This window comes from Nuphar pumila, chromosome 11 (genome assembly GCF_984573655.1).
Source record: "Nuphar pumila chromosome 11, dmNupPumi1.hap1.1, whole genome shotgun sequence".
Classification (NCBI taxonomy): domain Eukaryota; kingdom Viridiplantae; phylum Streptophyta; class Magnoliopsida; order Nymphaeales; family Nymphaeaceae; genus Nuphar; species Nuphar pumila.
The window spans coordinates 101410614-101482702 of NC_143259.1; the positions used below are offsets into that span (position 1 = coordinate 101410614).

The following is a 72089-nucleotide window of genomic DNA, read 5'->3' on the forward strand; positions in this document are numbered from 1 at the left end:
GAGCTAAGGAGGGGATAAACTGTATGGTCTTTTGGGTTTCTAGGATGAGGTATGATTTCAATGGACCTAAATCTCGAGCTTCAAGGATAGGGATAAGAAACTTTTGGAGGCTTATCTTTATTTTATGCATGAACTTGGACCAAATGGACCAACTAACAACACATTATGGTAATGACATATTGTGCTAATGACATATGGTGCTAACGACACATGTAGAAGTGTTAACAACAATCAAAATTCTAGAACATTACTAACAACACTTCAAGCTTACTAATAATGACACTTTTGATGTATTATTAGCAACTAAGCTAAGACAAGTTTGACAGGTTGACTTGTTTTGACCATAGCTTCCTATCCAGATGTTCGATTAAGATGATTTTTGAAGTGCTTAAAAGCTAACATAGATACTCTAATTCAAATCATTTTTTAAGTAAAACGACAAATTTGACAGTTCTGGGTCAAAATGCAAAAAAAGTGGGTTCCACCTTTAACATATTTTTTCTAAACAAGTCACTTTATTTTAGTCATAGTTTTGGATTAAAATATTAGATTAACCTGATTGTTGTTTGTTTGAATGCTAAGATCCTTTAGTTTAATTAATCATTTGAGGAAAAAATCTTGACGATGTCATTTTGAAAGGCAAACATTAGATTACATTTAGAATAACTCTAAAATTGGCTAAAGATATTGGATTTTGACATGTGACTCTGACACGAAGTGATCTAGTCAAAAATGGCATATTTGCACTAGCCGTTAGAAATTTATTCCTAGACGTTGGGCTTGGGCCTATATAAAGTTATAAACTCATGCCATCTTCCATTCTCATCATCATCACCTTGAAATCTCTCCTCTCCTCCCCTCTCTTCCTCCCTAGCTCCCTCAAGCTCCTTAGTTCTTTGAGTTGTCTGGCTCCCTTGAGTTTTCTAGCTCACACACTCTTGTCATTTTTAAATATGAACTTAGACTTAGCCATAGTGCTTCCTAGTTTGATGTAATGACCCCAACTAACCCTAAAAAAATAGTGGATTTTTTTTAACATTTGTGAAAAAACTTTCAAGGACCTGGGGTACATCACAAATTTAATATAACCAACCACAAATCATTCCATGCATTGAATCACTTAAAAATAATAAATCAAACTTCATTAATTAAATTAATAAGTTGAATGTCAATATATGAAAATCGGCTCTCTCAAAATCCTATGCTTTAGTCAGAACCCAAACACCTAGTCACAAGTCTCGCATCTTCTAGCTAGCCAGTCCTAGACATTATTGAGCATCTATGCCTATAAAATAGTTTTTTAAAAATGAGTAAGAGTCGAAGTCCTTATATGAATTACTTTAAAATTCTAATAGTAAAGGAAATAACATAAATTAATTCATGTATAAATTTTAGAGAAAATTACAAGCAATAACTTAGCATAATTATCTTACCATTCAAGCATTCAATCAAATATCATGTAAAATCAATTATGTAGAGATGCATGAACTAATGTTGAATAGTAAAATATGCATGATTCAATACACATGCAAGAATAACTTATTAAGAAATTTATTAGAGTTGCTTTTGCATGCATATCCCTATTAAAAATATACATTTTTATTTTATTTTTCTTAAACCCGTAGATACTCAAAATGAGCACAATTTTCAATGTTCAAGTTAGGTTCCTAGTCATAGCTCAACACATAATTTGTATTTTAATTATTGGGTTCTACATTTGTTCCTCAATTGATATTAGAAATCCTCACCTTTCATCGAAATATTAAGAATCCTCACCAAATATTGAGACATCAATAAAAATCCTCTACCATTGACACCACTTTCTTGCTACCAATAACTACACTTGAGTTAACAACACTACCTCGAGGCAAAGTGGCTGAAAGCTCTCTAAAATAGAGGATGAAAAGTGAACCACACATCGGGTTTTGGGGATACAATTGCACACAGAGTTTTAGTATCCTTATGATGCCCCATGACCGACATCCAAGATTCCTACATTGTGGAAGAGACATCTAAGAATAATATAATTAATTGTTTTAGTCTCTTTTAACATTTCAAATCAATTTCAAGTTCTTTATACAAGAGTCATTTTGTAAATCCACATGCAATAACAATTTCGGGCCATGACCCTTACAATTTAACAGTGTAATTAATTTTGAAAAACAAAAAAAAATCATAATTCATTTTCAATGCTCTTGGCCTACATAGGTCCACAGTGGTTCTGACATAACCACTAACATATCTCAAAAAATGATTTATGATAGTTGCAATCTTTCAGTGAACATAAAACATACACAATTTCATAATTTTATGTTCACAATACATATTCAAAATACAAAAATAATGCACACTTAGCCAAGCATATACACATGCAAATAGAAAGTTTGCAGACCACAATATTCATGATCAAATTTATGCATACGATCAATTAAATACACATATTATCACGGACATGCAAACATCTAATTATATTCATATTTATACGTATAATATGCAAATTGCAAATTGATCAGTTTAGGATTTGATTTATGTACCAAGTAAAAAAATTATATTTTCTGATCAGATTCATGTACATGACCAATTGATTGCAAACATGCATACGATCAACTTCATGTATAATGAATCAGCTAAGCAGGAATAGGCACATACTTCCTGATCAGATTCAAGTATATGTGCTAACAGATTCATGTATATATTTAGCTTCATGTACATAAATCGGCTAAGTAGGAACATATAAGTATTGATTGGATTCATATACATGAAAATGCTATGCAGAATTTTACAAGTGTCAATTATATTCGTGTACATGATCAACTTCATATGCATGAATAGGCAGTTCAAAAAATATAAGTGGGTTGGTCAGATTCACGTACATGATTAAATTCATGTACATAGATCGACCAGTTAGGAAATAACCAACTGATGGTCAGATTCATGTACATGTAATGACTATTCAGAAAATATTAACTACTAGTCAGATTCATGTACATGTATCGACCAAACAGAAATTGGCCAGATTCATGTACATGGATCAACCAATCATGAAATATGCAACTACAGGTCAGATTCATGTACATGGATCGACCAAGTCGAGAAACATGATCATATAAGTGGGTTGGCCAGATTCATATACATGATCAAATTCATGTACATGGATCGACCAAGACCAACAAAATCAGTTACTAGTCAGATTCATGCATATGATCAAATTCACGTACATGGATCGACCAAAACCAACATAATCAGCTACTGAAAACAGCATGATCATGTAGTCGACAGAATTGAAATGCATATACATATGTTAGGAGCAATGAAAATTGATAAATCTGAAGTATATATATTCATATACATGAGTTAGGAAAATTGACAAATCTGAAGTATATATACATATATATTCAAATTCATGAGCAAACAATATCGACAAACCTGAAGTATATATACATTTATATATTCAGATACATGAACAAGAAAAATTGGCAAATCTAAAGTATATATATATTCAAATGCATGAGCAAGGAAAAATTGAGCAATAAAAAAAATATATATATATATACATATTCATGAAATTGCAAACCATAAAAAATATATGTATATGTATTTTTAATTGGATTCATGAAATAAAAAATCACAAAAATTAAATATAAATATATATATATATATATATAAATAATCGACAATATATATCCTTGAAATCAGGTTTCCTTTTTTTTCTCTAAACCCATGTTCGAATCAATTTATACTTATTCCTTTCCCGTGCAAATTAAGAGAAAAACTCGTTCCTTGATTCAAAATATGAAAAAAGACTAGAGAAAATAGTAGATGCTTGCTTTTTTATATTATCTTTTTTGTCTTTTTTCTCTCTCCCTAAACCTCATGATTTTCTCTCGCTATCTTTTTTTTTTAACTCTCTTTCTCTCTATCTCTAAAACATGAGTTTTAGAGGAAGAGAGGTTATATTTTCTTTTTATAATTTCTTAGAATCTCTAGAGGAGGGGTGACACCCCCTTCTAGACCATCTCTACAAGGGTGTAGTTCTACCAAGTATAGAACTTTACTTCCTTATCCCTCCTGGATATTTATTTTATATTTTATTATTTTTATTTATTTTGTATTTCCTTGGAACGCTGTCAAGTGTAGAACTCTACCTCATTCTTAGTTTATATTTAAAAGTAAGTTGTTTTTTAAACTTTAAATTCATGTTACTTTTTAAATTGTCATGATGGATTATGAATCCAAATTGGATCCATGATCCAAATTCATATCTAATCTAATTGGATCCCTACTTGGACCAGATTATAGTCAATATGGATCCTGAATTAGGTCCAGATCTATATTAACTTGGTTCTAATGGAACAAATCTAGTCTGATATGAACCAGAAAAAGCTAAAAAATAGTCGCCAGTTATTTTTTAAAAATGCATTTTTTTGGCCAATTGTAATTCGATTTAAAAAAAACAGATATCCTACGAGATCTATGTTGTGAGTAGGATCTATCAGTGGTCTTAGCTAAAATTTTCTTTCGAATTTTGCCTGAATTTAACCTAAATTTTGTTCAAATTTAAAGGTTAAAACCAATAAATTTCTCAAATTTTAATTAACACAACTAGATCTTGTTGATGGGCTCTAGACTAAGCCCAAACTCAGCTAACGTCACTTAATATCCAAATATTTCGTATAATTTTATAAATTAAATATAAATATATAATTTAAAAATTGTGTTTTTGGGCTAAAAAATCATAGAAATTTTATGAGATATTACATTTGTGCCAACATGAGATTAGACCTAATTATAGTGTTTCTCTGTTCAAGTCAATATGAGCACAGACCTAGCCATAGTGTTTCTTGGTTCGAGTCAAGAGGCTATTTAACGTGGTTCGTGTCAAGTTGTTCGGTCTCACCCAGTGCAAAGCCTGGCCTGACCTTTACGAGTATGCGATAGCTTGATTATATCCTAGGAGAGATGCATGAATTCATATTGTATCAAGGATTTAATCATAAGTGAAACAACTATCACTTTAAAGATAGCACATTTAACATGTGCCTTCAAGCGTACATGGTTCAAGCTCTCTTGCCATACCACTGAGTTATTTTTTTAGACATCGCATTTTCATGTATAATAGAATTTTTCTATTTTTAATATATATTTTCACATCCATAAGATGTTGCTAGTTTCTCTCTCTCTATATGTGTGTGTGTGTGTGTGGTAACTTAAAAAATTACATATAATCTAACTTTAGATAACTTTTAATATAATTCATAATTTTAACTTGTAACTTTGGTATGGTTAACAATTTAACTTTAATAACTTTGATAAGATTTTCCTAGTCTTTCTCTCTCCCTTTGGTGGGTAACTTAGACTCTATCTCTAACCTTCTTGTGTAAGTCTCTCTCTCTCCTAACATCCACCCCATAGGAGTTTCCTGGTCCTCTCTCTTGTGCGTAATAGGGCATCATGGCAAAGTATCTTGAAAAGTTTAAGTGACATTTGAACCCAATAAAACTTGTTTGTAATTTTTAAATGAAGACCCAAACCTAAACAAACCCGACCTGATTATGTACTTGGACCCAATTTGTTATCCATACTTTAAAAATGAACCAACCTGATTATATACCCAAACTGATTATACACCTGGACCCGAACCAACTTGTAAACTAACCTGACTACATGCCCGAACACAACCATACCCAAATCCTCTTCATGCCCGATCCAATTGAAAGTTTCTATTGACAAATATTATATATTCAATTAAACATTTAAAGATGTTGAAAACTTAGAATTAATATGCATTACATTTTATTAATCTAAAATTTAATTCATTTTTGCATATACTTCCTATTGCCCTTTTGTCATGAAAATCATCAGATTGAAGTAAATCCCAGAATAATACTCGAGAACGTATAGAGTTTGATACATTTTGAATATGAGATATCATTTTTTTGTTTCAATGGAAAATGCTTTGTTGGCATGGATATATTATTTTTATATTCAAAATTTGATATTATTTAGAAAATGAATATATTTTTTTTATATTCAAATTTTGATATTATTTAGAAAAGTTATTGAGTTTTTGTTTTGTTAGTATATAATTTTCTTAATAAACGATTGATTCCATTAATGTAGTTTTTTTATTGGCAGGTAATTAGGTCTAGAATACTATCATGATTATTGAACCCGAACTCATTAAGACCCAAACCGTTAATACCCAAACCTGTTAACCTATATAGGTCTACTTTATTCAGCCATACCTACGGTTGAACCTGACTCAAATCAAAAGGGTTCTGCCCCTAACCCAATGTATAACGAACCGATTAACCCATATGGGTCCATGGTTTCTAGCCGTACCTGAATCCGAACCCAAACTTGAATTAGATTGGGTCGGGTTTGGGTCTAACTTTTAGACTCAATTTAGTTTTGGGTGTGATAAGACCTGACTTAAACCCAACACAAACCCGACCCGGTTGCACCCTTGCTTAAGTCCATTTGCAGATAAAATCCAAAACTATTATTCTAAATAAGCTGCTTGGAATTGGGTAAGGCCACTAGTGCCATATTCGATTAGTAGAACTTAGTAAGTCTAACGTGCTCAACTCTGAGTTCCCAACGGTTTCACCTTTCTCAAGGCAATTCCACGATGCCTCTGACCTTCCCTTGTTGAGCTAACCTCTATAGCATACCTAACAAGTCAACCTAAGTCCAGTAAGTTGTGCAAACCCTTTCCTTAACCCAATTATTAGTTTAGAACCTACCCAACCAATTCAGCTTAAAACTGAACTATGGCGAACCTTGAAAAGTGTTAGACTTATAAAATTTGTCTAACTTAAGCTGTAAGGTGTTTGAGTCTAAATTTTAGATCTAGTACACTTTAGAGAGTCTATTGTATACTCTTTGAATTTCAAAATTTATTGAGTTCTTTGTAAAGAGAACTCAATTTTATAAATTTGTTTGTCCATCCCAAAACCCAGTTTGTCTCTATCTTGTCCAGTCCGGCCACTTCTAAAAATCACATCTTCCAATTCTCGCATTGCTTGTTCCTGAAAATTTAACCGAACCTAGTCTTAGGTATCCAAAATCATTCTTCTAAATTTGATATTTTTATTTAGTACCACTTGAGAATTAAATTTTTTTTACCCGAAGGCCTAATGATGCTCTAGTTAGAAGGATGGAGAAATGAGAAAATATATTAGTTAAAAGAGGTCGGGGTAGGCCTAGGAAGACTTGGATGGAGATGATAGGAAATGATATGAATGCTTTGAACCTCATCGAGGACATGGCTTTGGATAGAAATGATTGGAAAAGAAGGATTCTTGTGGAAGACCCAAAATGATTTTCATTTTTGGTTCATATCGCCGACCCCAATTGTTTTGGGATGAAGGCGTAGTAATTGTTGTTGTTGTTGAACTTATAAAAAACCCACACACTGTCTACCAGAGTTGACCTTTTAACATGTACCTTGACCTATGATCACCCTATCCTTACCCAAAACCTTGAACCTAGGCCTAGACACACGTCAGGGTCAGATCCAATAATGCCTAAATCCAAATCGAGTAATCTCCTGAAAAAAAAAATATGGGTAGTAGGGGTGGCAATCGGGTCGGGTCGGGTTGGCGGGTCAGCATACCTCAACATGAACCCGACCCATTTATTAAACGGGTAACCCGACATGACACGGTTAACCCATTTAATAAACGGGTCGGGTAAACGGGTTGGCGGGTTAGCAGGCGGGTTGGCGGGTGGGTCGGGTAAACGGGTTGGCGGGCAGGTCAGGTTCGGGTAAATGGGTTGACCCACCCACATAACCCGTTTATTAAACGGTCAGCCGGGTTGGCGGGTTGGCATACCCCTAACACGAACCCGACCCGTTTAATAAACGGGTTAGGCGGGTCGACCCGTTTACGACACGAACCCGTTTAAGCCAAACCCGAACCCGCCTAAGAAGCGGGTTGGCGGGTCGGGTCAGAAATTGCCACCATTGGGTACCGAGCTTTGTGGCATTACCAAAACTAACCCGGTTCAAGATTCAGACGGATCTAACCCTGTGATGTTAGCCCCCAAAAGTTACAACTGTGCCAGTGCGCCAGTCCTTTGTTGCCCGAGAGAGAGCCACTGCGCTACTCCTTTGTTGAGAGAGAGAGAGAGAGAGAGATGTCGTTCCTGTGGGAGAAGAGCCAGACGTGGCGTTGGCTCGTTCGCAGGACACGCGAGTCCAAGCCCTTCTTCATCGGCTTCGCGATGGCCTGCGGCGTCGTCCCCGCGGTCATCGGTTACGGTATCATGGGGCTCACCAACTCCCGGAACGACCAGTTGGAAGCCCAACTCAGGAAGAGCGCCAGACCCGAATCTCTTGTACTCCTCCCCCCTTTCCTTTCTCCCCACCTTCATTTTCCATGGATTTTACTATCATGGTTGTGATTATGACTATGTGGTTGGTCTTGGATTGGTGTTGTTCGCATTGCAGGGGTCCTTATTTTGCATCACGTGAGTCCCACTCTTGTGCTATTAGTGTTTTATTGGTGGTAGTTGCTTTCTTTGTGCTAAACTTGGTTATTATTGAATTGGGTTGATTAGTTTGTGATTTTGGGTTATGTTGGTCCATTGTTCTTTGTTATTGCGCTACAATCATGAAGAGAAGAAAAAAAAATGAGTTTTTTTTTTAAACCATATTGTCGTCTGAGTGTATGTCCGTTCAATATTGTTGTTTGAGGGATGTAAGACGGCTGTTTGGTGATCCTGAAATTTCTTGAGATGGGAGCCACTTGGGTTTTGCTGTGGAACTTCCTTATGGATGGAGAAAATTGGGGACTTGGTGCTTTTTTTTTTTTGAGGCAAATCTGTTGCTCATTGAACGATCTGTTCAGAATTGGGATGATTGTGAAATGTATAATGATTATGTAAGGAACAAGAATGACAATGATAGTTATAGCAGAATACCGTGATCAACTGTCAGTAGATTCAAGCCTACCTGCAAAAAAAGAAAAAAGAAAAAACAGGTCACCCGATTCTGGGAGTGATTTGTTATTAAGGCATGCATCAGGAAGGTTGATAGCTTCTGCAACTTTGCCAGAGCTAGAGCTTGATGGCACAAAGATGGTGTGTTGCAGCTTGGGAAGCCAAGCTGCATAGCCTTCAAAAGCCAGAGGGGAAGAATTTGAGATTTTAAGCATGGTGTATTTACATCAGAAACTATGAAAAATTCAAAACTATTTGGCATGTAAAGGAGGAAAGTACATGGCAGCAGCCTTCTAGGACCACATGGTGAAGGAGGGGGTAGATAACAAGAGATTCTTTCATAAAATTGAATACAAGATACAGGAAAAGTGTATGTATTAATTGCTATTTAAATGCCTGGGAAGATTCATCAAGGGTTTACACAATCTGTGAAATTGTAGCTTTTGCTTTGAAGGGCAATTTGTATATTTGGTTGTGTGAAAAAACCAGCACCAGAAATGCAGACCAGAGTAGGTGGAGTGAGAAGCAGTTGGTTCTTATTATAAAACAAGACACTGTGGGATAACGTTTTCCTGTTCTTTTTCATAATCAACTTTTTGGCACATGTAAAAGGATGTTGTTAGATAAAATGACGTTTAATACATTTGTTGATTTGATTGTTTTGGTGTTAGATTCTTTCACCCATAGCTTGAAAAGATGTTCTGTTCATTTCAAAAGTTCTTTTGTATTTACTTGTATATGTGTTCCTGGAAGCTATGAAGAGAGTCCAATAAGTGTGTGTTTAGATTTAGCAAACTTTTCCAGAAAGATGGGATAAGCTCAGACACTGCTTTTTGTTTCAGGATGGATTGTCTAGCTTAATGTTAGTTGGCCTTTGCACAGTCCATTACCACTTGATGTGGCTGATATGCTTAGAGATTCCCATTTTTTGTAGGTATTTTCTTGTTTTCTAAATAAATCTTCCTTTTATGAGTCTCATTAAAGCAAAAAGATACATCCCACATTTTCCATTTATGTGGATGAGTAGGTGCATCCAAACACCCACTGTTCTGATGTGCTTATCTACCTCTATGGAAACTTAACTGTAGTATCCTATGTCGAGTCTTGCATGCTAGGTGTTTGATGCAGGTATGATGAGAGAGATGTGTGATCTATATGGTATAGCTGTTCATTGATGAAAAAAGGAAGGCGTCCTTCACTGAAATTCAAAAGTCCTTCAGTCTGTGGAAGTATGAAATCCTTACCAGTGGGAAATGCTTCGAGGGAAAACTGACCCTATATAGTTCCTTATTGGGTGCGTCTTGTAATTTAATGCAACTGTATTATATAATATGGAACTTGCTGAATATAATGTGTTTAGAAGTTTGATAATCTAGTACAAAAATTTCATGTCCGTAATCATTCTGTTGACTAAATAGATTATATTTCCCATTTAAAAAAAACAGATTGTTTCAGGAAATGTATATACTTGTTCTAAGGGTTCTTCTTAAACTTCAGCGAGGCACTTGGAAACCACTGAAATGTTCAAACTGCATATTCATTACTGCGAACAGTTTTTAACTTCATGATACTAATTTCTATTATTTAAGGAAGTGGGAGATTCATCACGCAAGTCAGGATATGATTAGGTGTGGAGGGCATAGTTTAGCAGTTGGTCCAAACTCAGGTTTTACCATTAGATTTTTCATGTTCAATCACATTTTTACCAGGGTTTGGGTCTTCAGTTTGGTTCCTGTGACTGGATATGATTTTCTTTTTTGGATCTTGGATTGCTTAAGGTCCAAGTTATCTTACTAATGGTTTAATTTAGTGTGTTGCTATTTCATAAAAACCAAGGTTTAGTTTTGGAGTTCCATTTATGAGATCCGATTTAGTAGGTTCATTACATTATCAACCAGGCTTCTCTAGCCACTACGGCTGACACTTCTTAGGACCTTCAGTGACCCTTTTGTAATGAAATACAAGTGCCAAAAAACAATGTCACAAAGTGACTAGAAGAAGGCACAACCATATAAACATAATGTCTTTAATGGACAAGATACACTATGCTGTAAAGGGCAAACATCAAACACACACAAAGGAGAAGAGAGAACTTAAAAATAACAATGAATCTATTAATAAAATGCTTGAAAAAGCATTGAGAAGAGAAGGGGATTTATACACCTCAAGAGGGCCAAGTTGGGAGCTCCCACCGTTGGGGGGAGACCCATCGACTCTTAAGGGAATCCCCTTTTTACCCCTTTAAACAATAACAAAGAAAATAATAAAACAAAATTATAAAAATACAAAAATGTCCCTAATGGTCATATCTATTTACAAATAAATAAAAAGACAAAATTGCCTCCAGTGGGCGTTACAAAATATATACATAAATAAATAAATAAATAAATAAATAATATATATATATATATATATATATATATATATATATATATATATATATATATAGTAATGTGTTCCTTAGGCCCCCTTTTTCGTTAGGCCCCTTCAAAAATTGTAGTTTTAAGTTTTTTTTTCTCACGTATGACACCGTAGATGTGATCTATAGGTTTTGTTTAGTGGGAACCGACTTTTGGATCACCGGAATCTGACTTGTATACAGGTTTTTATGTTGATCCAAAATCAATGGCTATGAAGGTACCATTTTTTTTGGCTCATAAAAATATGTTTTTTCATAAAAAAAACATGATCCAAGAGTCGATTCCCACTAAATCAAGCATGATAAACACATCTAACGATTAAGATCTATCATAAAACACTTTAAACCTATGGGGCAGAATGAGGCAAAACGAGAAATGGGCCTAATATGTTCAGTTCTCAATATATATGTATAGATTTTTTAACACCCTTCCACAAACTGATTGTGAGATCACTGAGAGTTTTTTTAGGAGAAAGTAGAAAAGGGGTGATAGCAAAGCTTTGGTAAAAAAATCTGCGAGCTGATACTCTAAAGTGACATATGGAAGTTGAATGGTGCCCCTTAAAAATTCATCTCAAACATTATGGCAGTCCATCTCGATGTATTTTATTCGTTCATGAAAGGTGTGATTGCTAGCAATGTAGATGACAATCTTATTGTTGCAACACAACTTCGAAGGAATAGAAATAATGACTCCCATATCTTTAAGCAGACTTCTTAACCAGACAAGTTCAATTGTAGTTGTGTCCATCACCTTATACTCAACTTTCGTGGAAGATAAAGGCATTTTTTGTTGTTTCTTACATCTCTAAGAGATTAATGATTCTCCAAGAAAAACATAATAACCTGTGGTAGAAATACGATCATTGGGGTTACCACTCCAATCAGAGTCAGTATGAGGAATTAAATTAGGATACAAAGAAGATGATAAGAATAGTCATTTTGTTATTGATTCCTTCAAATATTTGATAATTCACATGACAACAACCATGTGAATAGTAGTAGAGGCATTTTGGAATTTACTTGCACTATGAACGACATAAGCAATATCTGTCTTGATAATAGACAAATATGTTAGTGACCCAATTAGTTGACAATAAGGAAGATCTTCTAAAAGAGTTTTATCGTCGACTCTCATCTTAGCGTTGCTTTTAGAGTATTCACTTTTTTTTCATCAATTAAGCTAAACTTAACAATAATATCTGATGCAAACTTCATTTGAGACAAAACATATCCCCGAGGAGAATATGCAACTTCAATTCCTAAAAAATACCTTAGAAATTCAAGGTCAACTCAATGCCTTTTTTATCATTCGCAGTGATGATCATATTTAAGAATTTTTTCTTTCACAATCTTAAGACCTGATGGATGATCCATGTAGACTTCTTCACAAAGGTCCCTATTTAAAAAACATTTTTGACGTCTAATTGATAGATATGCCATTGTTTAATAGATGCTAAAACTATTAAAGTTCTTACACTAGTCATCCTAGCAACCAACACAAGGGTTTTCTCATAATCAATTCCATATTTTTGTTCATACCCTTTAGCAACTAACCTAGCTTTGTATCTTTTTAATGATCCATCACTCTTTGTTTTGACTTTAGAAACTCATCTATATCAAATAACCTTTTTTCCTAAAGGGAGATTTACAATTGTCCAAGTGTTAACTTTGTTGAGTGCTTCTAATTCAAGTTTTATAACATCAATCCAATATGGATGTTGCTTGACTTCTTTAAAGTTGGAAGGCTCATAATAGGAATGGTTCATCATTAAAGAAGTTCTTTAATTTGGAGAAAATGAATCATATGACAATTTTTTGAGGAGAGAAGGTCTACTACTCCTAGAAGATCACCTAGGTAGGGATTCTTCTACTTGGTCCCCTAAGGAAATGTTTTGTGAGTACCTGTCAAAAGCATTTTGATGTTCATTTTCTTCTTACCGAGTATACACATGGATATCATTGGGATATTATTAGAAGAATCATCATTATGATAAAGCAAATCATCATTTTGATGAGAATTGTCATCACAAACATTATCACAAATATTATCATTAAGTCAAAGAGAAAAGAATAATCAACATCTTCCTTGGGTTTTTGAGATTTAAATCCATTTTGTTCTTCAAGAAAAGTTACATTTCTTGAAATATAAAGTTTGTTATTTTTAACATCATAACACTTATATCCCTTTTGATTTTCACAGTAGCCAATAAAAGCACATTCAAGAGCTTTTGATTAAAGTTTATCTTGTCCTTGAAAAATAACAAATCATTTACAATAAAAAATTCTTAATATTTTGAAATCCGGAGATATTCTGAATAATTTTTTAAAGTGGAAAACATTTTTTTAAGATTAGGATAACATCCTGTTTATAAGATAAATTGTGGAAAGAGCGGCTTCGGTCCAAAAGTTCTTTGGAACAATTTTAGAAATAAGAAGAGTTCTTTTTGTTTCAATAAGATGACTATGTTTTCTTTCGACAAGGACATTTTGTTGAGAAATTTTAGAACAAGATCTTTGATAAATAATGCCATTTTGTTTAAGGTAGTTTTAAAATTCATTTGACATGTATTCCCCTCCGGAATCGAATCTAAAAAATTTTATATTGTTTTGAAATTGATTTTGAATAAGGATATAAAATTCTTTAAAAATAAAAAAACATCATATTTTTTTTAATAAAGTAAACCCAAGTGTATCTTGTGAAATCATCAATAAAAGTATTATAATATGAATATTATCCTTTAGACATAACGGCTGCCGGTCCCCATACATCCGAATGCACAAATTCAAATGGTCTCTTATAAATAAAGTTGCTATGTTGATAAGAAAGATAATGCATTTTTCCAATAATACAATCATTGCATGTAAATTCTTTTTTATTATAATTTTTTTTCAAAAAAGAAAAAAGATAAACTTAGAGACACTAGGATGACCAAGCCTTTTGTGCCAAGTGACATCTTTAGGTTGGCATGATTACAAAATGATTTAGATGACAATGACAAAAAATTTATATAATATAAGTCTCCTCTTCTATGGCCTTGCCCAATCCGCTTCCCGGACCGGAGATCCTGCCCATAGCAATTGGTAGGTGAAAAAGAGACACTACATCCAAAATCAGTTATTTGAGAAACAAAAAAAGATTTAAGTTAAGATTTGTAATAATTATAATTTTTGGAACATAAAATTCTTTATCTTTGCTTAAAAACTTTTCAAGGTTTCCTATTCCTTTAACATCTAAAGATATTCCATCGGCTGTGAAAATGATGGTTTAAAAGAATTAAAACTTGGTTTGGATAGAGATGCATTTAGAGTCACATGAAAGGAGGCACCCTAATCAAGGATCCAAGAGGACATACCAGGAGTTGATGTGATTGCGGCACCGGAGGTGGAAGGTGTGGAAAAGTTGTTTCTCATAAATTGTTGGAGAGTTTCTATAAGTTGAGTAATGGAGTCCTTTACGTCTCCATCTCTTCTTGATTATTCACTTGAATTGCTTGGACTATCTCCAATGGAAACCACATTTTTTTAAGCTTAAGACAATCGGGTCTAAGATGTCCTAACTCATTATAATGGTGACAAACAAATTTTTTTCATCCACCATTGTTATAGTTATTTTTTCTAAAAGTGAGGGGGTTTATATGTCCTCATGTTATTTCTCAGTTTAGACACTGCATGGACCTCAGTAAAGTTCTTTTTAAGAGCCAAGCAAGTTTCTTCTTGGCATAGATCTGCAAAGACTTTACTAAGAAAAGCAGAAGCCCTATGAAAAAGGGTGTTAGAAAGTGACTTGGAATACCTTGGGTTCAATAATGAACCCATACTTATGCACGTAAAGTGCAAATATACCCATTAAAGGGAAACAACACACGCACGTAATGTGCCAATACATAAAATCCATAAAAAGGGAAAAATATGACTTAAAGTCATAAGTTACATATCATTAAAGAATAATGGAGAAGGGGTGAAAACCCCATTACAATGGAGCATAAGCTCCCTCAAGAATACAAAATACAAAGGGGAAATCCCCTATTTATAAGCATGAAAAGGGACCACCTTGGGGGCTCCCAAAGGGGACGTTGGAGAGCCCCCAACTGTCACATTTGTGACCCTTGGGGGCTCCCAACGTCACTTTTGGGAGGCCCCCAATGTGGTACGAAATCCAAAAATATAAAAAACAAAAATAAAAATAAAACAAAAATTACAATGCATATTCCAATTGGAATATGCGTAAAATGCTAATTTACAAGAATACCCTTGAGGGTATTTTAGGAAGATAAAATATATATATTTATATATATATATATATAAATAGAGATATGTATACATATATATATATACGTATCTTTATATATATATATATATATATATATATATGTACATTTAAGGATCAACATATTTTAACACCCCCCCTCAATCTTTGCGGGGAACCGAAAAGATTGAACAAAGGGCAAGACTCCAAGAGGCTCCGGCAAGGATACAATGGAACTTGAAAAGGCCTTCCTCCTATTGTCTTCAAATTTCCCGAACTATCCAGGGTACTTCTCTTTGTCCTATTTCCAAGATCCTGTGAAATAACAACAAAGAAACAAGTAAAACAAATCTTTGTACTTTTATTCAAATGGAACATTTCTAACTAGCACAGGTTAGAAGAGATGCAAATTATGCAAAAATGACACCAAAGTTTCAAAATCATATATCATGTTTAAAACAAAATGAGCGGAAGCAAATTATGCAAAAATAAATTGCAAGAATGCATAATGCATTCATAAGGTCCAACGTTGGACAAATATAACCCCATAATGGGGAATAACAAAATAGTCCACTAAGGGACACCACAATAAGCCTACGAAGAGGCATGATATACATAAACATTATTGAATGAGGGCCCAAAAAGGCCATAAAGAGCATATGCATATACTTATCATGAAATGAATTAATACTCAAACAACTCATTAATGAACATGCTTCAAACATGTAATGAAGTGCCAAACAAGAGAAACAAAGTCTCCAAGCATACTTTAGGCAAAATAAACCCAAGAGTTCACAAGGTTTTAAAATCATTTATGAAAGACATACTTAATACACATTTTGCATATAAGGGTGGCAAAAACCATAAGCACTTAATATATAGATTAAATGCTGAGAAATCAACTTGATATGCATATCAAAAATATGATTTGCTTGAAAAACACAAGTCATGAATGAAATTTTGCAAATTTCAACAATAGTTTATCCATTACAAACATCTTCCTCATTAGTCATCCAAAACCCATAAATCAAGTATATAAGCTACTAGATCAAGAATATAAAGTCATTAAAGGCTAAAGACACACACAAATGTGTGTAAAAGAGCCTCTTGTCTACATATAATAATACTTGAAATAAGTGCATCTACGACAAGAACAAGAGAATACATGCCAACATGGACTAAAAAGTATCTCTTGTCTACGTAAAAAATACACTTAAAACCAAGTATGTTCAGCTACTAGAACAAGAGTAATAAGCCAACCATGGGCTAAAACATAATACATCTCTTGTCTACATATGATAGCACTTGAAATGAGTGAAATAAGCCAACCATGGGTATACATCTTAAGCGACTAGAACAAGGACACAAACGCCAACATAGGCTAAAAATCACACACCATGGTGTGAATCAACGTGCCTTGTCTACATATAAAAACACTCAAGACAAGTGTGTTCAGCTAATAGACCAAGAGAGCAAAAGCCAACAAAGGGCTAAAAACACACGAAGGTGTAATAAAATTCTTGTCTACATATGATGACACTTAGATAATGGGCATAAAAGGAAAAGACTTTTGAGGCAATAAACTTGTAATGAAAATAAACCTCGAATAAAACAATACTCCTTTTAAAATGAATTCTCATAACAATAACATGCATGTAAAAAATATCTTCAACAAGATACTATAATCGATAAAATAAAATTCTTGAGAACAAATGTGTGAACATACACACACCAAGAACACTTAGAATACTTGTGCAAAATCACAAGAACACAAAATCATAAATGTGCAAATACACTCATAAGATTCATAAACAAGAAAAGGTTGGGCAATAATCCCCAAACCCTTGATTTTTAATATACCTTAAAACATTTAAGGTTTTAAAACACCATATGTCCATCACATTTACATAGAAGCATCCATAATATCAATGGCCAACATCAAACTAGTGACACACTCATATACCAAATCATTCTAGAGTCCCAAGGTGCCCATAACTCATCTCAACCACCATCTATAATATGGCAATTTGGACAATCTAAAATGATATAACACGAGGTGCCCATAACTCACCTCAACAAACATCTCTAATAAAACAATAATAAAGCCAAAACAATGATGCATTAAATAACATGTGATGGACAAATATAAATGCCACAAAAAGGCAATAAACACTTTAGGAATCATTTTTCAAAGAAAAGAGGACCGATTCAAAAAGGTCCAATAATCAATAATGTGCTTTATAACAACAATTTTGCATAAACACAAATTATGCTTAATCTTCAAACAAGTCATTTCTACCAAAAAAGACTTATTAAGCAATAAACACAACAACATAAAGAATTCATCAAGACAATCAAGCTTTTAATCAAAGAAATCATAAGAACCGTAATGGTTCACAAAGAAGGCTTTAACACAATACTCAAGGAAAAAGTACTTGAAAATTTATAGATTTGGGATTAAATCCCATACAACAAGTTTTAAATATTCTTTGATTGAGATGAGATATGCGGAAACGTACAAAGTGCTATAAGCACTTACAATGATTTAAAAAGGACTCAATATCTAAATTCATTATGTTTTTCACAATAAGAAATGTGCATAAAGGCTCCATAATGCAAAAATGTCTACGAAGAGACAATACACATGTAAGCACACAAGGTTTTATAAAAGATGTGCACGAAAGCACTCATACAATACTTGAACACATACACACCAAGGTGTAAACAAACATGCACTAAGGCATGTATATCATAAAAAAGAGGGAATGCATACAAGCGCAAATATTTTGAGAAGCAAATGTGCACAAAATACAAAAATACACAAAAGTGAGCAAGTATGCACTTTATAAAAAGAGCAATGCTTGAAATTCTCAAGTTTTAATTATGTAATTACATGCTTGACAAGTGCAATTGAGGACAACTAAAACTATATTATGGCCAATGTAGGCATTTTTAAAGATATTATTAAGAGATTTCGAAACCTTATGAAAAATACAAACCAACAAGTTTATAAGGATGAAAAATGAAATCATTTATACCAAAAAAGGATGAAATAGATGAACTATGCATTCTATGTGGGAAATTCCTTTTTAAAAACAATCTTTCCTAATGGTTTATCATAAATAATTTTTCAAAAAAGAAACATTGAAAAACTTTTTAGGAGTTCTTATACGTTATCATTAACAAGAACTACTTTAGGATTCAACAAAGATTTTAGATGTGAGAGATTCTCATATAATGATTATATCAAAATTTTCAAAAATGCACTAAAATCCATAATCAAGAGAGGAACTCAAATCAAATTAGGGTTCATATGAGAGTTAAGAAATTTTAAGCAAAGATCATTATTTTAGCAAGAGATCATATATAATTTTAAAAGTTAACTTATAGGTCAATCATGAAATACTTATTTAAGAACTATAAATCTCACATAATTGAAGGTAATTTTTAAAAACATAAATTACTATTATATGCTATGAGTAGTTCGATAAATAGACACGAATTTTATATTTGGACAACAAACGATTTCACCAAATTTAGAAGGAGATATTTTCAAAATATATGAGCACACGAAATGTGAAAAGAAATAATTCAACTATCATGACCATCAAACGAACAAACTATATGCAAGAAACATACTTTCAAATGCATAATACTTTTTGAGAAAAGGGATACATACCGAATAACTTCAAAAGCATAATACTTTAGGAAGAGCAATGAATACTTCACCATTTCTTGAGCGACACGCTTTCCGTTGCACCAAGAGACAACCCCATCATGACCTTGCTCTGATACCATGTTAGAAAGTGACTTGGAATACCTTGGGTTCAATAATGAACCCATACTTATGCACGTAAAGTGCAAATATACCCATTAAAGGGAAACAACACACGCACATAATGTGCCAATACATAAAACCCATAAAAAGGGAAAAATATGACTTAAAGTCATAAGTTACATATCATTAAAGAATAATGGAGAAGGGGTGAAAACCCCATTACAATGGAGCATAAGCTCCCTCAAGAATACAAAATACAAAGGGGAAATCCCCTATTTATAAGCATGAAAATGGACCACCTTGGGGGCTCCCAAAGGGGACGTTGGAGAGCCCCCAACGGTCACATTTGTGACCGTTGGGAGCTCCCAACGTCACTTTTGGGAGGCCCCCAATGTGGTACGAAATCCAAAAATATAAAAAACAAAAATAAAAATAAAACAAAAATTACAATGCATATTCCAATTGGAATATGCGTAAAATGCTAATTTACAAGAATACCCTTGAGGGTATTTTAGGAAGATAAAATATATATATTTATATATATATATATAAATAGAGATATGTATACATATATATATATATGTATACGTATCTTTATATATATATATGTACATTTAAGGATCAACATATTTTAACAAAAGGGATCTTCTTAGTTCGAATTCAGGTCAAAGCCCATGAATGAATTGAAAAAATCTCTCTCCATTTGCTCTTGCCTCATGGCAATATCACTTCCTTCTCATTGTGGTTCAAGGAGAGCAAGCTCATCCTATAAAGAAGATAGAGTACTATAATAGTCTCTAATACTCATATCCCCTTTCTTGGTTTCTCTTACTTTTTTTTTTTTTTAAAAGAAATGTCAAGTAAGGTCTTTTTGAGTATACATACCTTTCATGAAGAACCATGTTTCATTTGCTTTCTTAAATATGGTTAGATTGGCACAAATTTTGAGCCCTAGATTATTCATGAATCATGCCAATATTTTGGCATGCTTACTTTTTAAATCTTCAACTTTGGATTGGTATTCTTCAATAGCTTTGGCTTTTTCTTCATCACTCAAAGCTTTTTCTTCATTCCTTTCCTTCTTGGTGAGCTTTAATTGTGGTTTTGGAACAATATTACATACATATCTCCAAAGTTCATTGCCTTTGAGGTTGTTTTTCATAGCAACCGTCCACATTCTATAATTGGTCCCATTCAATTTGAATGAGAGGTCAATTGCATCTTTGTCGGTCATTGCGGAAGAGTTGAAAAAGAACAAGAGTGTGAAGCTAGAGGCTCTGATACCATGTAATGAAATACAAGTGCCAAAAAACAATGGAAGGCACAATCACATAAACATAATATCTCTAATAGTCAAGATACACTATGCCATAATGCCACAAAGAGAAAACATCAAACACACACAAAGGAGAAGAAAGAACTTAAAAGTAACAATGAATCTATTAATAAAATGCTTGAAAAAACATTGAGTAGAGAAGAGGAGAAGACCCCTTTTTATACACCTCAAGAGGGGCAAGGGGAGATCCCAAAAGAGTTGTTGGGAGCTCCTCAACGACTCTTAAGGGAATCTCCTTTTTACCCCTTTAAACAATAAAAAGAAAATGAAAAAACAGAATTATAAAAATACATAAATGTCCCTAATGGACATGTCTATTTATAAATGAATAAAAAGATAGAATTGCCCCTAGCGAGCATTACAAAAGATATATATATATATATGTATGTATATATATACATATATATGAACATGTCTATATACATATATATATTTTCATATATATATATATGAAAATATATATGTGTGGATATATATGAGATCCATATATTTTAACACCTTTTAGGTCAAATTCCTCTTTTTTCTTATGTTTTTACATCAATTTTCCGGTGCTTTGTGAACCAATCCAACTTGATGCATTTGAACCCTAGTCCGTGTTTCCTTTGCAACAATTTTGCATCATCTACCCCCTTCACTGTGTTCTGATGGAATTTGGTGATTGAGCATTCTAAGTGGAACTTTCTGCTGACTCCCTAGTTCCATAAGGAAATCTCTTTGGTGAATTGATAGCATGACATTAGGCTCTGTTTGGGAGACTCAAATTGGAGGTGTATTGCCGTTTTCCTAGCACCTGTAATGAGATATGCGGAAAAACAAAGAGTGCGATAAGCACTTACAACATCCACCAATGGACAAACACAAGGGATAACACCCAAATCCACAAAAAGACAACACAACATAAAAATATAAATGTCTCTTATTGAAAAGAGAGAGAGCTCTCAAGAGTAAATAATACAAGAAGGGGGCACCCCTATATATACAAAAAGAAAGGGAGAGAGGGGTGGCCTTATGGCCTAAAAAGAAGTGCCACAAAGGGGGCTCCCCATGGAGTCATTGGGAGCCCCCAACTGTCACAAATGTGACCGTTGGGGCCCCCATCGACTCAATGGTGGGGCCCCTTACGTGGGTAAAAAACAAAAATAAAAAAAGAAAAAAGAATGTGCAAAATAAATACAAAAAAGGGGAAAATAACAAGTACTCCTATTGAGTACTTGCGAAATGACTAAAATACCCCTATTGGGTATATTAAACAATATATATAGATTACATGTATTTTAACACCCTCCCTCAAGCTTTACGGGGATATAACCGAAAGCTTGTCAAGGAGAAACAAAAAACGAGAAGCAGCAACGACTTTAGTGAAGAAGTCCGCCAACTGGTACTCGGATGTGACGTACGGTAGTGCTATGGTTCCTCTTAGGTATTCATTACGTACATAATGGCAGTCCATCTCGATGTGCTTAGTACGCTCATGGAAGGTGTGATTACTTGCAATGTAAATTGCGCTTTTGTTGTCACAACACATCTTCGAAGGAGTAGAGATGACAATGCCTATATAACTGAGGAGACTTCTTAGCCATACAAGTTCCATGGTTGTAGTGGCCATAGCACGATATTCCGCTTTCGTTGAGGACAATGATAGTTTGTGCTGCTTCTTGCATCTCCAAGAAATCATAGTCACCTAAGAAAACACAAAAACCCGTAGTTGACACTGAAAGAAAGGAGCCTTCGATCTCTACCTTGCCTGTCACAGAGAAAGAGAGAGAAGAGAGAGAGGTTTTAGAGAAAGGGGTTCAGTCGATAATCGGCTGACCCTATCATTCTATTTAATGTATTAAGTAAAGTAAAAACTAGGGTACGAAAATACCCCTTTGAACATGTTAATATACATATACACCAATTGGGTCTGGACCCGATCCAATATATAAATGGATCGGGTCAGACATATACACCGTGATGACTTCTTTTCAGCCTCCCTCAAGTTGTGCATGGTGCTGAACCATGTACAACTTGCTTTTCAGAAACCAAAATCTGTCCTTCGTCAACCCTTTAGTGAGAATGTCAGCAACTTGTTTTTCAGTTGGCACATACATAGGCTCAATCTCTTTATCTTCAACTTTTTTTCTAATAAAATGTTGATATATTTCAATGTGCTTTGCTCGATTATGGTGGATGAGATTGAAGGACATGTTGATGGCACTTTGATTGTCACACAACAACCGTGACCGAGTAATCGGTTCTCCCATTTCTGTCAGGAGATGTCTTATCCATGTAGCCTCGGCCGTGGCAGTGGCCATGGATCTGTATTCAGCCTTAGTGCTCGATCTAGCAACCGCCTTTTGTTTTCTACTGCTCCAAGATATCAAGTTTGGCCCAATGAAGCTGCAATAACCGGATACTAATCGTCGTTCGTCTGGATCACCCGCCCAATCAGCATCAGCATAAGTGACGATCTCATGGCTCCCGCCTGGATCTAATTCCCTTTTCTTGTATACCAGCCCATCACCAATTGTACTCTTCAGGTAACGAAGTATACGTTTGACTGCCCCCATATGTGACATATGAGGTTCATGCATAAACTGGGATACCTGATTAACTGAATATACTATATCAGGTCTAGTAAAAGTCAGATATTGCAACATGCCAACTAAGCTGCGATACTTAGTGGGATCTTCATATATGTCCCCTTCTTTTGAACTCAGTTTCTGATGAATGACACTTGGAGTTGTCAACGACTTACAATCCGTCATGCCTGCTCTGCTGAGAATGTCCAATGTATATTTGTGCTGAGTAAGGGTGAGTGTATCATTTCTTTTATCAACTTCTACCCCAAGAAAATATCGCAGCTCTCCCAAATCTTTCATCTTAAATCTCTGATTTAATAACTTCTTCACCTGCTCAATGTGACTTTTACAGTTCCCTGTGATGATGATGTCATCTACATATATTAATAGTAAAGTAGTGACTCCTTGTTCATTGTGAATAAATAATGAGTGATCCAGAAGGGACCGAGAGAAGCCATGCCGTTGTATCTCTAAAGAAAAACTGTCGAATCAGGAACGAGAGGCTTGTTTCAAACCATAGAGTGCTCTCTTTAACTTGCATACATATTCTTTGGCTTCTCGTTCTGCATATCCAGTGGGTTGTTCTATGTAAACTTCTTTTTTTAAATCCCCGTGCAGAAAAACATTTTTTACATCCAGTTGGCTCAATGTCCATCCATATTTAATGGCTAGACCCAACACAATGCGAATGGTCCCCATTTTAACTACAGGACTGAAAGTTTCATCAAAGTCTTGGCCTTCCTCTTGTGTAAATCCCTTGGCTACAAGTCTAGCCTTGTACCTTTCAATGCTCCCGTATGGTTTATACTTTATCGTGTACACCCATTTTGACCCAACAACATTTCTGTTTTGTGGCCTGGGTATAATCTCCCATGTTCCACATTCATGTAGAGCTTCCATTTCTTCATTCATGGCTTCTACCCATCTTCTAGAACTCGCAGCTTGATAGAACATGAGGGGCTCTTCCTCTTTACTTATGAATGTCAAGAACAACTGAAAATCCAATGATTTTTTTTTAACTTATCCACCTGTCAAGTGGATGTCGAATCCGTGAGGATCTTCTGATATCCATTGTCTCTGAAGATGGACCTGTACTCGTACAAGAGACGAATGAGGGCTCTTTCTCTCGCCGGGTGTACACAATACCTTTATACCTTGCTGGTTCCAAGACATGTGGAACAATTTCTTCCGTTTGAGTTCCATTTGCTGATTCCTCATGTGTTTCCTTCCGACTGCAATTTTCTGGAAAATCTACTTTACCATTTAAAAAAAGTTCTGAATTTAACCATGGGTAGTATACCTCAATGTTGGGGCTTGAGTTATCAGCATGAAGGGTTGAATTAGCATCCTGAGCATCAAAGTTCATCTCATCGAAAATTACATTCCTTGATACCTTGACACGCCTACTCAGAGGATTATGGCACCTGTACCCTTTGTAGTCTTCTACATATTCTATAAAACTGCATTTTAAGGCTTTATCTTGGAACTTGTGTCTAAGTGAGCTGTCAATGTGAACATAGCAAACAGACCCAAACACACGTAATGCATGGTAATCAGGTTGTATGCCAAAAAGAGAGAAATATGGTGACTTATTTTCTAAGATACTCATGGGCAATCGATTTATCACATGGACTGTGGAGTGTAAGGTCTCAGTCCATAATGATACAAGAAGATTGCTCCCGTGCATCATGCTCATTGCAGTCTCTATAATATATCGATGCTTCTTCTCAGCAATCCCATTTTGTTGAGGTGTATGCGGGAAAGACAATCTTCTCTTTATCCCATTATGTTGAAGGAAACCAATAAAGTCATTCAAGGAGAATTCACCTCCTCCATCACACTGGAAATTGAGAATGTTGGTAGAGAAATGATTTTGAACAAAAGAATGAAATCTTTGGAACAATCCAAAAACTTCTGATTTGTGCTTCATAAAAAATATCCAAGTATAACGTGAGTAACTATCAATGAAAATAAGATAGTATTTACTGCAAGAAAGGGAAGTAATTGGGACAGGACCCCAGACATCTGAACAAATGACCTCAAATGGCCTTGAAGCTCTTTTATTGATGAAAGCAAATGGTAAGACATGACTCTTACATAAAAGACAACTAGAACACTTTGTATCAACGACCTCTGAACTCAGACTGGACTTAGGAATAAAATTATTCAAGACAAGTTTTTCAATAAAATGACGACCACAATGGCCAAGACGACTATGCCAAAGTCTTGGCTTATTACATTCAGAAATATTAAATATAAAATCAGAATAAAAAAATTGACGTTGGTGAGGCTTCAAGGATGAATAGTCGGAATGAATGGAGGAAGGATCTTCTTGAAAGATATACATGTTGCCCCATCGTTTTCCTTCAGCGAATGTCTTCCTCGTGCGAAGATCCTTGACATAAACAGGAGCCTTCGATCTCCACCTTGCCTGTCACAGAAAAAGAGAGAGAGAGAGAGAGAGAGAGAGAGAGAGGTTTTAGAGAAAGGGGTTCAGTCGATAATCGCCTGACCCTATCATTCTATTTAATGTATTAAGTAAAGTAAAAACTAGGGTACGAAAATACCCCTTTGAACATGTTAATATACATATACACCAATTGGGTCTGGACCCGATCCAATATATAAATGGATCGGATCAGACATATACACCGTTATGACTTCTTTTCAGACACTCTGTCATTGGGATTTCCTCCCCAATCAGCATCAGTATAAGCAATTAAATCAAGTGATAAAGAGGAGGAAAGAAAAACTCCTTTAGTTATGGTGTTTTTAATGTATCTGACAATCCTTAAGACTGCACTCATGTGCACGGTTGTAGGTGCATGTTGAAACTGACTGACAGAGTGGACGGCATGAGCTATGTCTGGCCGAGTGATGGATAAGTATGTTAGAGACCCAACAAGTTGACGGTAGGGAGTAGGATCCTCGAGAGGTGTTCCATCTTCCAATCTTAACTTTGCATTGATGACTTCAGGGGTTTCTGTCTTCTTATCATCGGAGATACCAGACTTGGAATAAATGTCAGCAGCAAGTTTCATCTGAGAGAGAATGTACCCTTGAGGAGAGTACGCCACTTCAATTCCTAAAAAGTATTTTAAGAAACGAAGGTCAGACATGTCAAAATTTTCTTTTAATTTTTTTTAATATCATTAATTCCTTGCTCATCACTTCCAGTGATGATCATATCATCAACATAAAGTAGTAGAATAACTACTGAGGACCCTACACTTTTCACAAACAAAGCAGTGTCAGTATAACATGAACGAAAATTCAAACTTGTCATTACATTACTAAATCTATCATGCCAAGCCTTTGGGGCTTGTTTCAAACCATATAATGCCTTTTTAAGTTTGAGAATTTTATTTTTACCAATAGATACTCCTGGTGGAGGATCCATGTAAACCTCTTCATTTAATTCACCATTTAGGAATGCATTCTTAACATCTAGTTGATAGATAGGCCATTTTTTAACTGATGCAACGACGATAAGAGTCCTAACACTAGTCATCCTAGCTACGGCTGCGAAAGTTTATTCATAGTCTATACCGTATTCTTGAGCGTATCCTTTTGCTACTAATCGAGCTTTATAGCGTTCTAATGAACCATCACTTTTAGTTTTAATTTTGAAGACCCATCTACATCCAATCGATCTCTTTCCAGTGGGTAATGGAGTTATTTCTCAAGTTTTTGCCTTTTCAAGGGCACTAAGCTCTAAGTTCATGGCTTCAACCCATTCGGGAATGTTTTTGGCTTCATTATAATGTGAAGGTTTATGAAATGAGTATAACGCAATTAGACACGCTCTATACCTTGGAGTTAGAGACTCATAGGAAACAAACCTATTAGGAGGATTGGAGATTCGGCCGGATCTCCTTAAGGAGGTTTCTTCTATGTTGGACCCTTGAGAGTATTTTTCTAAGGCGCTCATTTGAGCTTGTTGACCATGCCTAACATAGGTTTGGATTGGTCTATCACTTTCATTTTCAACATTGTCAAGAGGAATATCCTCTAGGTCATTTAACGACTCATTAGAGATTTCCTCTTCTTGAGGAGTCTCATCTTCTTGGGAGAGAAGATCAAATAAGAAATCATATTCACTTTGGTTGATATCTTTGGTTTTCATAAAACTATTTTCATTTTTCAAAAAGGTTACATCTTTGGATACATGGAGTTTGTTATTTTTCAAGTCAAAACATCTAAAACCCTTTTGATTTTCTCCATATCCTAAGAAAACACATTCAATAGCTTTAGGAGATAATTTGTCTCTTTTATGTGTAAGGACAAAACATTTACACCCGAAAATTCTTAATCTATTGAAATCGGGTGTTCTTTCAAATAGTTTTTCATATGAAGATGTATTTTGTAAGGATAAAGATATCATTCTATTTATTAAGTAAGTTGAGGTTATGGCGGCTTCGGCCTAAAAACTCTTTGGAATTTCCTTGGAAATAAGGAGTGTCCTAGTGGTTTCCATGATGTATCTATGCTTTCTTTCGGCTAAACCATTTTGCTGAGGAGTCCTAGGACACGATCTTTGATGACAAATTTCATTTATTTCTAAATAATTTTGAAATTCATTTGATAGATATTCTCCACCCGAATCGGATCTAAGAGTAGAGATATTACTTGAAAATTGATTTTTGACTATCATATGAAATTTCTTGAAGAAGTCAAAGACTTCAGATTTTAAATTGAGAAAGTAGATCCACACATACCTAGTGTAGTCATCAATGAAAGTAACGTAATAGGAGTATCCTCCCTTAGACATGACCGAAGAAGGACCCCAAACGTCCGAATGGACTAACTCAAATGGTCTTTTGGACACAAAAGTTCGATTTGGAAAAGGAGTGAATTTCATTTTGCCAAAAATACAATTCTTGCAAACAAAATGTTTCTTATTACAAAATTTTTTTCCAAATGGAAAGGAGTACATTTTTGAGAAACTTGAATGTCCAAGTCTTTGATGCCAAATTTCAATATTTTTATCTTGGACATGGTTACAAAAAGAGTTAGTTGAAAGTTTCAAGTTGCTCATGTAATAGAGATCTCCCCTCCTATGACCTTGCCCAATCTGCTTTCCGGATCGGAGATCCTGTATAGAGCAATCCTTAGTTGAGAAGGAGATTTCACATCCATGATCACATATTTGAGCAACAGAGGAGATTTAAATTAAGTTGAGGTACCACTCTCACGTTTGGCACAAAGAAATCTTTGGAAAAATTTAAAGTTCCAAAACTTTTTACTTGTAAAGATATACCATCGGCAGTTGAAACATAGGAGTTTTTAGAGTTATTACACAAATCAGAAAGCTTATTTTCAAGAGGGGTCATATGAAAGGAAACTCCAGAATCAAGGATCCAAGAAGACATACCTGGAGGAGAGGAATAAGCTTTGGCGGCACCCGAGGTTGATGGTATCTTGAGTAGAGTTTGTAGTGCTTCCGATAGTTGAGCAAGAGAAAAAGACTCCTTCCCTTTGATAGTTTCCTCCTTCTTTTGAGTAGCTTCTTCAACGGAGGCAACCTTATTTTTAGGTGCTTCATTCAACTTAGGGCAATTAGGTCTTATATGACACAGTTCTTGGCAATGATGGCAAATTGCTTTTCTATAGTTGCCATTATAATTATTTTGCCTTCCAAAGTGTGGAGGCTTATAGGCTTTTACATGGTTGCCGGGTTTAGATATGGCCAAAACGTCATCTCCTCCTTTAATCATGCCAAGACGAGTTTCTTCTTGGCATATTTCGGCTATGGCATCTTCCAAGGGAAGAGGCTTAGATCTATGAAGAAGAGAAGATCTAACTTGTTCATATTCGGGCCTAAGTCCATGTAGAAATTGGAAAAAGTGTTCTTTTTTCATTTGTTCTCTTCTTAGTTCCACATCCACACTAGAAACCCACTTTGGTTCTAGTAAAGATAGCTCATCCCATAAGGGTCCAAGAGTGCTAAAGTAATCCCTTACACTCATTTCTCCTTGCTTGATAGTCTGGATTTTTTCTTGGAGGAAGAATTGACGAGCAAGGTCTTTTTGAGTAAACATACCTTTCATAAACAACCATGCTTCATTAGCCATCCGAAATTTAGCAATGTTGGCACAAATTTTGAGCTCCACATTGTTTATGAACCAAGCAAGAATCTTCGCATGCTTACTTTCCCAATCTTCCACTTTAGATTAGTGATCTTCAATGGCTTTTATGCGGGCATTTCCTTCAAGAGCTTTTTCTTGATCACCATCCATCTTGGTGAGTTGGAGTTGTGGTTTCGGAATGGTGCTCATAACGTATACCCAAAGTTTTTTACCTTTGAGGTTGTTCTCCATGGCGGCGGCCCACATCATGTAGTTGGAGCCATTAAGCTTGAAGGAGAGATCAATCTTTTGTTCCCCTTCCATTTAATCTCTCACAAGAAGACAAACAAAGAGAGATACAAAAAGAAAACAATATATAACTACTCAACTAGCTATATTAAGAATCAAGAGCATACACAAGGCTCTGATACCATGTAATGAGATATGTGGAAAAACAAAGAGTGCGATAAGCACTTACAACATCCACCAATGGACAAACACAAGGGATAACACCCAAAACAACACAACATAAAAATATAAATGTCTCTTATTGAAAAGAGAGAGAGCTCTCAAGAGTGAAGAATACAAGAGGGGGGCACCCCTATATATACAAAAAGAAATGGAGAGAGGGGTGGCCTTATGGCCTAAAAAGAAGTGCCACAAAGGGGGCTCCCCATGGAGTCGTTGGGAGCCCCCAACGGTCACAAATGTGACCGTTGGGGGGCCCATCGACTCAATGGTGGGGCCCCTTATGTGGGTAATAAACAAAAATAAAAAAAGAAAAAAGAATGTGCAAAATAAATACAAAAAAAGGGGAAAATAACAAGTACCCCTATCGGGTACTTGTGAAATGACTAAAATACCCCTATTGGGTATATTAGACAATATATATATATATATATATATAGATTACATGTATTTTAACAGCACCCTCTACTGTCTAGGAGCAGTTTGTCATGGCTTTTGCAGAACCATCTGTTGTTTGAGAGCAGTGGTGTTTGCAAAACCACTGCATTGAGGATGGAGTTGGCAACCTCATCCAGCGGCAGAACCAGATCCTAGATACTTCTAGAAAACATAGTTGCTCGTATTTTTTGCTTAACCCTAGCCTGGAGATGCATTCATCATTGCAAATTCATGAAAAACCATGCTTTGGATCAAATATATTGCTATTCTATGTGAAACCTTGATTTTTATTTAACCAAGTTTTGGTGCCATATGAGCCAAAGATTTTTTATCATTCTTATTACACATATAACCACCAAAAATGCTAATACATGTTTTCTACTAACCTATTGTACATCTATGAGATTGGATTAAGCAAACACTCGAAACTTTGTTCCTTTGAAGCCGTTTAAGACAATTTAGGAGCTACTCTACTCATTACTCTCTCTCTCTCTCTCTCTCTCTCTCTCTATATATATATATATATAAACAAATTGCATAAGAAAACTATGGGCATTATTGTGCTAATCAACTTTTGCTATCTCCGTGAGAATAATTCTCCCAACTGACTTAAGAGGAATCCATCCATACCCTAACAAACAATTCAAGAATTTTATTGAAACTGTCTATGCTTTTTCTTTTTTTGCTTTATGTTAATAATAAACAATAAATTCATTTTGCCAAGAATGAAATACTTGTGATCCCATTTTCCTCAAAAAACCATCAATTGATCCCTATTTCCTTCAAAACCAAACATGAATTAAAAAAATAATTCTCTTCATCAATAGTCCATCGTTTCCCTTCAAAATTAAAAGAAACTAAAACAATATTAAACTTAAGGACTTCTCCTTCCAAAATCACCAATAGAAATCACTACAATCTTCAACACCATCAGTGCACAATCTAGATCTACCAAATCTATCATGACATTTTCCCAACTTGTTATTTGAAAAATACCAAAACAAAAACCCTTAATTTTAAAAAAAATTTAAACCCAACCCAACTTTTCCCAACAGAAGGAAAAAAGGAAAACCTCAAAACAGTAAAAAGACCATCAAATTAAATCCATACCCATATTGTCACAAAGAAGAGGGATCTTCGAAGACAAAGCCTTATTCATTAAGAGATGAACATTTTCTTTAAGAAACAAAAAATTCAAAAGTAACTTGACAGACCCATAGTGCAAGTCTAAAGTTTTTTTTTTTTTAATTCTTTGGAGCATGGCCCATTTCCTTCCCCTCTTCCACCAATGACCCGAACACCACATTTCAACATCATTCAGAGTTGGATGTTGTCAGCAACTCCATCTTCAGAGCTACACTCTGGCAGCACAATATTTTGGTCAAACTATATTTCTGCAACACTTATAAATAATGTTTCTCCCCCAATTCAAGGCTCCCAAATTGAGCTTTATTTGCAGTTGATAGTTTGGACCAAGGTTGTAAAAAGCCTATTATAACTAGGAGTATAATTAGGTTAGTTCGGGTTTATTAGATTTTGGTATCTTGCTGTAGTTTCAGAGATGCTGCAGAGAAGAGGAAGAGGAGAATAAGGCTGGATTTCTGAATACATGTTTCCCAATGTGGGAATGTGTGGGTCTTCCTTCTATTTTATATGAACTTTCCTTTTAGTAATGTTATAGCATTACCCCATCAATACAAAAGGAAAAACACAGGTAATAGGGGTAATAAAGGAAACATAATAAAAACACGTGAATATAAATAACGACCCAGGCTGAGTATATTGGATCTGAATTTGGATCCGATCTAGATCCAAAACCGATTATCTATCGGCGTTTATATACATAAATTTTTTTAAATACAAGGTCTCATCTATGGTATTGCCTTAATCGAATCAAATTCTAAAGAGTCAGCCTGTGCATGTACCAGCGTTTAATAGCTCTCTAAAACAAAATTCGGATTAGGCGTTTAATTGATAAACCTTTTTTTATTTAAAAAGTTCAAAATCACAGTGAAAATATTATTTTAAAACTGGACATTTTGAGCGAGTTACAAGTATATAAAGACATGTACTAAACCATAAATAAATCTAAACCATTTATTGTATAATCAATTGTTTATAAATCTATTTTAAATGAAATAAACACATAAAAATCAAAAGTCTTCCAGGGATCAATAATTGGCTTGCATGACACCCTCGCAACATCTTGCAACTACTCCAACTCAACTACTCAGTACCTGTTTATTTTAAAATATAAAGGGTCAGACTTCCACAGTCTCAGTAGAAAAACACATCAACATAGCATATATATAAATAACACGAAGCATACATACACATGTAATAAACAATCATAGGAATTCAACTGAATAACCAAAACAGTTAAGTTCAAGAAACATGATACTAAGACATGTTAGAATTAAATATCAACATAATCAAGAGCAAGCTTTCAACACAAATATAATTATAAAATGAATGCAATATTTGTAAAGTGTCCCTACTCAACTAATGCATTGTTTCTCTTTTAAAAAGTTCTACTGGGTACACAAAGAGCAACTATATCCCAGTGCAGACCACTCATGCTATATTATTTTATGCATTTTATTTTAACCGAGAGACTGACTGCGCTAGAATCCCACTGAGAGTGGTCTAATGCCAAGAGAAGCTTCCTCAGTGGCAGCGGACAAGATTAATCCTAACACTCTGTAGAGACAGGGACATACTGCTTAGGACATATTTGGTAGTCCGACCTCCTAACTCCGTGTACTTGGGACTGGTGAGTCATTTCGCCCACAAAACTATATGGTCCACGCAAGTTGTATCACTCGCTCTCTCCAAGGTAGGCATGAGATATCCGATCATGCGAGTTCGACAACCAACATCCAAAACCGCTAAATGTGATCCATGATCCCACGATTTCGGCCGCCAACGCCCATAAATCATCGATTTCGACAACCAACACCCATAAATTGTATGGGGTTCTCTTTAATAAGGCCATAGGTCACTACAGATAGGTAGACCACCAACACTGTGTGTCTTCGGTCCATCTTTCAGAACCAATATTCATACATATTATTTTTTATAGTTTTATGCAACACACACATGACAAATTTTATGGTTATTCTATGCACAATCATGATATGCTGCACTTAACTACTATCACATTCTTATCATCATATCATATGCAAGATCACATGTCCACATTTTATGTTTCAAAACTATATGCATGTACAACCCCGTATGCACCATATGCATACATGCTAGATGTCATACCCCTATATGCATTGAGTCATATCACATGCATACCATAAACATGCTATTCAATATATCAATTCATGTTAATCTTCATAACATAAACGCATGTATAACCAACAAAGTGCATATCATAAACATCAATGAGAACACATACTGATCTTTAACAATTCATGTATTTACTTGGTTCAATTATGGGAATAAACTGTCCCATTGGTCAACTTTCTGAACCAAGACAACATAATCATAAAAGTTCCAACTCAGAACTGTAGGTACTTAATTTTATCATTCGGTATAAATTCTGCCTCGGTCAGATTATAATGAGGAAAAATATGAAAATTTAACAGTAGATGCACAAATGTGTTAGCTAAACATAGCCACAAACCTTGCTTCATTCGAAGTTCGAAGCAGAGTGAAATAAATAATTTATCAAAACTGGTTTTTCTGCTTTAGGACTAATCTTTCCGATTCAGTCTCTTCGAATAAGTATCAATCATCAATCTTATAGAAGTATAAAAATTCTGTAAAAATTATTGTAGGTAGATTAACATGTCTGAAATAATCTCGCATAGAGATCAGGTCTAAATTCCATCTGAGTTGTGAATTAAAATTCACGGACTGCAACCTGTTCAGGTTCTTGGACATGCTGCCCTTTAGAAATTTTCAGGTTTCAGAGCCAACTTTCGTGATTTTTTACTCACAGACAGTAATGAATCTATGCATCAAATCTTTATTGAAAGTTCACCAATATATAATATAATATACATAATATTTTCAGCCATAACCATGAAACAAATTAAGAGAAATAAAATCAACATGACAATGCAATCAAATACAGGACAAAAATTCTGTTATGACTTCTTAAGGCTGTATTTTCTCATCCGGACCTCGAATAGAGCCAAAATTTCTCGTGAGACTTCCTCTATGAGTTTGAAACATCCCTCCAAATTTTGAAAAATTTTGTTCAAAGCGTTTTGGCGTATGATAAAGTTCTTGAAAAGTGTTTCTGCTTGTGAAAACAAAACAACATGACATTTTCAATAAAAAACATGTATAATTCATATTTTCATAAAATAAACTACCTAAACATGGTTTCCATGATTCGATTCATCATAATACGATTAATATCAGTTTAAACATGTATCAACATAATTTCATGTTGCATACGAAATAATCCGACGCATGGAATCGAATTCGAAACACACAATAAGCAATTTATTTAAAAAATAAGTACTCGTACACCGAAATACGTATTAAAAAGATAAAATTTAATTCTGAATCAAATACGAATCATGCACGTGTATATCAGATCTAACATAATGAACAGATCATAGGCTGATCATAAGTTAATCAAACACAAATCACAAATAAATTCATATAAATCGTATTTTTTCCAAAAAGGCTCCCATGAACCCTAATCGATACGAACTATATAATTTTATGATATTTAAATTCAGCCATGCATAAAATCATGAATCAAACATGAATATGGTTCAGATCATGCAATACATGAATATCAACATGAATCATAATAGCAATAAGCTATTAAACCCAATTTTTTCCAAAAAGAACCTTAAATCCCCAAAATCGATTTGATTAAACACCATAAATATCAAATTCAATATGATTTAAACATGCTGATCACATCAAACACACATGCAACATAATCTGAAAATATTAAACATGCTTTTTATGAGCTACAAACAATATTGAAGGGTTTTCCAGAAATCATTTTTGGTAAAAACCTGATTCAGGGTCCCATGAACTTCAAAAACCCCGAATATCAGTCCAAGCACGAAGCTAGGATTGATATTCCATCAAATACACATTTGTATCTTTATTCCAGCATGTGGATGCACCCTTGGTGCTACGTACACACACAAGTCAAAGGTTCCCTACATGAAAATCACGTAGAACAGAAAAATCGTTGGATGCTTGATGTCGATGCGTAGCTTCACCACCCTCTTGCTGCAGATTTAATGGCTACCACACTTCATGGTATATGAATTTCTCCCCTAGGGTCGTGGGTGAGGAAGGAGAGAAAGAGAAAAAAATATGAGAGGAGAGAGAGAATGGGTTTGAGAGAGAGTTCTAATGGAGACGGGAGAGGGGTGTGTGTGAGAGGCCTTTATATAGGCCCTCACTTCCCCCTATTCAAATTAAAATAGGACTCTTCCTCTCTCCCTATCCAAAATCATGTGGATAGGGGGAGGAGTCCTATTAGGTTTGAGTTTTCATTTTAATTAACTCCCTAGTGTTAAAACTCTTACCAACCTTTGACTTTGACTTTAATTAACCACTAATTAATCAATTAGTTAAGAGAGATAGAGAAGTGGGGACGTCCCACCCTCTAGACTCTTCTCATTAGGTTAATTAAATAATTTAATTGCCATATAGGCAATTAATTCCAAGTGGGGCCCACCTAGGGCTGTAGCACCCTATGGGTCCAACTAATCGGACTGGATCCAATCAACCTATTTAATTCTGGTTCAAACTCTTTGATCAAGAGTCCAAACTCAGTCCAAATATAGTCCAAACCCATATTAGATCTAAATACTACGGTTTGGATCCATATTTAGTATATTCAATATCCATTATAAAAATTATTAGGGATCCAGATACAAATAAAATTTAAAAATTTGCACGCATATATTGGACATAAAAATGCATATTTATTTAATTTATATTATTGAAAAATTGCAAGTGTTACACTTCAAGTACTTTAATATCCTTTTTGCTGCCTCCATATGACTCACCCTTGGTTCATGCATGAATTGAGATATTTGATTTACAACATGTACTATATTTGGCTTAGTAAAAGTGAGGTATTGGAGCATACCCATTATACTTCTTTATTCAGTTGGATTACAATACAACTCTCCTTATGTGCAACTTAATCTATGGTGTAGTGGACTTGGTGTGGAGACAAGCTTACAATCTTTCATACCAATTTTAGCAAGCAAATCCATAATAGCAAGGTCACCATTTTGAAACCGATCTACTTTCACCCCTAGGAAATACTTCAACTTCCCAAGATCCTTCATTTGAAACTTCATAGCAAGAACAATCTTGATCTCTTTCCTATGCTCTTCTGAATTCCTTGTCACAATGATATCATCAACATAAATAAGCAATAATGCCATCTTTCATTTCTTCTTGCAGATGAAAAGAGAGTGATCAAGAGGCGTTAAAAACCATGATTCTGTCTTTCTGAAGAAAGACTTAAACCAAGATCAGGAGGCTTGCTTCAAACCATATATTGCCCTCTTCAGGGTGCAAACATGTGTCCTGGGGTCTTCAATATGATATCTTGCGGGCTGTTCCATATACACTTATTCTTTCAGGCTGCCATGTAGGAACACATTTTTCACTTCTAAATTTCTAATTGATTTAAAAACCAAGTGTAATCAACAAGGGATATAATCAATCTTATGGTGCACATCTTGACAACGAGGTTGAATGTCTCATCATAATCCAGGCTATACTCCTAGGTGTAGCTTTTTGCCACAAGCCTGACTTTATACCTTTCCATTGAGCCATCAAGTTTAATACGCTATTTTATAGACCCATTTCAAACCGACCACATTTTTCTCATTAGGCCTTGGTACAACTTCCCACATTTGACACTCGTAAAGGGCCTTTATTTCTTCATTTATAGCCTCAAGCCATCTCCGATTTTTGGTAGCTTGATGATATGACCTGGGGTCATCATGCTTAGTTATCTCAGTTAAGAACAATTGATGATCTATAGAGAAGCTGTCATAACTTACCCCTCTCTCTATTGGGTGTCAGATCCTTCCCAATCTTCTTGGCTCAGTAACATTTTCTTCTACACTCTGAATCTCTTGGGTTGCTGGTCCTGTTTTTGCAGTTTTTGATCTTCTCTTGTACTATGCACCTTCTTTGTACTTGTGAAATTCAAGGGCTGGTCAACAACATCATGCTGTACATTGCCTCGTTCAACATTCTTTATACGTGGCTGTACTTGTTATGTAATTATTTCAGGTGACTTCTCGTTACCGTTTTGTGAGCTCTCCACAATCAGGGCATGAGAATAATTCGACATTAAGCCATGGTTGATATGACTCTATTTGGACAACTTCTTTACCTGAAGATGGTTGATTCTTTTCATTGTCAACATTTTTAAAGAGTAGCTAATTAAACACAAGATTTCGCGATATTCAAATACACTTTCCCGAAGGCTCATAGCAGCGATAGCCTTTATAATCATCCACATATCCAACTAATCTACACACACAAGCTCTTTGGTCAAATTTGGTTCTCAACGATTTATCTACATGAACATAACATGTGCATCTCTATGCCTTCAGCTCTTCGTAATTTGGATGTTTTCCATACAACATAAAAAATGGTGACTTGTTTTGTAGACCTTTCATTGGCAACCTGTTTATTACAAACACTGTAGAGTGAAAAACTTCTCTCCACAAAAACAAAGACATGTCACTCGCATGAATCATAGCTAAACTACTCTCCACAATATGGCAATGCTTTCTTTGTGCAACACCATTTTGTTGAGGTGTATATGTGCAAGATATTCTGCGATTAATCCTATCATCATTGCAAAAACTCAATGATTTTTTTTGAATAGAACTCCACCCCATCACATTGAAAATTAGCAATATGAAAAGAATTGATTCATAACAAAGGCATGAAATCAACGAAAGATAGGAAAGACTTCAAACTTGTATTTCATAAAATAAATCCATGAATAACGAGTAAAATCATCAACAAACATAACATAATATTTGCTTCCAGACAATGAATTCTTGGGTGCCGAACTCCAAACATCAGAGCGAATAATTTCAAATGGTTTTGAAGTGCCATTGTCAGATAAAGAAAAAGGTAATACACGACTCTTGCACACTTGACAACTAGAACATAAAAAGCCTTCACTTCATTCCCAGGCTAGACTAAAAAATCAAATGACTAAAAACAAGTTTTTCAACAAGACCTACTACAATAAGCTAAACGATTATGCCATATTTCAGGCTTATTTGACTCATGAATACTGAAAACATAAACAGTAGATGACGATAACAATGACAACAACTCCAACTTTGATGGCATGTTCAATTTTGGCTTGACATGCTTCATACGACTTTCCTTGAGAAGATACACATTCCCGAATCTTTCTTCTTCAACGAATGTCTTCTTCGTGAGAATATCCTTCACATAAACAAAATCAGGGTAAATAAGATGCTAGAATTAGTATCGTCTACAAGTTTGAAAATAGAAATTAATTTTTTCTTGATTTTGGGAACATAAAGGACATAAGACAAGGAAAGAGACTTGGAATTGGACATGGGAATGAAAACTTGACCAATATGTAATATGGGATGTCGAGTTCCATTACTAGTTACAACATTACTTTTTCTATGATAAGGAATCAATTCAAAAAACTTACATCATCGCTGACATGATTTGCTGCACCGGAATCAATATACCATATCCTTTGCTCGTTCTGTTTCAGATTCAACCTGCCAAGTGTTGCCAATAACACGTTCTTGTCCAAGGTCATATTGTTGGAACTACTAGTCTCACTCGATTGAGCCTTATGCTGGCCTTGATTTTCACCTTCCTGTTAATTCTGAAACGTGTTTACTTTTGAGTTGTGCTTGGGGTCATCTTTGTATAAGTGGAAACACTACATCCTCCTTGATTATTCATCAAGGGGGGCATATTGGGCGTGGGCAACAAGCTATGATCACCTCCATTGTTCCTTCCTCGACCTCTGCCTCTACGAAAACCATGACCTCTCCCACAGGAGGACCCCATAAAGAGGACATCATGTGCATCTCCTTGGCTTTTGTTAGCATTATTGGACAACCCCTTAAGCGACATCTCATAGTCAAGCAACTTAGGTCTCATATTCTCAAAGGTTGAAGGCTTCTCAAGAAATAACATGGTGGTAGCTAGAACCTGATACTCTGAACCGAGCCCATTGAAGGCTTGTTGCACTTTGTCTTTATCTGAAACTTCACACCCAATAGGAGAAAGCTGATCCGTTATGCTTTTAATCTTGTTTAGATAATCCAGAATGCTAGTATTGCTGTCCCTTGTCAAATTTTGGAATTCACGCTTCAAATGCATGATTTTAGACTGTGATATCTGAGAATATGTCTGAGTCAGGTGTATCCACAATTGCATAGCAGTGCAATAATCCAGAATCCCAATCAAAACTTCTTAAGAAAGAGTCGAAGTCATATAAGCAACAAGTGCTTGGTCCTTCTTCATCTAACTGATAAACGTTGAATTTCTAACCTGCACAGATTTAACAATATATCATTTCTCATCTTTATCTTCCGGCAAAACAAACTCTGACGGGACTGAAACAGAGCCATCCAGGTGTTCTGGTAGATCCCGACTCCTTATAAAAGGAGTAATTTGTCTTTTCCAGATCAAGAAATTGGAATTATTGAGCTTTTCTGAGACTAACTGAGGAATCAAAATTAGATGAAAGATTTAGAGAAGATTGAAGAGAGTCCATGACACGATATGGGTAATAATGACAAAAATAAAGAAAAGTAACACAGGGATAATTCAAGAATAGAAGAAGGAAAGACTGAGAAAGAATGATAAAAGTAACCTACTCCATGCAATCCATAATTACACGATAAACAAATGGGATCATAAAAATTGCATTTTTTGGCACAGTACCAGAAAAATCAAATCCCTTGCATCAACAACTTTATTTTAATCACTATGAAGCAATAACAAACCTTTTAGTGCAAAAGGATGTAGGCTACACAAGATAAGAGAAAATAACAAGAAGGATTATAGAGATTCAAGCCAAGTTGCACGCAAATCACAGAGAAAGTGCCTTAAAAAATGTGTTCACAAAAAAACACGTAGGTCAGATCTGATGTGCAGTATTTTTAATATACCAAATCCGATCTTGAAAGAAAGAAGAAAGGAACCCTAACTTATTCATCAAGTTAGTGCGATAAATGTAAAATCGATGAGATAGGAAGGACGATTGGGAAACACGATGATTACAACAACAAACAACAACAACTACGCCTTCATCCCAAAACAATTGGGATCGGCGATATGAACCAACAAAGAAAATCATTCTGGGTCTTCCACATGAATCCTTCTCCTCCATTCATTTCTATCCAATGCCATGTCCTCGGTGAGGTTCAAAGCATTCATATCCTTTCCTATCACCTCCATCCATGTCTTCCTAGGCCTACCCCGACCTCTTTTAACTAATATATTTTCCCATTTCTCCATCCTTCTAACTGGAGCATCATTAGGCCTTCGTCGAATATGTCCAAACCACCGTAAACGATTCTCTCTCATCTTATTTTCAATGGGTGCAACGCCTACCTTCTTACGTATCTCCTCGTTCCGAATCTTATCTTTTATTGTATTTCCACACACCCATCTCAGCATACGCATCTAAGCTACACTCATTTTTTGAATATGATGTCTCTTGGCAGCCCAACATTCCGTACCATATAGTAAAGCGGGCCTAATAGTCGTCCTATAAAACTTTCCCTTCAACCGCAATGGCATTCTACGATCGCACAACACTCCAGTTGCACTCTTCAATTTCATCCACCCAACCTTTATCCTATGATTTACATCTCCATCAATTTCTCCATACTTTTGAATGATAGATCCCAAATATTTGAAAGAATCATCCACCGGTATTTCTTGCTCACCAAGCTTCACTACACTCCCATCTCTATTTCGTTGCTTACTAAATCGACATTCCATGTATTCTGTCTTACTCTTACTCAACTTAAAACCTCTTGCTTCCAATGTCTCTCTCCATAATTCTAACTTAGCATTAACCCCAGCTCTAGACTCATCAATCAAAACAATATCATCAGCAAACAACATACACCACGACACATTTTCTTGAATTGATCTCATAAGCTCATCCATCACTATAGCAAATAGGAAAGGGCTTAAAGCAGATCCTTGATGTAACCCAACTGTTATAGGAAAATTGGTTGTCACCCTCCACAAGTGCGGACATTGGTTACTACTCCTTCATACATATATTTAATTATACTAATGTACTTGAGAGAAAAACCTTTCTTCATCATTGTCCACCAGAGAACGTCCCTAGGTACTCTATCGTAAGCCTTCTCCAAATCAATAAAAACCATATGCAAATCTTTGTTCCTCTCTCTATTTCTCTCAATAAGTTGTCTAAAAAGATGTATAGCTTCCATAGTAGATCTTCCAGGCATAAAACCAAATTGATTCCCCGATATCATGACAACCTTCCTCAACCTAGACTCAATCACCCTCTCCCAAAGTTTCATAGTATGACTCATGAGTTTTATACCACGATAGTTTGTGCAATCTTGTATATCACCCTTCTTCTTATATAGAGGCACTAAAGTACTCTTCTTCCACTCATTAGGCATCTTATTTGTCCGCCAAATCATGTTAAAAAGATTTGTCAACCATTCTAAACCTTTCTCTCCCAAGCATTTCCAAGCCTCGATAGGTATACCATCTGGGCCAACTGCCCTTCTTGATTTCATTTTCTTCAAAGCCTCTGTAATTTCTTTCTTTTGAATCTTGCGCATGAAGTCACGATTCATCTCATGAAAAGGAATGGAAAAGTCTCCAAGATCCTGAGCATGACTTTCATTAAATAGCTTATCAAAATAATCTTTCCATCTCTCCTTAATCTCCTCATCTTTGACTAAAACCCTTTGCGTTTCATCTTTGATACATCTAACCATACCCAGATCCCTCGATTTCCTATCTCTCATTTTTGCAATCCTATAAATATCCTTCTCACCCTCTTTGGTATCCAACTTGTCATAAACCTCCTTATATACCTTATCCCTCGCGTTCCGAACTACTTTTTTAGCTTCCTTCTTTGCTATCATATACTTCTCCAAATTCTCATTATCACGATTTTTACTTAGATTTCTATAACACTGTCTTTTAACCTTAATAGCTAATTTGACATCCTCGTTCCACCACGATGTATTCTTACCTAGCGGTGCACCGCCTTTAGACTCACCCAATACCTCCTTAGTCACCTTTCTCATGCCACCCACTATCTTATTCCACATAGATTCTGAATCCTCCTCGAGACACCAATCAACTTCCTTAACTACCCGCTCTACAAACATTCCTTGTTTAGCTCCTTTTAGTGCCCACCACTTAATTCTAGGATCTATCCTATGTCTATCCCTTTTGCGGCATTGTCTAATTCTAAGATCTAAAATTAAGACTCTATGTTGTATAGCTACACTTTCTCCCGGTATAACCTTACAATCGATGCAACAACCCCTATCTCTTTTTCTAAGTAGGAAAAAATCTATCTGACTCGTATTAACCCCACTTTTAAATGTTACTAGGTGAGACTCCCTCTTCCTAAACAAAGTGTTTGCTAAGATCATATCATAGGACAAACCAAAATCTAAAATCCTTTCTCTACTATCGTTTCTTTCTCCTATACCATAGCCTCCATGGATACTCTCAAATCCATCCCTACTAATGCCTACATGCCCATTAAGGTCACCGCCGATGAAAAGCCTTTCTCCATAAGATATCCCTTGTACTACTCCATCTAAATCTTCCCCAAATTGACGCTTAGTGGAATCATCTAAACCTACTTGAGGTGCATAAACACTAATAATATTAATAATATCCGTACCTAATACTAATTTAATAAGTAAAATCCTATCACCCTTCCTACGGACCTCAACTATATTATCTATAAACTCACGACTCATAACAATCCCTACTCCATTTCTATTCGTATTTATTCCTGTATACCAAATCTTATATCCCCAAGGTTCTATCACTTTTGCTTTCTCACCTACCCATTTGGTCTCTTGTAGACATAAAATATCAATCTTTCTCCTACACATAACATCTACTAACTCTACCAACTTACCAGTTAAAGACCCTATGTTCCAAGTGGCTAACCTAATTTTATGGTCTTGGACTAACTTCTTTACCCCCACCCGTCCAACAAAGTGAGGGAACCCTTGCCTATTTGACACCACACCCGGGCGCCGGTGTGACGCGTCGCTTCCGGGCGACGACCTAGCAACCCTTGCCCATTTATCACTGCCTCCGGGCCTATATAGTACAGCGCGTCGCTCAGTAGGGAACGCCCCAATGAAATTCTCATATTGGTTCATATTCATAAGGGTATGGCTAAGTTTTTATGCTGGCTGTCACAGGCCTACCGCAACCCTCCTCCTTTATCCGGGCTTGGGACCGGCAGTGTATAACTAAACAGTTATACACAGGCCGAGTTATTAAAGGAGGATATTCTAGGAGGAAACCAGATGGAGAAGAAGATAGAACAAAACAGAATATAAGGAGAGATCTGGAAAAACAATCAAGATCCATAAGAACTTACCTTGGATGACCCAATCAATGGAACCCTGCTTTGATACTATATTAGTTTTTGGTATCTTGCTATAGTTTCAGAGATGCTGCAGAGAAGAGGAAGAGGAGAATAGGGCTGGAGTCTACGGAGGGTAAAATGGCGTGTCCAGGTGTCGACGTGTGTCGACACGGGGACACCCATGTCAACACGGGTATGGAGGGCAAAATGGTGTGTCCGTGTGACAGGTTTCAACGGGTTCAGTTCAGGTTGGTTCACATATAAAATTGGTTTGGGTACATAATTGGTTGGGGTTCGGGTTAGTTCAGATACAAAATGGGTTTGCGTCCTTGAATTATAAAACTGGTTTGATAACTTTGATTACATAATCGGTTTGGGTTTGGGCCAGTTTGGTTTTACATTTTGTGGATCCATTTGTGTTGGGTATAAAATACAGGTGTATCCAAGAAGGTTCAAGTCTTCATTTATAATACCCAAGACCTGACCGTTTTTTGTTATGGGTCTATATTTTCGACCGACCGAAACCATGGGTCTACTAAAATCGGGTCAGGTCGGGCATAATTGGTTCAAGACATCGGGTCGGGTAGGGTATACCCGACCTAGTTGCACCCCTAATTGTAACCTGTACTGGCTAGACCTATGATAAGATATGTAACATATCATAAAAATTATTTTTAATAAAAAATCCCAAAAAGTCTAACACAAAAAATTGTAAAAAACTCACAATGCAAGAAACAATGATGAATTATATAAGATACAAATTTCTATCACATACCGAACATATATGAACTGCCGATGCTCACCAACATAGTAAAGATAACAAGCAATAAACACATTCGCATCTCAAAAAGAAAATGCAAATTATGAACTATCCTGTAATCATAGTCGCCTTTATTGTTCCAGGTAATTTTTCTGCGAGTGTCTTTCTTGGAGAGTTTCAACAATTGGTTTTTCTTGTGGAAATCTCAGAAAAATCTTGGGAATTCTAAAAATATAAATAATATAAAACATAATAAGAAATAACTTTGAAACGTTTTTGGATAAGTAGGTGCCTAGATTGTTTTTAAAAGTTTTTAGATGAATAACTTGAAAAAACATAAGGAAATAACTTTAAAAAGTTTTTAAAATACAAAAAGAAAAAAATAAAAGTTGGGCTTAAACTATATAAAAATGACATGTTTTAAAAAATATCGCAAAAATATCACAATATTTTGAAAATATCATGATATTTTGTTGATATTATCGGCTGACCTGAATTTGCTGATAACAATGTCGGTGATGTTAGTGACACTGCCTGTAATTAATCTCAGACTCATGGTTTAATTGTTTATGAGTACTTAAGTTTTACGTAATCAAGTTTTTTCAAAATACAAATAACAACAAATTAGATAATTTCATTCACCATCACCATCATCACCATCACCATCATCACAATATTTTGAAAATATCATGATATTTTGTTGATATTATCGGCTGACCTGAGTTTGCTGATAACAATGTCGGTGATGTTAGTGACACTGCCTGTAATTAATCTCAGACTCATGGTTTAATTGTTTATGAGTACTTAAGTTTTACGTAATCAAGTTTTTTCAAAATACAAATAACAACAAAGTAGATAATTTCATTCATCACCATCACCATCATCATCATGGTCATCATCATTATCATCTTTTCTTTCACCTCCTTCATCCTTCTCCGCAATATATGCATGCTCTTTATCATCTACCTCCTATACTCCTTCCATGTTGGTCCACTCAATGCCCTCTTTATTTAGTACAATAGGCTCTTGCTGGACCTATTCATCCAACTTATTGAAATTTTCTAGACCGATGAGATCAAATTGTTCTTTGTATCTTCTTGATGGTAACTTTTTCATTTGTCTAAATAGCTGACAAGTAAACAAAGTTGTAAATTGGGTATCATATTCACTAAAACCTTAATCATACATACATAAATGACAAATAAACTTTATAAAACTCTCTTTTGCCTATAACTTGTAGCAAACTTAGACAAGGTCATTGAGCCTTTTATGCTCCAACTTATTCCTTATTTTGTTTATGGATTTTCTCAAGGATGCTCCAATTTATTTTGCGTTTGACTAAAGATGTGAATGATAAAAGCTCCCAAATTTGGGCAATCACTCCCAAACCTAGTCCACCACATGTCAAAAATACAAAAAAACAACAATAGTTATACATCATAAGCAAATAACAAAATGAAATTGAAATAGACAAAATAAATTAAAGTATATGGACCGGTGCATCATGGTGCAGGTTTTCTCATGTTATATATTGCATTATTATAAGTATCTATTTCTTTATGAATCTCATCATGCACGCGATGATAGTGGACCACCGTAATCCCTTTTTCATTTCTTTGTCTATCTTGAAAGTAGAGTCGTTGAGAATTCAAATAGTATGTTACAGTATGAAGAGGTTGATGAAGCCGTGCAGTTCACTTTTTATCTCATCCATGATATGCCATATAGGCTTGTAGAGCTTTTTTTTCCCATTCAAATTGTCTTTAATGACCTCTTTTGCTTGTAGACTTTCCTTCACTTCTTTTATATTAGCATCTAGAAGTTTTTTTTCAAATCATGATAACAAGGCGTTTTAAATATCTAAGCCAAATACTAGTTATGCCATTTGCCATAGCTTGAAAATGAAATGAATTCCACATTGAAAGGAATGCAGACATTATAGAGTCATCTTCCTACTGCAACATTCACCTGCTCGATCAAATGTTGAGGGGGTCGTACCGATGCTATTAACAGGCTAAGATCCAGGGGCTTTCTTAGGAGGGAAAAAAACCCTAATAGAGCTTCCAATTTCACCTCTTCTAGAAGAACATCCTCCACCTCTTTTCTTCCTTCTCGCACCACTATTATGGATGTCAACAACCCCTTCTTGTTTGGATGTAAAGCTTCCTACTTCTAAAGCTATTCTAGATGTTGAAGAATTAGAGGTGGGAAGCTCATCATTAATATAACTGCTCTCCCATGGTTGCACATACCCTATTTTTGAATCAAACATCTATTTTTCTTGTCTCTTTTTTTTTTTGTTTCTTGAGTCACTGAGCCACTGCTAGCATTACCATGTCAGCCTCTGGCAAATCTTTTGATGTGCATGAGACAACATTTTGATGTCCCATCTAAATGATGCTTTAGCCAAGACACATCCCGAGAAAAAAGTTCTTACAATAGTTGCATTTGATTTTCAATTGATCCCCATTCTTTATTTTAGTGCTCTATCGCCATGCTGGGTCTCTTGATGCCATCTTCCGCCAAAAAACTCAACAAGCAAAGAAGATATTTTACTTTAATTCACTCCCTTGAGTAAAATAATGTACGAAACTCACATGGCATGTTCCTTGAAGTAGCTGAACTGTTTTTGTGTTTCTGTTGCTGGTATCTTCAAACCAATGTGCAGTTGAAGATGTTTTGAGGAGAGAAGGGAAAGTTGTATCAGAGTTAATTTGTGATCAAATTTTTGGCATTCTTTATTTGCAATGTACTGAAATTCTTGGTCTCTATAATCTGGATATGGAGTTTTATAAGCATTCAGTTATTGATCTGATAATATTTGAAGTTATTGTACATTTCAGTTTCATGGAAGGTGGATTTTGTATTGAGTCTTCTATTTTATGGATGTGATAGTTTCCTCCCCATTCAAACCATAACATCATTGTTTATGCATACATACCATTTGACAATGTGTTCCTATTATTGTCCATGTTATAGATAAATTTTACTGTGTATCTGCCTGTAGTGGACATCATATTCACAAAGTTCGGCGATGTTTTGAATTTTTTGCAAGAAAAAATGAGATATACTGACAACCTGAAACATTCACGTTTTATATGTGGTTTTTTCAAAATATCTGTATATTTCAATTTATCGCGAACTTATTGCTTCTTTGATCAGCACTAAATCCTAAAGCACAACAAGAGGGAATTTTGTAAACATGCCCTATTCTATGCTCAACATTAGGGAACTCTTTTTTTGGAAAAATCCCACCGGCTTTAATTATCATTAAAGACATTTTGGGAATGCCCGTTATGCCTTTTCCACTCCCCAAGAGTGAAGGAATTCATTTTAGTGAAATCTGAGTGGGAGGAAGACCTTTTATAGCCAAAGACATGGGCCTCTTTGCCCTCTCACCATCCATATGGGACTAAAAGGGTGTCCATTGAATGTATTGAATGACTTAATGCTTGTTTTTGAATGGATTTCTCTTAAAGCTTAAATGAACATTAGGTATTTTGCAGTTATGAATATTAACTGACATTTATCTATGAATAAATACTAAAAAGTATTTGATTATGAATATCCAAGATTTTCTAGATAATTTCCTGAGATAAAAGGTGAGTTTTTATCCCGAGATTTTCTCTTGCTGAGAAAATCCCAAGAACGACATTTGTGACTATGGTGGACTTCCACTTGTGGGTGCAGCTAAGAAGAGTTATCTGCCTGTTCTCTTTCAAGTTTCGATTATATTCCATGGTTAAGTGTTGCAACCCTCTTTGCTGGTGTGCAGCAAACTCCTGTATGCATTTAATCGCATACTTCAATTGGCTGCTCTTCAGTTTGTCCATGAGGATATGTCAAGCGTATATCATTGCCTCCATAGCTGCATTTAGTTATCACTGTGAACATTTTCCTCCATCGGACTTGATTATGCTGTTGTCCTGGCGTCAAATTGCTTGGAACATTATTCTCAAGAGGCAACTTTTGGTGATCGCAACTTCACTATATTCTCTTGTGCATCTTGTAAGTTTTCATCCTTGTGATATTTTATGCACTTTGTAACTAGATGATGGGACAAGCTAACAAAGAGAGACTAGCTGAATATCTTGGGGAGTTACAGCGTAAAGAGGATACAAATGACCGGTATGTGGCTGCTTTGAGAGGAGAAACATTGACCAGGAAACCGTATGTTAGGATTCAACCAGTTCCTAAAGAAAGCAGCGAGTCTGATAAGGTGAAAAACTAGATTTGCTTGAAAGCTCTGTAATTCTATGACATCATTACATGTCCTTTCGGGGTCGGCTAAGCTGTTCAACTTTTTTGATAACCTTCTGAAAAGTTCACATTTTTGAGAACAAGATCATGTGTAATGTACATCTAGGAAGCAGTATGCTATACACAATTATTTTGCCCTTTATCCTTTTCTTTTCTTTTGCAATTACTATATTTTTTATTTTTTCTTCTTTAAATCAATCCTGATTTTCAAGGTGATCTATTCATTGTACATGATAGTTGTGAATGTAGCCACATATATATATATATATATATATATATATATATATATATACATACATAATTGGCATCTATAATTTGGTGAGTTAATAAATGCAACCCTTTTTACATGAATCGTACTGTATTCTCTGCATCAACAATCAACGACGTACTTTTTGTTTTTTCCTGTTCCACATTTTGGGTTGTGGACTAACCAAACATTCAGGTGAACGATGACATGGTCCCAGGTGTAGGTATGTGGTAGGTAGACTTTTAAGAGTGTTGCAACAAAATTTAGGAGGTATAACAGTGTGTGTGTGTGTGTGTGTGAGCGCGCACAAGCGAATTTCCTTGTAGTGAAGGGGTTGACACTGGTAAGCTACCCATTATTCGGAATACCATGCTACACAGTCACAGTTGCATGTGTTTTTGGGTGTTTGAATGTGATATGTTTGTGAGGTTGTGTGATGCAGGGGATATTGGTGCTATCAATGAAACTCATTGTATGAGATAAGATGCAATTGTGTTTGCAAATGGAAGTCTTTTTGGTGTCAGAAATCTCAAGTGCAGTGGTTATTTGATGGTGATCAAAATACTGCCTTCTTCCATGCCAAAGTCAAGCATAACCTTCTAAGGAACCGGGTCAGATTTATTGAAAGGGGAATAGTGAGGGCTTGTTTGCAAACATCAATGAAGCTAGAAGGTAAGGAGTTTTTCATTGGGCTTTTAACTAAGACAAACACATTCGTTGATGATTTTGAAGGGTGGCCGAATACTCGGTCAACATCTATAAAAATGGTGATCTCTTGGTTCTGGTTTTTGAAGAGGAGGTTTGTCAAGCGGTGATCCTCCCCTTCCTCTTTGAAACTTGTCACTATGATTGAGCACGATTTGGTGACCCTCCATTTTACCAATCAATCTTTGAACATAACGCTGCAGTAGGGGATCCTCCTTCCTTTTTAACAATTTCTACATTTAATGACATCATGGGTAAGATTTACCTTAGTCCCCTGCTGATCAAGAACAGAAGAAGGCATGCAATGAGTCACCACCAATCTAAGGGCTCGCTTTGCCTGTTGTCTTGATCATGGCTTCTTTCAATGGACAATAGGTCATCTTAGCCAGAGGTTTGTGTGTGTGTGTATTCCCATCTACTGCCTATGACATACCGTCACAAGCCTTCCTTTGATGAGGAAATAGTCAGCATTGTGAATCAGAAACAAGGGCAGCCTGGGTCATCTAAAGGTTAGAACCAACGAAGATCCCAAGCACAATACAGATATCATGGAGAACAAAAGCAGGGACTCCTTAGCTCAAATTAGAACCTGAATTGAACTAGGGACCACAAGTTTACTGGGTTTCATCAGTCCCTTCCATAGGTCATGAAATCACTGTTAAAAGCAAAAGTTATCAAGCTCCCAAAGGTTCCTAACCCTCCTCAATTTAGAGAGAAGGACCTTACAAAATTTTGCAAATTTCATCGGGTTGTGGGACATGATACAAAGTATTGCATAACCCTGAGACACATCGTATAAGACTTGATAGACAAAGGAGACCTGCAACTCACTGAAGGTGAGGAACATGCCACATGGAACGAGGATATGGGTATTTATACCACCTTGTTTCACCAACATGAGGGGACAAAGAGTTTGGAAGCAGTGCACTCAGAAAAGTAGTCACAACAAACCTTGTAGTGTCGACGATCAAACTTCATGATACTTCCTCAGGTTTATGTCAGTGACGAGGACAAAAAATAATACAAACTAATTCTAAGACGGACTACCGTCTCAATCGTCAAAGTGGGACATGCAGAACAAAACCAGTCAGAAAATCGTAAAGAAGTCAATGTCATGTACTTTGATCAATCAACAGGAGAAATCTTTGAAGAAGTCAAAAGTAGTGCCCAGAAAAAGGAGTCACTAACACTACTCTCTCTTTTCATCCCTTCGGATGGGGCTCTGACAAAAGGGGTTGAGCACCTCACTCGGTCCGAACGGATATACCAGGTCAAACACCTCACCCGGTCCAAACATATATACCAGTCAGGACACCTCAAAAAGGTACCCTACTTCTTTCCTATCAAATGGGTTTCTGAACACAAGTACTGATAAATGAGATTCTAGTTGCTCCTACCAGGGCATAATCTATAAACAAAAGAACAATACGATCTCCAAGGTCATTTTTTAAAATTCATTGCACTAATTAGAGTCCTTCCAGCAATAGAACCAAAAAGTCTAGCAGCACTGGTGTCTCAAGTCATGACCTAGGTGCCAATCATATTTTTGAAGGATGATTCGCCAAGACTCGTATTCCTACATAACAAAACATTGCACATCACTATTTAGATCCAGAGGTTCTCAATCCCTAATTGCTTGGTAGATGGTGGTGGAGGTCTCAACATCTGTCTGTACATAATCACCAGATTACCTGATCCAAATTTGGAGATCACTGCATCCAATTTAGTGGTTACAACAAGAACATCACAACAATACTAGAGACAACAATACTGGATGTCAAAATTGGACCTATATCTCACCAGACCCTGTGGATATCCATGTTTCCTACAATATGCTTTAAGGGCGACCCTGGATCAATGAGCTAAAGATGATTTAATCTATTTATCACCAGTGTGTCAAGATACCTTGGAAGGATCAGATCATTGTCATATTTGCTGATGATCCAATCACTAGAGTGGCACAACTCATGATCCCTTGACTGGATGTATCAATGGACATTCCATCCATCTAGGAAAAATGAGAAACTTCACTATCATCTATTGGAAGTGTCATAAAAAACACCGTCTAAAGTAACAATAGTGCATTGCTAAAAAAGACCCAAATTTCTCAAATTGGCTGGAAGAATAGATGACTCGAAATTCAGAAAATGTGAAGAATACTTACCAAAGGATGACCTATGATGCTAACAATGGGATATATGCCTTTCAAAGGTTTGATAAAGGATGAACAAAGAATTCAAACTCCCATCCTAGTGTCAAACACAACACTAGAGAAGGCCTGAGGTATGACAAAAAGGAAAAGAAAAAGGCGATGACCAGAAAACAGTTAGAACTGCCTCGATTTGTTTCAGGAGAGATACTAAATCCCAGAATTGTCACAGAAGAAGAATCGAATCTCGAAGGTCTAACATTATTGGTTTAAAGCAACAGTCTCTGCGACAACATTGCGACCAACTTGGGTCACCAGAAACCAGAAAAGGATCCTACACAAAGGGTCCAAATCCAAAAATCTAAGTTTGATCCCAACACAATTTTGAGATGGTACTGTTTGCAAAAAGGGCCAGGCTAAGAAAATGGGGCCAGAGTTTAGTGATTGATACAAAGATTGAATATGCATATCTGACATGGCACACCTCTGTCAGGGAGGTTTTTGAGAAAAACAAATCCCAACAATCTTGGGACCATTACTACCAATGGAGACTACAATTATCACCTTGGTTGAGTTTCTTAGAAAGGCATCACCACCATGTGTTGAAGGACAATATCCCGAAGCCGCCATCCAAATCTATGCCCGCTAGCGAGGGCGTCACAGGTGGTGGGATGATTGAGGCCTGAAACAAATGATGGAACTAGATTATTGGTCCAAACCTGCCAATAATTATTGGGAATTCTTCCTATGGGAAGCACTTTGCCAACTTGAGGCCAAAGATGAAAATCTAGCTCAAGATCACAATCTCCCCAACAAATAGCAGATCATGTTGTATCCTTGATCAGGCCAATACTGAAACCACCTAACTTGGAGGAGAGTGATGCATCAAACAATGAACCATATCCTGTGGAATATGTCATGACTTTAACGATGCCAATACCAGAACCATCTAGTCTGAAAGAAAGTCAAGAATAAGATAAGGATTTGGGTCAGTATGATGGACCAAGTTTTTCTACCCCATAGACTCAGGAGCAGATCCTCTTCAGAAATGCTCTTGGATACCATTATTGGATCAAAGAAGCCTGCTAGGAAAGCAAAATAAGAATGTGATTCCATAGGTGGACAAACCAAGTCAAGCAGGATTTCCAGTCTGAACCTCAAGAAGTAACATGGGAAGAATACCCTCCAATAGTTCCTCGATGAACTGGTCTCAGAGGCAGATCCATCAGCAACTTCTCAGAAAAAGAAAAAAACCGAAGGTCCGAACTGAAGTCAAAAGATTCATAGATGCATCTGAATATCTTTATTGGGGCAACCATCCAGGATGCCGGGCCCCTGGTGAAGGTGGACTATGACCAATGAGAGAAGGAAATCCAAGCCCAATTCAACAGAGACCTCATGGCCCTAGAATGAGAGTCTTACTGAACTATGCACTCAGAGGTCTAGAGCTCAGGAAAGAAGATGGGTCAAATCTGTCAGAAAGTTTTGAAAGTGACTCAACATACCTAGAGTATCAAACTATGGGTTTTGGATGGTTCAAATCAGAGTCACCATTGCCAACGAACTTTGACATGTCAGACGAGGCTGGGCCAAGTGTCAGACTTGAAGTCAGGGCCTTAGCCAATTATCTGTGCTACACTCACTGGGAAGAAGACCCTGAACAAGAAAGGATAGCCAATGAAGACTGTGAAGAATGAGAAGACCAACAAAGAGCACACAGGGCTCGAGGCAAAATGAAAGAGGATTAGAGAAAGTTCTTAAATCAAACTCTCAATGGGCTTCGTTTTGAGCAACAATGTTACAAATCACCTGAATTGTTTCGTCAAGATCTGTATAGCCAGAAAAGGTGGATACAATCTTGCCAATCTGAAGCTCACTAGGACAATCATCTGGATATCTTCATAGAAGAACCCTATCCTTGGGTATTGTATTTTCAGAAAGGAATATAGATACGAAAGAAAAATCTCAAGATGAAAAATTTGAAGCACTCCTATTCAAGCCCAACCCTCTTTCCAATGAAACCAGTATCTGGGGCATCCATAAATATCAGTCCTACAGATTGACTTGTTACCTGGATACAACTGCCAAGATCCAAGTTGAGTATGAAGAATAGGTCAAGGAACAAAAGGCATAATTTGCCACAGAAGCTGAAGCTCAAGAACACGTCCAAAGAGAATTGAATGAGATAAATGAGGAAAACAAGGAAATCCCTCTCCCTCCCAGTTCTAAAAATCCATGGTTTGAGGAACAACTTTCTGAACCCAGAAATCCCTATGTCGCATATTTGAAAACTCTCGGATGGTGTTGGGAGCACATGATCAGAATGGGTCTCGACCCAGAACAAGAACTACAGAGACCGGTGGAAGCCACTTTGTGGCAGAAAAGATAGTGTTTTGGATTCTACAAGAAATGGATTTACCAGTACAAGCCTTTTGAAGAGCTGTTGTTTGGACGATTCATGCATCAAGGCTCCTATAAGAGACGCTGGAGAGAGCAACCAAATCCTTTTGACTCAAAGTGGGTTGATTCTGGAGTATGATACCTCTTTCAAGTGGATTTCATGTTTCACCCAAAAGGTTTTGAAGGATTCCCTAAAGGACAAGACCTACTCTCATTCCCTATAAAATTCCCTCGAGTGCGGATCTAACTCCCCAGTGCCTCCCATAAAAAACCCTGAAATTCTAAAGGATAATGTGGTCCTAGACTCAGATCTCGAAGACTTAGAATTAGATTCTTTGTTTTCTAGAATATCTTTTGAAGCAGGTACTACTTCTGTAGCTAGAGATTCCACTCAGGAGGACGATCATGGGCCCAAACAAGAATTGGTAGCAATACCCAATCTACAAGAAGGTGATCCTGGTCTTGACATTGTACCTTTTCAATAAAAAAATAAAAAAATTGGAAAATTGAAAAACCCAAAAATGTATCTTTGTCAAAAGGTGGAACTACTTCCTCCCTGTTCCAGAATTTCTCAATGTCTGCAGATGAGATCTAGAAAGTCTTTGTCAATCCTCTTCTTTTTGTCAATGTTTTTGTTTCTTATTTTAAAAATATATATATTTTTTTAAAATTTGACATTGAAGTTCCTCTTTAGCGCGATGAGTACGAGGATAGTCTAGACCATGAGCATTACATGGAAGAGGAAGAGTCTACCGAAGACATCACTGAGTTTGTTGAGTTTAAAAGAATTTTTGAAAGGTAGGAGAACCCGTCTCCATTGGCCAGGGAAGAAAACCTAGAGGTCCACCCCGGTACCTTAGAAAATCATCAAGTCATAAGGATAGAAGCCTCACTAAGCCCAAAAGAGATTCAAACCTTAGTCGAGTTTCTAACCCAGTATAAGGACGTGTTCACATGGTCATACCAAGACATGCCAGGTCTGAACCTGAAACTTGTCAAACACCGCCTCATATTATATCTTAATTCCAAGCCAGTCAATAAAAAACTTATTATGATTAACCAAAGGATAGAACTCCAAGTCCAAACTAGCCTAGAAGACATGCTCAAAGTAGGGTTCATCCGAGCCGTAGACTATCTTGAATGATTAACTAATATTGTTGTTGTCCTAAAATCCAATGGTAAGGTTAGAGTCTGCATTGACTTTAGGGACCTTAACAAGGCTATACCCAAAGATGACTTTTTCCTACCCAACATTGACCTCATAGTGGATATCACTGTCCGACATGGGACATTCTCATTCATGGACGGTTTTTCAAAGTATAACCAGATCAAGCTAGTAGTAGCTGACTAGACCAAAACTTTATTTACCACACCCTAGAACACCTTTTAGTGTACTTTCATGCCCTTTGGTCTAAAAAATGCAAGGGTGACCTACCAAAGAGTATGATTGTTATCTTTCATGACCAAATCCATGATTGTGAAGAGGTCTACATAGATGATATCATGGTCAAATATAGGACTATGATTGACCACCTTGATTCACGGAGAAGGGTCTTCGTGCACTTGAGAAAGTATAAACTCAAGTTGAATCATCAAAAGTGTGTCTTTAATGTTGAGTCGGGTAAACTCCTTGGTTTCATTCTGAGCAAACATGATATTGTGATAGATCTTGTTAAGATCAAAGTCATTGTGGACATGCCTCCACCCATCAACCTTAAGCAATTGAGGGACCTCCAAGGAAAAATCTAGGTTGTAAGAAGATTCATATCCAACCTAGCCACTAGGTGCAAACCCTTCAATAAGCTCTTGAGAAAATGTGTGGAATTTGTTTGGGACGAAGAATGCCAAAAATCTTTTCATAGACTCAAACAATACCTTCTCAACTTGGTCGTCCTAAAACCTCTAGTCATAGAAAAACCTTTATCCCTATACCTGCCAGTGAGTGATGTAGCACTAGGATGCTTACTTGCCCAATATAAAGATGATAGAAAACCAAAATATGTTATCTATTATATCAACAAAATCTTTGTGGAATATGAAAGAAAATATAACAAGTTGGAAAAAACATGTCTAGCTCTTGTTTGGGTGACTCAAAGGGTTAGAATCCTGTTTAGGCTTGATCTGATCAAATATATCTTTGAGATTCCAGCCTTCACTAGGAGGATTGCAAGATTACAAGTTTTGTTGATGAAATTTGATCTAAAGTATGCTTCTCAGAAATTGATCTAGGGGCAAGCCATAGCTAATCACCTAGTGAGCTTACCCATAAATGAGAAAATCAGAGTAAATGATGTTTTTTTAGATGAAAATATCTTGGGCATTGAAGAAAATGAGCAAAATTGACAATTATACTTTGATGGATCTCGAAATATCAATGGATCAAGAATTGGATTTGTTATCATCACTCCCGATGATGAAAATACTCTGTATGCTTTAAAATTGGATTTCACGTGTACCAACAACATAGCATAATATGAAGCATTTATCCAAGGAATGGAATGCTTGATTGAATTGGGAGCAAAGATGGTCCATATCCAAGGTGATTCATTGTTGGTGATCTGACAAGTCACAAGAGTGTGGAAGACCAAACATGCAAAATTAACTCTTTATGTTGATATGGTCTTAGAATTAGGGAATAATTTTGAATCTTGTGAATTCTCTCACATTGAAAGAGAGAGTGACTAATTTGCTAATAGTTTGACTAAGCTTGCCTCCATTGCTAAAATAGTGTAAGGGTTGGATAAAACATCATTGTCTATCAAAAAGTTAAGAGAACCAACTTGTGTCTCTAGAGAAAAAGCTAATTCGAAAGAAGTAAATTACCAAGATCCAAAAGATGGGAAACCTTGGTTCTATGATATCAAGAATTTTTTAGAGAATCAAACTTTTCTTGAGAACACCCACCCTAGGGATAAGAACGCTATTATGAGACTAGACCAGAGATATTATCTTCTTGGTGGTGTCCTATACAAAAAGGGTTATAGTAATATAAACACCAATTTTTTCCAAGATGCCCGAATGATAACATTATTGGAAAGTGCTTTCTGAGGTCCTAAGACAAAAATCCCCAAACCAAGTCATTTTCTACCATAGTTTACGAAAAACCCTTAAAATGTCAGGTATAACCCTTAGAATTTTAAGAAAATCCTACCAAAATGTCAAAAACACCCAAAATATAACAAAACCCCCAATTTTTATGGTTTGCTACCTGATAGGTTTTGCTGTCTTGTAGGTTTGCCATCCGGTATTGGAGACAACAAAGTGTCTCTACCGTCCTACCTATCCCATGTGCACTGGACGATAGACCTTTCTACCATCCCACCTGTCCCATCTATTCCTTGTGTACTGAATGATAGACCTTTTTTGTCATCCCACCTGTCCCATCTATCCCTTGTGTACTGGATGATAGACCTTTTTTGTCATCCCACTTGTTTCATCCGTCCCCTATGTACTGGATGACAAACTTGTTCTGTCATCCCACCTATCCCATCTGTCCCTTGTGTACTGGATGACAGACCTGTTCTGCCATCCCACTTGTCTCATCTGTCCTTTGGGTATTGGATCACAGACCTGTTCCACCATCCCACCTATCTAGGCTATTCCAACCTAGTGGACGACACCAAGGAGTGCCATCCTGATTCTCGAATGGCACCAATGGGTGTCATCCAATCTTGTCCTACCCATCTTGTTTCCACTGGGTTGAGACCGGCTTTGGGTCCAGTTGGGGCACAACTGTGCTGCCATCCCTTTCCCCCACTGTCCTCCAACCTAAAGGATGAAACATCACAGTGCCGTCCAGCGTGGGGGATGGCATACCCAGTGCCGTTCGACATGTTCTGTCCATATTTGGGGACAACATACCTTTTACCTTACAGGTTTGGGAACGACATACCTTTTGTCATCTAGCTTTGGGGACAACAAAGAGGCTTTGCCATCTAGTTAGTGGATGACAAAACCCTTTTGTCGTCCGATCAGTAGATGGCAAAATCCTTTTCTTGTCCGCTACTCTGAATGTATAGATAAACCATTTATGTTATCCCTATCTAGTCCTAACCGTTTCTCCCTCTTTCTGCATATTTTTCAAGGAGGGATTCTTCAGGATGAGTTTTATTTCCATTTGGGGATAAACTCTGATCCATTTGAGTTGGATTTGAACACAAAAGATCTTATGACTCAAATCCTGTTTTGAGTTCTATAAATAGGGGCTCACCCCTATAGTTTGAGAATCTAAAAATTTCTTGTCCGAGCACTGACCCTAGAGAGAATGAGCCCTAGCCTTGCAATACCCTCTCTCAAGCTGCTATATGTACGCGAAGGTGCTGTCAAAGCTACTACAACAACCCTCGTACCTATATAGAGTTGTTGTCCGATCGAAAAGAGGCCTAAAAGCTAAATGGACCCTCGAGTCCCAAAAAGGCAATTTTCTAGATCAATTTGTTTGATTGATTTATTTACTTTAATTTATATATTTGATTAGTTCATAATGCTTATGCACGTTTATCGTGTGCACACCCAAATATGTGACGATATGCTTTGAGCTACGAAAATCGAGAAACCTAACCTGACTTTACTTTTCCTTTGAGAAAAGGATAGTCAAGACTTGCATATGGCGTCCTCACATATTTCAAAAGGATTTTGTAAATTTGGGTAAGTCAATCTTTCCCAACTTATAAATTTTTATCAACAATTTTTGGCGATCATGATGGGATGCCATATTTTTTTTTTCGTAATTAGAAGTGCATTGTCAAGAGGATTTGGGTCCTAATGAACCTAAAACCCTAAATTTTGGTTTGGAACCCCAAAAACCTTTTTTTGTCGTCCATACTTTGCCGTCTGTGGGTTCTTCTGTTGTAAACACCCCAAATTTTCCTCATCCATGCTCCGACAACCCTCCTCGTGCAGTGCCAACCCTGTTAGGTCAGTGTAGGAGTCAAACCCCGAGTCTGTTTTAGAAAACTACCATTTTACTAACTTTCATTAGGAAAATTACCATTTTATCCCTAGGTCATCCCGGACCCCAGTCAGTCGAAGTCAACCAAGCTCATTGGTCAGTTCAGAACAGTTAGAATATCAGCCATTTCAAGCTCACCCGAGGTCACAATGAGCAAACCATTTTCATTTTTGACCATTCCTGCCAAAATTAATGGGATCATTTCTTCAGAAATTAGCTCATTTCTCACTCAAATCCAAGCCAATTGTCTCTGAGTCAGTCATATTTCCCAGAGTCTAACTTGATCTCACCAGGAGTTCAAGTGCTCTAGTTTCAGTTCAAAACCATTTCCAAGTTTCTAAGAACCCATTTTAGCCTGTTTCAGCTCTTTCAGCTGAAATTGAGCTGAGTTCAGTCATTTGAGCTAGTGTTTGAGCTTTGATTTTAGTTCATCTCAGTATTACTGATCTTTGTTTTAGCTCAAACCCAGCTCAGGTTGGTAATTCACTTCACTCCAGTGACCATTCCGTACCGTTTCTCCAAAAATGATAGATTTTCTCGAAAATTTAGTCGGAGAGTTCAGTTGAGTCAGTGTCTTGTCAGTTCATTTGAGTTCTGAAACTCTAAAACCCAGCTCAATCCAGCTCATTTCAGCTCAAACCCTGATTTTCAGTGTCACTCTAGCTCGGTGGAGTCCGAAAACCATTTCTTGAATCATTTCACAAATTTTATCAATTTTAACACTTTTTGAACTGGTACAAGTGTCAATCAGGGTCTAACATCCAAAATTCTTCATTCAGGGTTAGCATTTCGCATATCATTTCATATCATTTCTCGACATTTCATAATATTTCATCACATTTCATTTCATTTCGAAGTTCAGCACCAAAAGAAAGATACAGTGGGCTTTTCTCAAGAGGCACTCACGTTGGCTACTCTCTCTCCCATTCTCTCTCTCTCTCTTGGTGTCTTTGATACCCAGCCCCTTAGAGCTTCCCTCCTTCAACCGAGCAACAGCCACTACCCCAACCACCATCCCTAGCAGCTTCTCCACCTCAAGGTAGCCCCTCCAACCTCTAGCTCCTTGGCTACCTTGGTACCGGTGCCACCCAAATCACAGTCCATCCGTTGGTGCAACACATCAGCTCCAACCAACACCACCTTCATTACCCTCAATCTTCACAACCGATACTTCCTCCATAGATCCCTCTTGCATCCATTTGCCTCCAACCTCCATTGTTGCAGCAGTCTCCATCGTTGCAACAACACCTAAGGTAAGATTGCTTTCTTTTATTTTACATTTTCATTAAATCTTCTTGAGTTCATACCATTTTCACCATTGATGCTTACCGATCTTTTATTCCAAAGTCGTACATTCATGAAGATGGCGTAAAATCAGTTTAAAAGACTGAATCTGTTGGCGTGTAAGGGTGCTCTTTATAAATTTCAAAACGTTGGATATAACGAAGTTATCATTTTATATGTGTAGGCTCCAAGAAAGATGAGATTCAACCGGTCGATGGGTCGGATCTCTATTTTAGAGAGCTAAAACAAATAAAAATCATGCTTCCTTGAGATTCTTATTTTTATTTATTTTATATTTTAAGCATCTTAGTTAGATTTATGTCATTATTTATAGCATTATCATGTAGGCTTAACTTAAGTTGCATTAAAATTAGGTTGTTAGTTTGTTGGTCCTAATTTTAGTCATGGAGTCTAATCTTCATTTCATGTCTGATTCATCATCACTAAATCTCAAAAATTTTACCATAGTCGGGTTTATTCATCTGTGTTTCCCTGCCAAAAACCTAAATTCGTTTGGGTTTTGTAACCCCTTATAATAAATCAAACCTTAAATTGGGTTTTGAACCCCTTGGAAAATCCAAATTCTCTTTTAGCAGACTTTAGGGCCCAAAATCATCCCCGTGGGAGATCCGAATCCTCCCTTAAAAATTACAGTAGATCCACGGTGGAATCTACTATTTTTTTGCATTTTTTGGTATTTTTATAAAATGATTTGACTTTTGTTAAAAATCTGAGTTTCCCGACCTTCATGAAAACTTTGACTTTTCTTTGTCAGGGTATAGACCAACCCTAATATACTGTGTCTGTTCAATCCCTAAATCGTCTGTCAAAACTTTCAACACAAAAGTTGTTAATAACCCATTACTCTGTCATTTACCAAAATTTGGGAATTTTTAGGATTGTCCAAGTATTTTTCTTGAAATTATCTTTTCTGTCTGACAGATTCTCATGCCTAAGAATTTCAGAGATTCAAACCTCTGATAATCCTATGCCGCAGCCCAAACCATAACCCTAATACCAATGATCTAAAAATATTAAATTTTTATCTATTTGTCAGGGATATTTTATCACAATTTCAGCCATTTTCCCATCTGTATGCTATTTTTGCCATATTTTCTCCCAAAACCTGTCTGTCTGCCCTAAATCCTAGAGTCGCCGGATTCCGATCCGACTTGCCGGAGCTGTCCAGCTCCGACCATAGGTCAAAACCAAAATCTGTAAAAGGAAAAAATCCTTGCCTTACTGTCCTCTATCACCCCATAAAATTTGGAAAACTTTTATGGAAGTTTGATATCCAAAATATAATTTAGAATCAGTATTTTAGGCAAAGATCACAAAATTTAGGGTTTGTATTTGAATTTTCATATTTAAAAATACCAAAAAAATAGATTTTCGAATTTTATTCTGTTCTTAGGATTAGTCTAGGTGTCCATGCCAAATTTGGCTCAATTTCAAGTCCATTTGCTTTGTATGTTAGTTTATTTTTAAATTTAGAAGCGAAAATCAAGTTAAATTCGATATTTTATGATATTTTTGCCATTTTACGGTTTTTATCATGTAAATAAGCATGAAATGTCATATTAGAGTTAATTTCAATCTCATTTGCATTTCAATTTCTCATTTTTGCAAAATTTATTTCAGAAAACCCTGGTTTCAAGGCCATAGTCTTGTTATGAGAGACATTTTGGTCATTTTTTACCTCAATTTCGAAATTTCAAACTTCAATTCTCTAAATTTTCATGCATATCATCATATTTCATCATATTGTGTTTGATTTATTTCATTTGATTTTCAAAATTCCAAATTTTACAAAAATTCTTTCAAAAAACCCTGATTTCAAGGTCATCAGGGGCATTTTGGTTATTTTTACCCCAATTTTGAATTTCCAAGCCTATTTTCGAAATTTTATTACTTATTTCTCATGTTTATATCAAAAGGAGTATGATTCTGGGTTTATATCTGAATAATATCCGATAATTTCCAATATTTTCGGATAAATTCAGAAAAACCTACATTTCTATGCTAACATTGTTTTCTAGTTTTGCAGGAAAATTCAAGAAGAAGATTTAGTTATTTTATTTCTTTTCTTTATTCAATTCAATGTAAAAAGCAATTTAATATTTGAAGTAAGAGTTACTTTTCAGCTTAGAATAGGACTGCATTTCATATAGTTTAATTTCTGCAAAATTTCAATATCAGATGTATGATTCATGTGCACTTATTTCAAATCCACTATGGTTGACACAAATGACACGTGCACAAGCTCTTATAAAGTTTATAAACTTGGTGGAGTTTGTATTTTTGACCATAGTCAGAATACGAATGAAACCTAGATTTATGATCTTCACATTAGCCACATTCAACCTACACTTAGGCTAACTTCAAAAATGCACTGCGTTTCTCCAAATTTCAAAAGGATTTTCTCAATTCCTCAATGAAATATCTTTCAAATTCATTCATTCATTCAATCTGCATTATTTTCAAATTCATTTTCCAATTTTATTTCAGAAAAATCAGTTTTCTCAAGAATTTTCAAGTCTTTCTCAGGATTCAATTTTCTCAAAACTCTGAATTTTCAAATGAGATTTCAAAGTATTTTCCAAGTTCAAATTCTGATTTTCCAAGATTTCCACATTCTCAATTTCATTGTCAAATCCCAAAATCGATTTTTCCAAAGTTCCTTGAATTATTTTAGAAATTGATTTTCTTAGAATCCTCAATTCCAATCTCAAAAATCATTTTTCTCAGGGTTCCCATTTTTCTGAGAATCCATTTTCCATTTCAAAAAAATCATTTTTCAATGAATTTTCTAATTTTCCTAGAATTCCCAAATCCATTTCCTCAGAAAAGCAATCCAAATCTCAAAATCGATTTTTCCAAAGTCCAAGTTTTCCTGAGAATTTATTTCCCAATTCAATTTCTGATTTCCAATGAAATTCAATGATTTTCCCAAGAATTCCATTTTCAAGTACTTTTCCGATCATTTTCTAAGGACATCTTCAAGTTTCCAAGGCAAACATCATATTTCTCAAACTTGCATTTTTTTCAAAGTTCCATAGCACATGCCTGATTCTCTGTGCATTCTAGGAAAATAGAGCATAATTTAGATAATTTAACTTAGTCAAAGCGCACAATTGATCCTTGGTTCAATTACCCCTCTTAAAGGCTCCAAGAACAGTTGAACCTCATACCGACAGACGGATCCCATTCCACAGAATTTTCCCGCAAATTTTCAAAACGGAGGCGAGTAATTTTCAAAACCAATTTTCAAAACTTTGGTCGAGTTTGACTCGCAGAATCGTTTCTCTCACTCTCGCAGAGGGAGGGAGGAAAAAAATTGTGATGATAACAGCTGTCCGACTCCTTTATCGTCTACAAACACCTGGCCTATAGGGTTTTGCTGTCTGCAAGTCTCTGACTTGGAGACTCTGCCATTTTTTTCACTTCTATTATCTATCGGTTTGCAGCCCCATTTCTACAAACTATGCCGTTTACAACCTCTCAGGGTTTTGTCTTCTTCGGCTTTGTTGTCCGAGACTTTGTCGTCCTAGATAGGACCATCCTGAACTTTGCCATCCCAAGCAGCACTGTCCCAGACTTGACCATCCTAGGTAGGATTGTCCATAGGCTTTGCCGTCTGGCAGCTTTGCCATTCGGTAGCATTTTTTTATGCTATCTTGCCATCTAGTAGCTCTGTCGTTGTCACCTCTGTATGACCATTTCGCTTGCTCTTTCTGATAGATTTTATTCATTTTGGGGTTTTCTTTTTTCTTTTTTACTTCGAATATATGTCTTTTTGCATTAGGTGCATGAATAAATATTAGGACTAGGTTTTCTCATAATTTTAGAAACACTTACTGAAGAAATACATCTCACTTAGAAATTAAGAGAATATCACTTCTAACAAGTTAGGATTTTGATTGGGACCATGTTTGATTCATTGTATTCTCTTTATATTTGTATCCCTTCTTCTCTTAGGTTAGAGCCTCTCTTTTACTTGGATTTTTAAAAAATCTCATGTTCTATCATTTGGATTTTGGATCCTCCCATTAGTACCTTTAAATTGTTATCTTAGGTATATCAGTGGTGGTACCATTAGAGCTGGATAATCTACATCATTACCCTTAAATTGTTAGTTTGAGTATATCATTGTGGACTTGAGAGGAAACTCCAATTCATAGAATCCGAAGAGACCTAGACCAGTGAAGATGTTTTCGAGGAGAACTAAGGTCCCTATTGGTTTTTGAAAATCACTCATTACTTGTTTAGGCATGTGTGAACCAACTGTTTGGATATAATAAATATCTGATCCAAAACTCGAAAACTCCAAGTCCAATCCATATCAGAAGAACCACCTCTGGAGAATCCCACGTAAGGGATACCACCCCATATGATGGCAAACATCATATTCGATGGAGATCCTAAAGAAAGGACCTACACTAACATTTCAGATGAGTCTATGAACAATCGAAGAAAGTGAAAGACCCTGATATTTCTTGAGTCTAACTTACATTGGTACCCTCATCGGTCTCATAAAGGTTCCCATGCAGGTTACGAGACATGTAGTTCCAGTACAGATAAGTCTATCAAAAGATGAATCCTCAGAACCTCGCATTTTAAAGCTTGGTTTGAAAAGACACCCTCACGGTCTCGTAAAGGTCCCCATGTGATTTATGAGATGGGTAGTTCTAGCACAGGTGAGTCTACCAAAAGGCAAACCCACAAGACCTCGCATTTCAAAGCCCGATCCAAAGAGAGAAGTAGTAGAACATTAGTATCCTCATCGATCTCATAAAGGTCTCCACATGGGTTACGAGACAAACAACTTTAGCACAAGTGAGTCCACCAAGCAACAAGCCCCTAAGACCTTGCATTTCAAAGCCCAGTCTAGGGAAGGGAATATTCTAGGGCAGGCCAAGTAGAACATAGAGGATATGGAAGAGAGAATGAGGGAGATCCAAGACAGGTTAAATCATGAACATGCACAAGCCAACAAAAGGGCCAAAAGAGCCCAAGAATCTAAATATGAATAGGCACAAAGAAATAAAAGGGCCTAAGAGTTAGAATACGAAGAAGCACACGCCTAAAGAAAGGACAAAAGAGCCCAAGAATCAAAATACAAGAGGGACTACAACCAATGGGGTGAGTCCCAGGTGTCTGATTGGGAGAAGAGAATCCACATACCCAGTTTGGCTCGCTTGGTTTAGACCACATCGTTGAAATCATACAAGAAAATAAAGTCTTTAGAGGACATGGCCCAAAGTCTCATTGTCAGAATAAAGTACATGGATCTAGATTGGAAGGATTACTCACCTGGCTCTGAGGGGTATGATGAGGACGATGATGATACTCCCCCTAAGTTTATGGAATTAAGTGAAAAAGAAAACCAAAGACTCACTTAGCCATGTCCATGAAAAATATTGTCAAATATCATAATAATGATATAAGGTTGATCAATTGGTTTCCTAAGAGATTGAAGGAAGAGGCATTGGAATGGTTTGCCACCCTGAACCTTTAGCCGGCTAGAGAATTCAAGCAAGTTATAAATCTATTCATAGACTGTTTTTTCTTCAATTTGGAGGCCCTCCCAACCATCAGTCATTTGTATGACTTGAAACAAAAGAGAGAAGAGAGTGCTCATGAGTTCCTAAATAGATGGCAGTCCATAGCCAATAGGATGAAAGAGTTGATCTCAGACTCTCTTGCCCTAGTCATAGTCATTGATAACTTCTCCCAACCTTTAAGAAGCCTAATGAACATGGCGCCAGTTGAAATCTATGTCGAACTCATTAAGAAGACTATCGCCTTTGAGGTAGGCATCAAAAGAGGAGTATATGACAGGTTTCTGAAGAACAATAAAGACAACAACATATACAAGAAGTCAGACCTATCTAGGCAGACAACTTTCTAAGAAAAGAGTTGGGTATTGAACACCTTTAATGTTAATCTGCTTCATAGATTAGCCCCCTGAGGAGCCTTTTTCTTTGATCTCGATAGAGAAAAACATTGAAAAAAAAAGAAAAGTGCAAAAAAAAAATGCAAAAAAGAAAAGGCACAAGAGTCATTTTTGCATTTAGACTAACACCTACTCCAAGTCCATGGTGAGGTGTCTGGCTCTAGTCATGAAACTTTCATAGAGGTAGAGGTTGGAATAGAAAAGCATGTGCTATGAGAAGGCCAATATCTACCTTTGGACCTATGACAAGGTGGTAGGCTCCGATCATATGGCCTTTTGGAGGCAAAGATTGGATAGATGACAAAATCCCTCATGAACCAAGAAGCTATGAGGCCCATGATTGCCAGACCTCAAGTAATGGCAAAAGTGAGGTATAAGTCCCTCTGAGTTAAATACAAAGACTAAGAAACTTACCTAGGGGCAAGAGGTGTACTTGAATGCATTCTTATCAAGCGCTAGTCTTTTAGAGTTCAAGCCTTAGTGAGACCATTAGACCCAACATGAATGCCTTGAGACTTAATCTCATAGAACTATAACTAGTTGCTTGAAACCAATGTGAAATTAGAGAAGAAAAATCCTAGTGAAGCTGAGTGTTGCTATCTTAGACCAACCTGAAAAAAGAAAAGTTCAAAGTAAAGAAATTTCAAGTGCAAGAATCAACTTGTCAAGCAGGTTCTAATTTCTGAGAATGAAAAGAAGGGCAAAATGTTTTACCCTAAGTGATCGATTATTCACTGCTGTCATAAGTCAATCACTTTAGGATAGCCATTTTCCCACAAAAAGCACGAGTCTCATTGCATATCATGATAGTATATTGCCTACAACATGCATTATGGATACCTAAGACTGAGGTGTGTGTGGAGAACCTTGTCCATCTACATCTTAACACCACCTGGTCCAAGCGCTTCCCTCTTACCGGGGCAACTCTACCTCGTTTAGGAGCTCACTAGTTAGTGAACATGCCTACTGTCTGAACCCATGTATGCATCATACATGGGAAGAGGTGTAGTACTCCTTGTATTTGTCCCCATGAGATTTTTGCAAAATTCTAAAAAAAATTTACAAAGGCATAAAACATTAAATGAGTTTAAAAGGCATGAAAGGGAGCTACATACCTCTTGTGCTAGCCTCGCCTGATGCCCAATACTTTATCCTCTCTTGCATGAATAAAGTTGTCAATGGGAGTCAAGAACAATTCAATAATACAGAGAGATAATGTTTCATGACAAGTAAAAGTCTTCACAATAGCCCTGAGTGGTTTTTGAAAACTGGCCTGACCTCATTAGGCGAAACCAAGCACGGTCTCCACAACCCAGTTTTTCTCTTAAAACACTAGTCTGACCTCGTTCGGTGGGACCCAAACAATCCTTACAACCCAGTGGTTTTCAAATCTGGCCAGACCTTATTCGACGGGACCAAACACGATCTCGACAACCCAGTGGTTTTTAAAACTAGCCCAACCTCGTTCGGTGGGACCTAAATGGTGCCCACAACCTAGTAGTTTTAAAACATTGGCCCGACCTCATTTGGTGAGACCCAAACGGTCCCCATAACCTAGTAATTTTCAAAGTGGCCTGACCTCGTTCGACAAGACTAAGCACGATCTCGACAACTCAGTCGTTTCAAAATTTGGGTATGTCTATTTTTTTGTCATAAATTGAATCAGATCGATTAATGACAAAGAGAGACATCTGTAGACACCCAATTTTTTCAAGATGTGCAAATAATAACATTGTTGGAAAGTGCTTTTTCAGGTCCTAAGGCAAAAACCTCAAAACTGAGTCATTTTCTATCCTAGTTTACAAAAACACTAAAAATTCAGATATAACCCTCAAAATTTTAGGAAAATCCTACCAAAATGTCAAAAACAACCAAACATAACAAAACCCCTAATTTTTAGGGTTTATCATTTGATAGGTTTTGTTGTCTAGTAGGTTTGCCATTCGGCAGGTTTTTCCATCCAGTATTGGGGACAACAAAGTATCTCTGTTGTCCCACCTATCCCTTGTGTATTAGACGACAAACCTTTTCTGCCATCCCACTTGTCCCATCTATCCCCTATGTATTAGATGACAAACCTTTTTTGCCATCCCACCTATCCCATATGTCCTGTGTATTGGATGACAAACCTGTTCTGCCATCCCACCTGCTTCATTTATCCCCTATATACTAAAAGGAAAACTTGTTCTGCTAATTCAATTGTCTCATCTATCCTTTAGGTATTGGACAACGAACTTGTTCTGCCTTCCCACCCGTCCCACTTGTCCAGGCTATTCTAGCCTAGTGGACGACACCTGGGAGTGCCATCCTGATTCTGGGATGGGTGTCGTCTAGTCTTGTTCCACCCGTCCTATGTCCTTTGGGCTGAGACCCGTTTCGGGTCCAGTTGAGACACAATGGTGCTACCGTTCCTTTCCCCCACTATTCTCCAACCTAGGGGATGACACAACACAATGTCGTCCAATTTGGGGGATGGCATACCTAGTGTCATCCGACCTGTGTCGACCCCAATCGGTCCCATCCAAATTTGGGGATGACATACCTTTCGTCGTCCAGATTTGGGGTCGACATACTTCCAACTTTGGGAGATGGCAAAGAGGCTTTGTCGTCCGGTTAGCGCACAACAAAACCCTTCTGTCGTCTGCTACTCCGAATGTATGGATAAGCCATTGGCTTATCTCTATCCAATCCAAAAGATTTGATGTTATTTTGGAACAAATAAAGTAAAACTTTAAAAGATAGAATAAAAGGGAAGAACCACACAAGAGTTCACATCTAATGAGAAAGTCAAATAGGTGTACAAAGTAAATAAAATTGTTTTAGCAACATTTGTATATGAAGTTTTACAAATATTGGCTTTATATTTTGTAACTCGAAACATTCAACCATGATTTCAATTACCTACCAAAAAAAATTGAAAAAGAAACCTATTTACAAGGATTACTTCTTAATTATCAGTTGGCCTTTCCCATATCAAAGTCAATTGTGTAGTCATACTCAATGGCTGGGATCACAGAAGCCACAAACTTTAGAAATAAGAAAAGATACCTACAGAATTGCTCAAGATTTGAATAAAAAAGGAACATTAAAGAGAAAAAGGTTAAGGAAAGCTCTTCAGATAATATGATGATATGGAGAGAAGAAGCAAACTTTTTCTGTGTATATGCATGTGTTTATGTGTGCATTCATACATCTGTGTATGTGACAATATGGATGCAAATGAGTGATGCATGAAGATTAAATGTCAGTTTAAAGCACATAATTTGGAGAATATAAATTGATTTCCAATGTTTTTTTGGAAAGAACAAAAGGAATCTGTCCTAGAAAATTTGAACAAAAAAATCATAACCTCTTGGACAATGATCAATAAAGGTTGAAAAGAGAACATAAAAGCATAAAGTATCCAAAAGAAGGAAGAACTCTTCTGAATGAATCTTATCTCTATTTTAGGATAAACTAAGATCCATTTGAGTTAGATCCGAACTCAAAATATCTCATGACCCGAATCCCGTTCTAAATACTATAAATACAGTCTCTCCTCTACAGTTTGGGAATCTAGAAATTTCTTGTCCGATTACTGGCCCTAGAGAAAATGAGCCATAGCCTTTCAATACCCCTCTCTCTTAAGATGACATATCTACGCGAAGGTGCTAGCGAAGCTACTGCAATAACCTTCATACCTATGCGAAGGTGTTGTCGGATTGAAAAGAAGCCTAAAAACTAAACGGACTCCCAAGTTCAAAAATGTGATTTTCTAGATCAATTTGTTTGATTGATTCATTTTTTTATTCTTATATTTGATTAGTTTGTAAGTGCTTATACATGTTTATCCTATGTATAATGAAATTCACAATATTGAGCTTTGAGCTACAAAAATCGAGGAACTTGCCTTGACTTTACCTTTCCTTCGGGTAAAGGATGATCAAGACTTACATACAACGTCCTCACATTCAAAAGGATTTTGCAAATATAGGTAAGTCAATCTTTCCCAACTTTCAAATTTTTATCAACAAGTAGTGAGTTCCTTGGGTGCCTGGACAAAGAGAGGGCAAAGAGAGTTTAGGAGGAATTTCATGGAGGTCTCTGTGAAGGGCACATTAGTGTCCAAATGATGATTAAGAAGATCTTAAGAGCAGGATACTATTGGCTAACCATGGATCACGATTGCTACTCTCATGTTAGAAAACGTAGAGAATGTTCGGAACATGCTGGTGCCATTCATGCACCCTCATCTGCATTGCATTCTATTACATCTCCATGACCATTTTCCACATGATCATTTGATGTCATAGGTATCATTCATCCACATGAATCCAATAATCATTGTTACATTTTAGCTACCACCACATACTTCACCAAATGGGTCAAAGCTATATCCATGTCCCGAGTAGGTCAACATGTAGCAACATTATTTTACAAGAACATAGTGTGTCATTTTGGTGTTTCCAAGGACCTAGTGAGTGGCAATGGTTCTCATTTCAAGAATGATAAAGTTAGGAAGATGTGAAAGAATTTTGGCATAGCTCAACATTTCTTGGCCCCTTATTACCCCCAAGGTAATGGTGAAACTGAAACTACCAATAAAATCATCATCCACATCATTGAGAGAACCATAGAAATAAGTTTGAATTGACATGAAAAATTGCATGATGTATTGCTTGCTTATTGCACTACCATCTACACACCCACTAATGCCACTTCCTTTAAGTTGGTGCATGGGACTTGGGTTGTGTTACCTCTGCAAGTGTAGTTACCCTCACTTAGGACAACTGCTGCTCTAGCGATGCCTTTAGAAGTTCAACATGGGCTTAGACTAACTGAACTTGATCTCTTAGATAAGAAGAGATTTCTGGCGGTCGAGCACAATGAGAAATATCAGAGAAGAATTGAAAGATACTATGCCAAACATGATTGAGCGATCCTTCCAAGTCAATGAGATGGTCCTGAAATTCATCCACCATGCAAAGCCACATCATTTGGCGAAGTAGCGCTCAAATTGAGAATGACCTTACATTGTCAAATAAGTCATACCTAGGAACTTGTACCAATTAATCAACTCCGATGGAGTTGAATAATTCGATCCAATCAATGTGATGTATTTGGAAGTTTTATTGTTAGATTGGATATGTTTTTGAAAAATTGTTGAAAAATGCTCTCCTTGCCTTGTAAAAATGTGTCTTTTATAAGATGGGATGAGAAAGAAGCTATGAAAGTCTGAAATCCTGATAAAGAAGTTAGAAGCGAATCATAGGAGTTTATAATTGAGTGTCCTAAAATGCCAGACCATATAAAACTTCCTTAGATGAACTATTTTGTGAGCTTAAGAACATTATTGAGTTACCATTTGCTTGACCTTGCTTCTCAACCTCCTTTGGTCAGTGGACCCATCTGATAGCTGAACCGGTTGAGCGATAAATTAAGCCAAAGTATTCCAATGAGTGAAAATTGTGCACCCAAAATAAGAAAGCCCTTTGTCATACCCCTAGGCTTGGTGGTTCTAGT

At 36.3% G+C, this 72089-nt stretch overlaps 1 protein-coding gene across 1 annotated transcript; it reads left to right on the forward strand.

The window, feature by feature from the left end:
- Positions 1–8095: 8095 nt before the first annotated feature.
- LOC149822624 (centrosomal protein) lies at positions 8096–49040 on the forward strand. Its single transcript, XM_089981168.1, has 2 exons — positions 8096–8343; positions 48687–49040. Exons 1-2 carry the CDS (start codon positions 8143–8145, stop codon positions 48864–48866), a joined length of 381 nt encoding a protein of 126 aa, XP_089837294.1. The 5' UTR covers positions 8096–8142; the 3' UTR covers positions 48867–49040.
- Positions 49041–72089: the final 23049 nt, after the last annotated feature.

Excerpts from the sequence above, each read along its gene's own strand:
- LOC149822624 (XM_089981168.1), top strand. The coding sequence starts at position 8,143 with ATGTCGTTCCTGTGGGAGAAGAGCCAGACGTGGCGTTGGCTCGTTCGC. Across the intron at positions 8,344-48,686 it reads GCGCCAGACCCGAATCTCTT|ATGATGGGACAAGCTAACAA; the intron begins GTACTCCTCCCC and ends CTTTGTAACTAG.